At 49.3% G+C, this 70,358-nt stretch overlaps 2 pseudogenes; both read right to left on the minus strand.

Annotated features, from left to right (window-relative positions):
* Positions 1 to 23,623: 23,623 nt before the first annotated feature.
* LOC137233034 (GMP synthase [glutamine-hydrolyzing] pseudogene) lies at positions 23,624 to 24,563 on the minus strand (annotated as a pseudogene).
* Positions 24,564 to 24,838: 275 nt separating this feature from the next.
* Positions 24,839 to 42,207, minus strand: LOC137232902 (GMP synthase [glutamine-hydrolyzing] pseudogene; annotated as a pseudogene).
* Between the last annotated feature and the right edge of the window lie 28,151 nt (positions 42,208 to 70,358).

Raw genomic sequence — 70,358 nt, forward strand, 5'->3', positions numbered from 1 at the left:
GAAGGAGGGGAAGTCGTTGGTGACCTCCTGCACTGGACCTTGTGAGGTGGTCAGTGGCTCCTGCAGGAAACAGAAGGCTTGACTCTTACACCCTCCCCCTGGTGGTTGCAGTGATCTTCAGCCTTGCACAGGCTCCACTGTGACCTGGCCTCTGGGCACGGAGTGCACCCCATGGCTGGAGGGCAGCCCTCAGCCTGGGACATCAGGCAGACAGTTAGAAGAAGACGGGACCCCACTCCCCACCCTTTAGGAGGCGAGAAAGTTTACCTGGAGGTGGCGCCAGTGAGTGGGGAAAACAAACCAGGTCTGTTGTAGAACAGCATGTACCAGCCATGCCCTGGTGCCTGGTGGCCCAGCCACACGACCTTGGGCAGGGCTGGGTGTGGAGGGAGCGTGCGATGGGGCAGTAGAGGCTCCAGGAAGGCGCATCTCAGGCAACTCGGGGAACTTGGAGCTCATTCCTGGAGCTCCCAGAATGCCACTCCCCCGAGGAGTCATAGCATCACAAGATGGGCCTGTACCTAACTCCCGCTGCCCTCAGCCGGCCACGGGACTCTCCCATGCCGCCTTCTTCACCCTGTCCTGCCCTGGCGCCCCATTTAACCATGAGGTAATGCTTTGGAAACTTCTAGTTCTACCAGCTATGGAAGCTGCTCTTTTCAAGGTCACCTTTGTCCTCTATGTGGCTGAATCCCATTGGTTTGTCACCTATCCCCATCTTGCTGGACCATCCTGCATCTTTTGACATATTCTTAAGTGCTCCTAGATCTTTTAAACTCTCTCTTCTCCTGGCTTCGGTGGCCTCACACTCGTGGTTCTCCCTCTGCTTCCTGCTCCTTTGCTCTGTCCCCTGCTGGAGCCTCCATCTCGACGCCCCCCTCAGAGGCTGTGTGCAGTCCTGGGACCCACTGTTCTTTGCCGCCCGTATCTTCCTTGGTCCCAGATGTATATCCCCCACCCTGGCTTCTCCACTGGGCTCTGGACTCCAATACAGAACCACCTATTTGACATCACTGCTTGGATGTCCAATGGCATCTCTAACTTAGCATGTCGCAAAGCAGAAGTCCTGATTTCCCCACCCCAGACCTGTTCCTGTCCTTCCAATCTCTACATGGCAATACCTTCCACCCATCGCTCAAACCCCCAGAGTAGGAGGCAATTCCAGGCTTTTCCCTCTCCTCTCATATCTATGTGAACGGTAAATTCTATTGGTTCCAATACAAAACATAACCCATAATTATCCTTGTACCTATGTCTCCACAGCTCCTGCCTCACCCCAAGCCACTCATTGCTTGTGTGTGTGGCTGCAGTAGCCTCCTAACTAGTTGCCCACCTCTTTTATGCACCCAGGGTTCTCTTTGGTTTTATATGTGAATCGTGTCAATCATTCTTCCGCTAAAATGCCGAAGGACCCATCACATTTACGATAACTGCCTCCTTGTCATAGTTCATGAAACTTGTGGTCACGTCCATCTCTGCTCTCATCCTCTATGCCTTTGTGCCTCTGTGTTTCAGCCACACTGGCCTGTGGTCCTGCTGTCGGGCATAGCATTTGTCCCTTCCACACCTAGGATTCTCTCCTGGCTCATCCTGTGGCTGGATCCTTCCGCTCATCCCTGTCTTGAGTCAAAAGGCATCTTCTCAAAGTCTTCCTTTCATCCAGGTAACCACCCCAACCACACACCCACACCCGGTTGCTACCATGTCACACTTATAGTTTTCCCCAGCAATCATCACTACTTGAAATGACATTGTTCATGAATGTGTCAAGAAGTTAAGCGCCTAGGTTCTGGAGCCCGACTACCTGGGTGCAAATCTCAGCTCTGCCATTTCTATCTGTGTGACCTCAGACAACCCAGATGGTGTCTCTGTGCCTCAGTTTCCACATCTGTGAAATGGGGGTGATCTAATCAGGCCCGTGAGCCAAATCCAATCCACTGCCTGTTTTTGGCTGACCCACAAGTTAAGAAGGCTTTTACATTTTTAAATGGTTGAAAAAAGTCACAAGAAGAATATTTTGTGACTCGTGAAAATTATATGAAATTTCAGTGACCATAAATAAAGTTTTATTGGAACACAGCCACCCCCATACTGCTGCTTCCATATTACGATGGTGGAATGGAGCCATGTGTGACAGACTGCAGGGCCCACAAAGCCTAAAATATTAAAGCCTAAAATATTTACTATCTGGTTCTTTACAGAAAATATTTGCTGACCTTTGAGATAAATACCTACCATCTAGGGTTGATATAAATGAATTATTACATGTAGAGATCTTAGAACAGTGCCTGGTATCTATATAGATATAGATTAGCTATAGATGTTAGATAGATATGTAGATAGGTAGGTAGACAGATAGATAGATGCGTAGATGGATGGACGGAGATGTAGGTGTGTATCAGCAACATGAAAGTATCAGCTATTGTTTGATAGCGGCCTTCCCTGTGCCAGCCTGTGCAATAGAACTTTCTGCCACGGTGGAAACGTTCTGTGTCCACGCTGTGCGATGCGGCAGCCGCCAGTCACGTGTGACGACGGAGCATTTGACATGTGGCTCGTGTGACTAAGGAGCTGAACTTTCAATTATAGTTAATTATAATTAATTTCAATTTTAACTTCAAATGCCACCTGGGGCTAGTGGCTACCAGATTGGACAGCCCGGCTCTAAACCAAAGCCCACGAGAAAATGCAGGCCTGGCATATGGTAAGTACCCCATAAACATCGGCTGTGCTGCTCCCTCCCTCGCGTCTCCCAGACTCTGTTCTCCCACTCCTCTCTCTCCTCTCATGGCCCCGTGCTTCTCCTTCACTCTCTGTCCCACTTCCTCTCCTTGGGGCACGTCCTGTCTCTCCCCACTCTGTCCCCCGTCGCTACCCGGCAGGCCCCTCTGTCGGGGCATGGCCCATCCTCCGCCGACTTAGCTGTGGGTGTAAATCAGCCTGATAATTCGCCATCTGGTCCCGGCCATTAGCAGAGCAGAGGGAGCCAGGCCAGGCGGATCCTGGCTGGAGGCAGGGAGGGAGGGTAACCGGGCCCCTCGGTGCAGCAGCCAGGGACGCGCCATCATTTCCAAGGCTGTCGCTGCTCTCACGGGGCACCTGGCGCCAGGAGTCTGTGCCAGGCTGAGCAGGGCCGCCAATCACAGAGGAGCCAGGGGCCTGGAGTGGGGAGAGTGGCCAGGAGCCTGGCTGCAGGTGCCGCGGGCAGACGGCAGATGGATGGTTTGGGGACAGGGACGATAGGGCCGCCGGGCAGCATCCCCAAAGCATTCTGTTCCCTACTTAAGGGCCTTGTGACCATCACTGCAGCTGTGGGGCCCTTGTCAGCAGCAGGAAAGGGCATCGGGGAAGCCTTGTTCAAGAGTGAGGTTCCCATCCAGCGACAGCCCATGTCAGTCCATCTTGTAGCCACCGGCCCTCCCCTCACACAGAGCCCGTCAGCCACAGGGCACACGGCCCCCTCCAGGGAGGCTGGAATAAGCAGGAGGGGTGTGGGTCCCAGCAGGAGGGTGCCAGGCTAGTGAGGGGACACTGGGCCCAGAGCTCAGAGAGAACATTTCATTACTTTTTGATTAATGCATGAATGAGTGAGTGTGCTGACCCGTCCCAATATTTGGGGGAACAAGCAAGTTAATGACTCAGGAAACCTGCCCTCCAGGTCTGACTCCGCCTCTCAGAACTAGCTGTGTGTCGCTGGGCAAGTCACTTGCCTTCATCTGGAAAACAAAGGGGTGGGACTGGATCCACGGTTCTTAACCATTCTTAACGGTTCTTAACTGAGGGAGAATATTTAGAAATGTGGGGGGGGGCGCCCTTTTTGGTTGTCACAGTGACGAGGAAGTGTGATGGGCCAGGGATGCCAGCATCCTGCAAGGAGCGATTGTTCCACCCGAGAAAAATCGTTCCACCAAAATGCTGGTAGTGCCCGCTGAGACGTGCCCAGCTGGGACAGCCGCCTGTGTGCAGGAGCCACTGTTGGTGCTCCAGCCGCTGGCCCCGGCCTCGACCATTTTAGCCACTCCCAGATTAGCTCCCAGTCGGCACCGCCTGCGTTTCTTCACCAGCGGGCTTTCTCTGGCAGCTCACATTGACAGCCGGAATGCTAGGAGTTAACAGGCCCTGGGAGCAGCCCTCACCAGTAACCGAGGGAGTTGGTGTATACGTACCCCAGCTCCCTATCCCTCGGGTAGGTAACTCTGAGCTCCATTCCACAGGGTCTCCAGAGGACTCTGTTGCCCACAGTGGGACCTAGGATGATATCCTTGTCCATGGGCTCCTTCCATTCCTTGTCTTACTCTCAGCTCCCTTATTTTCACTCGAATTCTTATCTCAGGGTTGGCTTTTTGGGGAGACCAGACAAAGGCTTTCCTGCTAAGCTGTCTAGAGTGGCTGGGACATGAGTGCCCCTGCCCATCAGGAGTTCGGAGGAGCCTGAATAACTGCTCAGGACTTTGAACTTAACCAAAGCCCTCGGGTGGATGGTGCGTGGGTCAGGTGTGCAGACGGCAGGGACCCCACACTGCCCAGCATCCCCGTGTCCCGAGCACACACAGGGACAGCTGCGGGGGCCCAGATCTCATTTCTCCCCTCAGCACCCTCCTCTAGGCTCACCACTGGGTGAAATCACCCACTGGCCAGGAGAGGGGAACAGCCACATCCAAACGCACCCTTCTCATGACGGCCAGTGCTCAGTCCGTGATGGAATCAGATGACGCTCGCTTCGTCTCCCCCAGGGGCTTCTCCTTCTTTCAAAAGGAGATAAAAGTGGAGGAAGACAAAATGGAGCAACTCATGGTTATTTTCCATCTGTTCTCATCTGTCTGGTCTCAGTGAAAAGAATCCAACATATGCCTAAATTGTCCCAAAGACCAGGGCCAGCCATGAGTTAGAAGCCACAAATGAAGTGTGTAGTGGGGACAGGGGAACGGGACAGCAGCTGCACAAAGAAAAGGAAAATGGGGCCATGTCTGGATGGCAGATGGCTGGTTGGCTGCCGCAGCCCTCATTCCAACCCCCTTCCCTTCCACATGAAGGTACTGAGTGACAACCCTACTAGCCAATCAACATGTGCTGAAGGGATCATGGGGACAGCTCTTGCTGACCTAATACAGATACTGCCTCTCTCCCCTCCACCATACTTCCACTTTCTCCTGCTGAAAATGCAAATGTGATTGCTGGAACTTCAGCAACCATCCTGGGCTTAGAACAGAAAGACTAAGAAAATCTCAGGCTTCAGGGCTGACGTCCTTGAACTTGTACTGGTAGCTACCTACCTATTCTTATTATGGGAGAAAAATGAAGTTTTCTCTTTTTTGGACACTGAAGTTGGGTTTTCTGATCATTGCTGCCCAGCACATTCTTGACTGAAGCAGTTGGCCATGCTCTCTTGTCCTTGCACAGCTCCACCATATGTCAGCTCCAACGTGCGCCCAACCTTCAGCCCAACTTTTCATCACGGCCGTTGTTGTGGGAATCAGCTATGCACAGCACCCCTCCCCACACCTTGGCAATAGCTACCTAGAGCCTGCCCAGCACGCAGACATACGAACACCCTTGAAAAGTGCAAGGATGTCGACACCGCCGTGGCATGAGGCTGCCGCTGCCCAGTGCTGGCCCGAAGCTGAAGGATAAATAGTGCCCTCCCGCCCCACCCCACCCCCACCTTGAGGAGACATTTTAGAAGCACTTAGAGGCCCCCAGTGTGATGGTAAAGCACTCAAATTGGCTTATTCTCCTTCCTATTGCATTCTTCCGAGCTCCCTACTTCTGTTTCTTCCCATATCCATAGACCTTGTTTCACGCTTTGGGGGTTAGGGGGACCCGGGCCAAGACATTTTAGATCACTGAGTCAGCTTGGTCTGCTTGCTCACCCTCTCTGGGCCTCAGTCTTCCCCTCTGCACAGTGGGTAGACCTTGGACCACACGTTCTCGGGGGTCCCTCCCTCTGTGCATCCCTGTGCCCCATCCTTGTCCCTCCACATCATCGCGTCAGCCCCAACTAAAGGTTCCCCAGGGGCAGGGCCCACGACTGCCTCAGCCTGTCTTTAGGGGACCCAAGCCAGCATCACACACACAGTGAGTGGAGGAGGGAAGAGAACAGCCAGAAGAAAGTGTTAATTATGAAGTGAAGCAAACCAGAAAGAAAACAGAAAAAATCCTCAGGCTAGAAGCTCAATCATGTGAAGGGGAAGAGACGGGGTGTTGCCAGGCGGGTGCTGAGCCCATTAAGTGGGAATGAGCTGGGGTGGTGTGCGCCAGCCAGGGGCAGGGGCCAAGCACACAGCCAGTGCTAATTAGCTGCAAGTGGCTTTGGTCACAGGTTACCAAGAGCAGAAAACACTCAGTCCTGCCAGGGCATTGCAGAGGCGGGTGGGGGAGAGGGGAGGGGGGAAGAAGATGGCTGAAGGGCTGGCGGGAGGGCTGGCAGCACAGGGCTGGGACTCGTGGCCGGCACTGAGCTGTCCGATCCTCTCCAAGCCACCTGACTTCTAAGCTCTTCTCCTGTGGGAGGCTCAGAGGCAGCGCAAAGAGCCCTCCCTGAGGGCCCACCTGCACCAGGTTCCACAAGAAAGGGGATGCAGTCCCTGACCTCACGGAGGGCACAGTCCAGTACGGAAAGCACTTCTAAGATGGGGTGAGCACAGCCGAGGGAGCGCTCACCGGGGGTGAGGCTTCAAGAAGTTTCCAGGCAGGGGTAGTTTTGTTGAAATCTGGGAGAAGTAATCCAGGCAAGCGAAATGGGGGAGGCTGGGGGAAGGAAAAAGCATGCCCGACAGAGGGACCTGCAGGTGCAAAGTCCACGAGGCAGGAGACAGCGGGGCAGTTTCAAGAGCTACCAGCCCTTCCGGGCACCTCTCCCTCAGCCTGTTGCAGCAGGCTACTGCTCAGCGGGCCATGTGCCCCTGGAGGGGCTCCCCACCTAGGGTCATGGTTTCTGTCTCTTGCCCCTAGGCCTCTTGAATAGTAGAACTGAGTGGTGCGGGGTGTGACCCAAACTGGGTGCTTGGACCCTGGGCCTCCAGCTTAGGATTCCATTCTGCCCTCTCGATATGAGACTAGAGGGAGGCTGTTAGGTCCCCTTTCCAGGAGGCAGGTGGGAGTGAAAGTGTGTCATTCAACAAACACTATGACAGCCTCCATGCTAGGGGCAAGAGCCACAAAAAGAAATAAGTTTTGTCAGGTCGTTGCTTTCCCTGAGTCCCCACTCTAGGGAGATAGAAACATATACAAATAATTACAGAAAACCCCAAACAGTCACTTAAGCAAGACAGACATTCATTTCTGTCTAACATTAATCAATTACAGAAGTAGGTAGCCCAGGGCTGGTACAGCAGCTCTATATGCATCTAAGACCCATCCTCTTGTCCCCTCACCCTCCACACACAGCTTTCATTGTGTGATCCATTATGGCTGCTGGAGCTCCCGCCATCTCAGCCACATTCCAGCCAGCAAAGTAAAGGAAATGAGGAAGAGAAGGGCACTTATCCTTTTAAGAACACTTCCAAAGAGCTGTCTATGCTGATTTAGCTTATGTCCTATTGGCTAGAATTCAGTCAAATGGCCACACCTACTTGCAGGACAGTTGGGAATATAAACTTTATTCCAGGCGTCTATGTGCCCAGCAAAAAATTAGGGATGCTATCACTAAGGAAGATGGAAGAAAGAGAGATTGAGGACATCTAGCAGCCTCCACCACAAATCAGAATCCTTCCTGGCCAAGGATGGCAGAATTCTGAGCTAGGAACTTCTACCACTGCATGTGTTTGGGGCCAAGAGGACTGTGATATATGTCCCCATCACAGAATCTCAGACTGTTGTTAGGGACTAGAAGACTGGGTCCTTGTAGGCTCTAGATCCCAAAGCAGACTCCCCTGTCTAGTCTGCTTTCTCTCCTTTCCTTCTCAAGTGGTACTTCCCAACGAGACTTTTTCTTCCTAAATCCTTCTCAGTCTCTGCTTCCCAGACACTGTCTGTTCGTCACTTTCAGCTGCTTGGCAAGGCCCCTTCTCTGGCCACTGCTCACGGTCTCGGATAGGCTTGGACCAGCTTCTTGCAGGTGCAGCCCTGCAGCCCTCATCTCTGCCGGTGACCTGCATCTCTTGCTTCCTGCCCAGGGCTTCTCTGAGGCCCCAGCATGGCTCTCCCGGTGTTACCGAGTCCAAGTTCATACTGCTTGCTGCACGACAGGCCAATAAATCGAGAGACAAGGTGTTGGGGCAAGGAACAGTGACTTCATTGTTCTAGCAGACCAGGAAGATGGTGGACTAGCGTCCCAAAGAACCATCTTACCCCAGTTAGAATTCAGCCTTCTTTTATACTAAAAGGGGAGGGGGTGTGATTGTTTGCTGCAAACTTCTCGGTGTCAGAATCCTTTGTTCTTGCAGCTGTCCCTGTAGGTCCCCTGGTGATGTTCCTATAAACCTCTAACAAGACAAATGTTATTCTCTGTTCTGCAACTTTTTATCTCTGTATGAATGGGAAAGTGTTATACCCTTAAAAGTCAGAGTCTTGAGAATGAGCTATCCTGTATATTTCAAGCTATAGGCAACATTCTTAACTTGTAGCAAAAGCAATAGAATACAAAGGTGAAAGTAAAAGAAACAGACCCATCATGGGAGTACTTGCTTGGAGTACCTGCTTGGTGCTCAGGTAACTGCAACCAGGAAGCACTGGCCACCCTTGGTCAAGAGGGGGTGGCGGCCACTGAGAATTTTTTTCCTCCCACTCATCTCCTGGTGTACAGCTCTGAGACACGTGCCCCAAGACTCCTGAGATGACCCGTGGGGTCCAGACCCAGTTGCCTACACAGGTGGCCAATCCGACAATACAAACTTGGCTTTGCTTTGACCCTTCTCAGTGCCATCTCCCCTTCTCACTGCATCCCACTTGCAGGGACCACTTGCAGGAAACTGCCCACAGGCCTGTGAGCCTTTGTCTCGGGGCAAGTCAGCCGAGACACGGGATGTGCAGGGAGGCCTTGCCCTCTCTCTGTCCCGCTTTCCTTCACACACCGGGAACTGCCCAAGCGGCACTTGACCTGAATTCAGAGACCAAGTTCAAATCCTGGTTCCGAGCTTTCAGCTGTGAGTCCTTGGGCTTAGCCTCTGTCTCCCATCCTCTTGTCTGTAAGTTGGCGGGAGGCATGCTTCTACCCAGAGACGCCTTCAGGGCACCACCCTCCTTGTGTTCCACACAAGTGATGCCCCTTGGTGTGTGACACGTAGCTCTGCTTACACCACGGGGTAAAGTGAGGCGGGGGGTGCATCTAGCCGTGCACAGTAGGGGCTTAATGGAGTTTACTTCCCTTCCTTCTGCCGTTAGTCTGGGGATCCCCTGAGGTCAAGGGACCTGTCTCCTCCTCAGACTGGGGCTCCTGAGGGCAGGGCCGAGAGCTTCCCTCTCCCTTCCTCTGGCTCCTCGGTATCTGTCCCCACCCTGCCCCCGGCAATGCTCCAGTCCGCTTTCTGCTCCAGAAGATGGCTGTTCTCTCCCAGGCAAGAATGCTGCCTGTGGGTCCACTGCTCATCCCTTCTCTCTCTCTGTCCTCCTCCTGCCTGTGTGTTTGAGGAGGAACAGCTTGCATTATGCTAACCACAAGCTTACCCTTTGGTGATTAAAGGAACATGGTGTTACGAGCAGAGCCATACTAATTACAAAGTGGAAAACACAGCTTTTTACCAAGAGACAAAAGGGGACATTCGGTGCCTTTTCCAAGCATAGCCAGGGATGTGCAAAGCTGCCACAGGTCCTAGGGAGCTGGGAAGTGGGGCTCCCCCGAGAAGCTGCCTGATCCCCCTCTGTTTTGTGCACCCCCCCACCTGGTGGGGGGAAGAGAGTGACCTCTGCAGGGAGGAAATGAAATCCCTCCACGGGCCAGGTTCATTAACAGGCATCATTAACAGGCATTAACAGGCACCGAATCACAACTCTCTTCCCTGGGAAAACACAGAGGCTGCGGAGGGAACAGCATGCCAAGCTGGGGGCTGGAGCAAGGGGGAGCTTCACAGAGTCCAAGCAGGGCAGCCTCATTCCTGAGCACAGGCTCATTCTTGCAGTTCTACCCCCACCCCTGGTCCCAGCCGAGGACCCTGCCTTCCCATCACAAGGGCAGCCAAAGCCTCTGGTGCTCAGCGCCTACAGCTTCCACTTTTCATACTCGTTGTCTCCCTCTCTCCCTCCCTTCCTCCCTTCATCCATCCCTCCCTCTTCCACTCCTCCCTTCCATCCATCATTGAGCACCAGTTTTGGAAGGATGCTCAGCCCTAGGGATACACAGTGAAGAGGAAGACACAACCCCACCCTCATGGACTTTGATTCTAATAGAAGAGCCAGTAAGCAAATGATGATAGAAAATAATCAGTAAATAGGATTGGGATGGGTGTTTGAGAGAAAAGTACAGGGGAATTTACCTAACCTGGGGTTAAAATCTTATACAATAAAGCTCGAGGTTACTGTGTATCAGGAGTTGTCACAGCTCCACTCACTCACTCACTCATTCATTCATTCACTGCTTACCGAAAACCACAGTTTGCCAAGCCCTACGGCCCGGATGGACAGGAAGTCAACAGCTCCTCTCTTCCCTCATGCAGCCCACTTTCCAGGTGGGAGACAGACAATGAGCAGCTCGGTGATGGTTACCGTAACGCCCAGCGCCAGGCATGTGCTGCATTTTAGATACTTCATAGACTCTATTCCTCATAACAATTCCGGGGGTCATTATCATCCCCAACCTACAGGTAAGGAAACTGTTATCTCCATGAGGCCACAGACTTTTGGATTTCAGTGCTTCCCTGGGTGCTCGGAATAAAAAAATACACATGTAAACTCCAGCAGATCAAGAATAACTCTGACCCTTCCCTGGGCAGGGAGTTACTGTGAACATGCTGGCTCCTCGTCCACATCCCAGCACCAAGGTCACCCTGGATGGTGCCTGACAGATCACTGCTGAGCAGATGAGGAAGGACAGTCTGGTCTGCAGGATCGCACAGCCGCCCAAGCCCACGAGCCTTTCCCAGCTCAGCAGAGGCCCACTTCTTTCCTTGGTAGCAACAGTTTCCCAAGGCCTGCAAGGGGAAATCATTTGAAATGCAATGATTTCTTTTTACATATGTCTATTGACTTTTCTCCACATTCCACTGGCATTCTCCAATACTCAGCCAACAGAACAGCCCAGTTACACCAATTCACAGCGGACAAGGGTGTATATATTCATCGCTGCCGCTCTCCTCTCCCAAGCCGGGCTGCTGCTTCCAGTGCATCAGGGCTCACGACGTTGGGGGCAAGTGGCCCTCTGCAGTGGGACATCCAGTTCCTTCCTTCTCCTGCCTACATGCCTTGCCTTGCGGGAGCTCCCCTGCCAGGGTGGGAGAATTAGGGACAGGTACATGACACAGGTGTTGTGCCTCTCAAGGTCAAGGGTGGGGGCAGGAGTAGGACAGGTGAAGCTGTTGGATCAGGTGAGGTCTTTGTCTTATCCTTGAACTTACGTTCCCCGTGTTCAGGCCTGACAGGAAGGTTCTGTGCTAGAACGTGGGGAAGTTCGTGGACTGAGGCCGCAGGGGCTGATCTGTAAGCTGGAACAAGGGGAGGGGGGACGTCACCCAACGCATCAGGTATTGCAGATCTTTAATCGCTCACCCCTCTGGGTCTACCTGCTTCAATATCTGAGCTGGACGCGAGGATCCCCATCCTCTTCTGCCATCTAGAATGTTGGGGTGGCCACACTGAACTGTCAGTGCCCCCGCTCCCATATCCCCTCTGGTACACGACAGCCCACTTCCAGATGCTTTTAAGTTTTTGACTGAGAGCGTCCCTTGGCCTTGGAAGCCTTTTGTGCCCCTTCATGGGGGGCTAGAAGAGCTGGGGAGTAAACAACCAGGGAGTAGCTCAGCCCGTGACTGATGGGAGCAGGTGTATAAATGCCCCAGCTCCCTCCCCTCCATGGGCACGGAAGTCCAAGGTGCAGGTTCTGCACTGGCTTCTAGAGCTCCTAGCAAGATGAAGCAGGATCAGCTGGTGATCTGACCATCAGTGCACACTGGACTGGCTTCCTTCCCTTGCCTGCCCCACTTCCCTTCCCCTCTTCCTGAGTTTTCCAGCACACAAGTCCTTACTCAGGCCTCTGTAGCGGAGCCCAGATGAACAGTGGCATCATTGGTGTGTGGATTCAGATCCTATTTCTATTACTCAGACCTCGGGTCAGAGACTTACGCTCTCTTCGCCTCCATTTCCTCGTGTGTAAAATGGGCATAATGACAGACCCTACCTCCTAGAGTTGTTCTGAAGATTGGATGAGTGATGACATGGAGAGCCTGACCATAGTACCTGGCATGTGGTGAGTGCTCAAATGTTACTAAAGCGTGGGCCCCGCAAGGCCAGGGGCGTTTCCAGCCTCACACACCTTGTGTGTGTTATTAACCATTCCCAGACAGGGCAGAGTGCTTGGCAATATTTACTAAATGAAATTCTTGTCCTAACTCCAACCCCGGTGTTCCTGACTTTGGCTCCCCCTCCACTCCTGACCACATGTTGTGTTGTGAGTCTGGGCTCTGGTTCCCAGCCTGGCCTGCACCTGCACCCATAATGCACTGCTGCCCTTGCTGACGTCAATGGTGTTGCTGGGCAGGGGAGCCTGAGGCCGTTCCCAGGTGACCCTGCGCTCTCAAGGCACACACACAGGCCCGGGAGGTCAGACCTGGGAGTGACGTCTTCGTATTAAATGAGACCTATTCTCTAGCCCCGCTTTCCTTCACCCTGGGCAAGGGCGCCCGCAGGAAGCCCAGGGCAGCCTCTCTGAGGACTGCAATTTCTAATTAGCCTCGGCTCTTTGAAAAGAGTAAAATGCTACACAAATGTGAGCTGTTAATGAAAACAAGTGATCTTGTTGGGGTTGAGCATGTGGCTGGCCAGGCCTCTTGCTTCTCCTTGTTGGAGGCAGCGTAATAGAAAACAGTACTAGAAAGCAGCAGACCAGGAGTTTAGTCCCACCTGTTACTAACTCGCTGGGTAACCTTGGACAAAGTATGTCTTCTATGGGGGCCTCTGTGTCCTCCTGGATAAAATGAGAGTTTTAAAAGTTCCTCCCATCTCTGATTCCATGGCAGACCTCACCAAGGATTGCAGGCAGCAGGGCCAGACATGTAATACCTATTACATGCCTGAGGGTTCTCACCTATGGACTAATTTATCCTGCACGGTGACCCAGATTACCTCTGGGTTTATAGATGAGAACATCAAGGTTGGGAGAAGTTACATAACTCACCTAATGTCACATGTTAACAATGATGAAGCCGGTGTGTGTACATTCATGTGTGTATGTTTGGGCATCTGCACACGCACGAGTGTGTTTGTGTGCACATCGTGTGTGTGCATGTGTGCACATGAACATGTGTTACGTGTGTGCACATGAACATATGTGTTACGCGTGTATCTGTGTACATATCTGTGCCTTTGGTGTGGACGTGTGTGTGTGCGTGCGCATGTGGGTCTGCTTGTGTGTGTTGAGCTGCATGTGTGGGGGGCACACACGTGACATCTGGTCAATAGCCAGTTTTGTCTGCGATGCCCCGGAGGGCAGTCCCCCCAGGTCCCATCCTCTCTCCTTTTCCTTCTTTCCTCCCTCCTTCCTGTGTCTCCAGGCTGAGCCACCTGAACTGGTTTTCTTTAGAAGAGAAAACAAAGCCTGCTCTTTCCCAACTCCAAATTCTTTTACCTGCTGGAAAATCCATAACAATTAACCAGATCTGCTGGAGGGAAAAAAACAACCCGGGACCTGCTGAGATGGCTGTAGGAAAGGCGGTCGTTCTCTTGCGCAGGTTAAAAATTCAGAAGGTGCACTGGCATATGATATGAGGCGCAGTCTTTTACTAAAGAGATTTAATGGCCCACAGTTCAATTTGAACGGAAGATTCCCCCCGATGACTCTTTATAAAGTCTTCCCAAGACCTGAGTCGATATGTGGGGGGCTGGCAAGGAGCAACAATCGATTAGCTGTCTCTGCCAGTGAGCATTACAAACCGAGGAGGGTGGAGGGGCGTTGCCTCATAAAATCGGCCCCGTATCCACTGGCTGCAGGGCCGTCCAGGCCGAGACAAAGGATGGCTAATGCAAGGCCTGAGAGCTAATCAAATTCTCCAGGAACCCACTGGGCTAAAGGAATCCAGAGGCCCCTCTCCTACCAGGGGGCATGCAGCAGGGGCCAGGAGCCAAGTTTCTAATAATTTCAAGCCAAAGGATCCTCAGGTGTGAGGTAAGACCTGATCGTACAAGATTTGAAGTTTCATTGTGTTCTAACCAGTTCAGAGAAGAAAAGAGAGAAGTTACTGTGATACCACGTTTTTCCTTAGGCCACTGACTTGGCAACCTCAGCTGTACAAGAATATAACAAGGATTCCAGAGTAAGAAAAAAATGGCCTCCGGGCACTTACAAAGTCCTCATGATAAAGTCTCTGCATTAAAATACATGCGCTACTCAAGGAAGAGCAATTCAGACCCTCACTCAGAACCTATTAACTCTTGCTTTATACATAATTCTAATGAGCTTTATTTTTCTGGTCTCACGTGACAGTTTAGTACTAGGAAACAGGTAAGATTTAAGTGAATAAGGGATGGCTATGCTAAAGGTAGTGACGTTATTGGCCACAAGAGGTAATAGCTCAGAGATAAGGCAAAGGAACTATAAAACCAGAGTGGGGTGAGCATGCAATTTGGAACCACTTGGGGCAAGGGCAAACTGTCCTATATTCTGAAGTCTCCGTGTTAGTCTGTGATCAGACTGATTTCGGAAGCACACAGCAGCTGGAAGCAGCTGGAAGCAAGATCTTAGTTCCCGGACCGGGAGTCCTAACTGCTAGACCACAGAGGCCAGAGGCTACACCCTAAACCCCCAGTTCTTGCCCACCTTGTCAGGAAAGAATTCAGGAGAGGAGGTAGAAGGCAAATAGAAATGTAAAAAGTTTATTGGAAAAGCAGAGTACATGTGGAGAGACGCATGGGCGAACTCAGAGAGAAAGAGTCGTGCCTTTGGGAAGTTTAAATCCTTTATAGAGGGACAGTGTTCCAGGTCTTTGTCTTCCTTCTGGCCAATCATCTTGTTTTGTCCCCCTGGCTAACTGATCTCAGGACCCTCCCTTTAGATGCACACGCGCCTCTCAGCCGAGGTAGATCTTGACGTGAAGGCATCTGGGAGAAGCAAGACTCACTGTGACCTAGCATTGCCCTCTGACTTTTGACCCCCAAGGAGACTTTCTGCACATGTGTGGTGTCTCCCTTGCCCCAAGGAGGGGGAAGCAGAGATCCCTTGATCCTTTAGTCAAACAAGGTTTTGCCCCTCTTTGTTCTTGCCATGACTGTTATCTTAAGGCATCCACAAGAGACAAAGCCTGGCTATTTACCCTGTCTCTGTAGTTTCTTCCATTTTGGAGAGTAAACAGGAGGCTGATTTTATTTTATTTTATTTTATTTTTATTTATTTATTTTTGGCTGAGTTCGGTGTTCGTTGCTGTGCGCGAGCTTTCTCTAGTTGCAGCGAGCGGGGTCTACTCTTCGTTGCAGTGCACGGGCTTCTTGTTGCAGTGCGCGGGCTTCTCATTGCGGTGGCTTCTCTTGTTGCGGAGCACAGGCTCCAGGTGCGCGGGCTTCAGTAGTTGTGGCGTGTGGGCTCAGTAGTTGTGGCTCTTGGGCTCTAGAGTGCAGACTCAGTAGTTTTGGCAAATGGCCTTAGTGGCTCTGTGGCATGTGGGATCTTTCCGGATCAGGGCTCGAGCCCGTGTCTCCTGCATTGGCAGGCGGATTCTTAACCACTGCACCACCAGGGAAGTCCCAGGAGGCTGATTTTAAATGTCTAACCTGAAGCCCATCTATCTCCTGTCTCAGGAAATGCAAGCAGGAGGCTAGTGCCCAGCCCAAAGCCCACTTTTTTCCTACCCCATGAAATGTAAATGGGAGGCCAGTTGTAAATGTCTAACCTGGGGCCCATCTATCTCCTGCCTCAAGACTGCCAAAACAAAATACCATAGACTGCGTGGCTTAAGCAGACATTTATTTTCTCATAATTTTGGAAGCTAGAAGTCCAAGATCAGGGAGCCAGCATGGTTGGCTTCCGGTGAGGATTCTCTTCTTGGCTTGCGGACTGCTGTCTCCACACTGTGTCTTCACATGGCCTTTTCTCTGTGGGCACAGGAGGAGAGAGAAAGCTCTGGTGTCTTTTCGTATGCTTTTAAGAAAACCAGTCCCCACTCTTATGACATCATTAATCTTAATTACCCCCTTAAAGGTTCTATATCCAAATACAGTCATATTAGGGGGTTAGGGCTTCAACATATGAATCTGGGGGGCCACTATTCAGACCATAACAGTCACCAAAGTCTGCAGTGCCCACCGTGGGACAACAGTTGATGTTCATAAGGAACTAGCAAGGGTAGCTTTTCAATCACGTGTAGTTACTTCTCTTTCAGACGGCAGGGAAATAACGGATGCATTTTATAAAGACTGCCGAAGAATACTGGCCAAAACACTGGTTTCTAAGGGAAAGAGCTCCATTTAAAAAGAAGGTCACTCTTGTGAACTAGTTCTTTTTCAGGGTCTTGACACAGCTGTTAAGAAATGTCACCCTCAAATTAAGGATCATTTGAGGAGAATTTATTAAAGGGGTGTTTACCAAGGTGCAGGTAGAGCGGGAAGCACAAGGGACAGCACTTGTAGACCAGGCTGGGAAGGGTGGGGATGTGATGCCCCAGGCCCTGAAGCCCAGGTCAGCGAGACCCTGGGACAACGAGAAGGCTGTGAGTAGAAGGCTGATCTACAACAAGTGGAATCTCAGCTCTAGGGGCCAGGCAGATCCCAGCAAGGAGGAGGCAGGAGATGGGAAGTAAGTCACCTGAGCTCTCTATCTCTTCCCTCCTTCCCTCCAATCTCTAATAGGGGCTCCCATGTGCTAAATCTGACCAGAAGTCAGACATCAGGCAGGGCTGAGTGCGTGGTTTCAGCCTCCTGGGGTGGAGCGTGGACACGAAAGAGTAAACCAAAGATGCCCTGGTGCCTTACCTTTTCCGAGGTGCACCTGGCCCTGCAACAGGTCATCTCCCCTATCCCACTGGGTGTTGGGTAGGTGCAGGGGCTGGGGGAGTTACTTCCTCTCCTCACTTCCCTCCTTCCAACTCTGACCCTGTTTCATTCTCTTGTCTTCCCCAAAGATAAGAGAGGGAAAGAACTAACCTCAAATGTCTCTCCAGCTCCAACTTGCCGTGTCCCACCATCAAACACCACGTACCACATACACGTCCCCCTCCTCAACAAGAAGAGAAACTCATTTCACAGCATTAGACGTTTCAAAACGGAGCTCCATCATTTACTCAAGCCCCGCCCCACCTGAGGATCCAGTGTCACAGCTGCCACCAGTGCTGAAAAGAACAGAGGCAGCTTTTCCACACCTGCAATGACTGATTTGCACCAAACTGCTCTAATTAGCACATTCCACGCTATGATTAGGCTTCCAGGGGAAACATGCCAAATGCCATTAATTATGGATGTGATCTTAAATTATTCACTTGGAATGTTTTTTCTTCCTTGATGTGCCCCTTTCATCTCCCACTAACTTTTTGTCACATCCAAGAATAGATCCAATTAAGCCTCCAAAGGCGGGAGTTTGTTATGTTAAAGAAAATGTAAACTGAAAATGAATCACTTCTTTTTTCTCCCCAGTTGTGGCGTTGGTGGTGATCAGGAAGCAACCAAAGGAGGAAAAGAGACGTGGTTTTCTTCCCTCCCTTTCCTTTCTGCAGATCTCGGCCCACATGGCTCATCAGTGCCACCTTGCTCATTCTTACGGGAGCCTGGATGGGGATCTCTTAGGCAGGTTCCTTAGAAGTAAATCCGGAGCTGAGGATTCGTGCGCAAAGGATGTTTTTAGGAAGCTGGAAAGGAGTCGGGGAGGCAGGACGAGGAAGGCGAGGCAAGGTGCAACTTCAGGCCACATCCCAGCGGGAGCTCTGGAGCATAAATTATACCTCTGCATTTCTAAGGCAAGGCAGCTGGGCTTTCAGACTTCTTCTGCACAGGTCAGTCATTGACTAAGGACTGCCGGGAGCCAGAGAGGGTGTAAACTCCCAGGCATTTGGTCCACTGCAAGTGTGGACCAAGCAGTTCCCAAAGGCAGTTCTTTGATGAGAATAACAAGTGTGGGCCATTAGAAACTAAATGGAAGCTGGAGACCGGCTGCACAGAATCTCCACCAAACGGGGATCAAGAGGATGACAGACAGCAGAACAGAAAACGGAGCCCCCCAGACCAGCATGCCCCTGTGTGGTCTGTGGGCGCGGATGCTCCAGGCACCCATGTGGACCCAGCACTGCGCTGTGTGCTGTGGTAGAGACACAGGCAAGTCCTGCTGGACTCAACACTCCATGTCAGAAACTGGCCTAACACAAATGAAAAGAAAAATTTGAGGGTGTCAGATCAAATGCATGTCTGTGTGGTTGAAACGTGATTGCTAGAAAGATTCATAAATGTGACGAGGTTCTCCTGGGAGAGTTAGGACTGAGCTGGGTTCAAGAGGATGAAAAGGAAAAATAAAGATTCCTTACCTATAGTGCTTTATGCTGTTTTCTCTTCCTTCTGTTTTCTCGTTTAAGCCTAGAAACGACTTATTATACCCTAAGGTGGTATAATGGCCCCATTTTACAAACGGGAAAAATCGAGGCTCAGAAAGGCGATGGGCTGACTTGTCCAAGGTGCTCAAGTACTGTATGGTGAAGCAGAGCCTTGGGTTCCTTCCTGCCTTTAGATTCTAAGGCCTGTGTTCTCTCCACTGTGCCACACTGCCTCCCAGGGAGCAGGATCTAGCAGGGCAGAGAGGACAAGGAAGGGCATTCTCGGTGGGGGAACTGCACAAGCAAAGTCTTAGAGACTGAAATGTACATATAAAGGCTATGAGGAAAGGAGCTGGTCTGATTAATATCCATACTGTAGTAGCCTTGGAGGAAGGTCGTTCCCACCCCCTTGATCCGTCCCTACCATGTCACAGTGGAATAACAGTCTCCCTCTAGAAGGAATCCAGGCCTGGAAGCAAACCCCATGTGGAAGTGGCTGCCTGTCTAGGCCTTTTAGAGTCAACAGGAGTCATGTGAGAGGCACACACAGGAGACTGGGAGCCAGAGGGTTGCACAGGGCAGGAAGGACACTGCTGGTCAGAGACCCAGGCCACGAAAGGCTGCTCTGTTATGTCCCAGATAGGCCGGCAGCCAAGAGAGCATCGGACAGCTAGAGATGCCCACAGACAGTGCTGCCCCAGGCCAGCCACCGCTGCCTCCTGTTCCATCTCCGCTTCAGAGTGGCATTAGGGAAAGATGGGCTGTCTGTCCAGTTCATCAGACATTTAGTAAGCAGCTCCTATGTACCAGAAGTAGGTACCCAGTCTCCCATACATGACAACTGGGGTATTTTTAAATCTGCCCACGGAATCTTCGGTACTCCTCCCTTCAAAAGAAGGAGCCTCATTCCGTTGAATGTGGGATGTCCTTAGTGATGTTTTTCCTAGTCAATAGAATGTAGCGGAAGTGACAATGTGTGACTCCCAAAGCTAGGTCGTAAAAGACATTGTTCTGTCTGCCTCTCTTTCTCTTGAATTGCTCACTCTGGGGAAAGGTGGCCAGCTTCAAGGCACTCGTGCAACCAGGGAGAGGCCACCCTGAGGCACACAGCCCCTCCTGCCAAGCCAGCATCAGCTCTGCAGCCGGGTGAGGGATCCGTGGGAAGCCACTGCTCCTCCTCCCGGGCTCCGCCAGCCCCAGCCAGACCTTCAGATGAAAGTATCCCTGACCAACATCTGAACTACAACCTGATGAGAAATCTCGAGCCAGCACCACCCAGCTAAGCTGCGTCCAAATTTCTGACCCAGAAACCATAGATATTTATCGCTGTTTTAAACCACTAAGTCTTAACGTAACTTGTCAAGCAGCAATAACTAACACAGGACAGTACAGAGTGTCAGGACCCATTGAAAATGGGCCTTTTTGCCTCCATCTAAGGAACGTATCAGCACAGCATCACAGTGATGATACAGAAAAACCCACATCCGAAAGGTGTTGCAAATCATGAGCAGTTTTGCTGCAGATTCTCTGGAAGGTGAAGGAGTGAGGTGGGAATTACATCTCACAGCAGAGACCCAAACTCCTTAAAAATCGTCTTTAACCCCCACTTCCCTCTAGAAAATGCTCTCTAGGTGGGTCTGCTTTGTCCAGAGCTCCAGCCCACCTGTGTCACGCTTCCACAATGCTTCCATCGAACTAGGTTTGTTTTGCCCAATGCACAGGAAGCCAAAACATTGAGACACGGAGGGTTTGCAGCAAAGAGAGGGTTTATTTGCGAGGCAGCCAATCAAGGAGACAGGAGGAGAAATCTCAAATGTGCCCACCTGAAGGCAAGGGCCTCGCCGGTATTTATGGGATAAAGAATAAAGAAGCAGGGCGGTCTCAGGCGTGGGGAGCGTGGGGGAAAGGTGATTGGAAAAAGGTGCGATGATCTTTGTTCCGTGCAGGCGTAACTAAACTCTATGCCTCCACACGTGCGAAAGTTCATCAAGGACGCTCGCGCATGCCCAGTTGAAGGGTCGGGGATCCCTTCCGGTCTTAACCTGCTCAGCTTGAACTAGGCAACTGACCCCGAGTTCCTGGGAAACGATTGGGGCAAACGTCTTACCCTTTAGGCTACATGCCGCTTGGAGGACAGGCGAGTCTTAAAACGACTTGGATTAGTGAAGGCAAGTGAAGTGGATTGAACCACGGTTTCAGTAGCACCGTCCCAATGTTCCTCCCTGCCTGTTACCCGCGGCCAGTACGACAGAGGCATCACCAAGCAGGACCAACACCCAGGAAGGTGGGGACGGCTGTGATCCTTCAATACGTTGGCCCGGTCACTGCAGCAAGAGCAGTAGCAGACAATCGTGCAAGGTCAGTGCAAATCCGGGGAAAGCGTGCCTGCGGGCTGGAGGTCACTGAGCTTCACGGAGGGATGAGTGAGGGCTGAGATGTGAAAGACGCCAGGAGGCAGAGAGGGCATCCTGGTTGAGACCTTAGGTTGTGCAATGCCACAGAGGCACGGCAACGCGAGGGAGGGCGGCGTGCTTGGGGAATTGTGCCTCGCGGCTCTTGCGCCTAAAGAGGGAGAGAGCTCCAGGGTCCAGAGGACTCTGGCCAAACTCCTCCGGGGTTGGAGGGTGGGGGGTGGAGGTTGAGACTCCCGGGGCAACTCGAGCTTGCCCGAACCTCGGACTGTTCTTGTATTGGAAAACAGCCTGGTTTGGCGTTCACTTGGATAACTAAGTGATTACTCCTCTGTATATAGGGTCAGGACTCTTAAACTGTAATGGTTAAATTCTGATTCCTGGGCCCCACCGCCCAGAGGTTCTGAGTCCCCAGAGCTGAGGCAGAGCCTGGGAATCTGCCTCATAACAAGGGTCCCAGGGGCTTCGGCCGCAGGTGGCCATCACATTTTAGCAGCTTCCTGAACTGTCTTGGTGCTGAGAATCGCCTGGGAAGTTGTGAAAAACACCGATCCCTCCCCTGGAGATTGTGGGCCAGCAAGCTGCGAGCTGGCCTAGGGCAGTGATTCTCAAAGTGTGGTCCCAGGAGCACAGGCACCCGGCACACCCGGGGGTTTGTTACACTTGCGCAGTCAGGTCCCACACTAGGGCTGCTGAATCGGAATCTCGAGGGCCGGGGCCCAGGCCCCCCATTTGGTTGAACAAGCTCTCCAGGTGAGTCTCATGTCTGCTAATGTGACAGCGATCGCCTAGAATTTGAATTGCTTAACGATTACAGCAGGTGATTGGTAGCACTGGACAAGGTTGGGAAGCCTTGCATCACTGAGGACACAACCAGCTCCTGTTACCCAAGGTTCCCCGAAGGCCTGGATTCTCCCCAGCTTGCCTCTGGTCCTCTCCAGAAAAAAAGGTGTCCAGGAAACCGTCAGTATTTCCCCTTTACAAGCAGGTAATTTTCAGAAGAGCTGGGGAGCAGATAATTAAAACCCCCACCTCAACCTGCACACTCATCCACTCCTCCACACCCGGCCTCCGTGGCTCCCCTGGGAAGAAGTGGAGGCCATGGAGAAACTTCCAGAATCCAAAATTTACCAAGAATGAGTCTGGGTCAGCAGGGGTCACTTCCTTTTATTAATTCATTCCTGCCAGCTGACATCTCATTTTCTGGAAGCCAACCTGCGGAGCCCAGCTCCCCCGCCCCTCCTTCCTCCCTGCTGGGGAAGAGCATCCCTGCTAAGAATAACAAGGAGAACTGAGCAGGCGCTGGGCTCACCAGTCATCAGAAAAAGGAGCCGCCCCCTTTGCTCCCCTTTCAACACATTTTTAAATTCTGGGGCAGACTCATTGTCTCAGGACTGACAGGGAAGGGAGGTTCGTGGCCTCTCGGCCTTGTGCTCCCACAACTGTGGTTCCAGAGGACCCTCTCTCCTTTCCCTGCCTCATAGGGTACCTGAAACCCCACCGTCAGTGTAGCAGTCTTTTCATCCTCTCACCTACACACACACACACACACACACACACGCTTTATTCAATCAAATTTATTTATTGAGCATGTTCTTGTGCCAGGTAGCGTGCTAGGAGATGAGGACGCTTGCAATTACATCTGACCTGAAAAAATGGCTGAAACCTTAGCAGACAAAGCTTCACCCTAGAGCTTCATTGGAGCTTCCCAACGGCGGAGGAGATCTTGTAGGTGGAGGGATGGGACTTTGGGAACGTGCAGGGCGAGGGTGAGGGAGGGCATTGGGAAAAGAACTTGTCTGACTTCAACTTAGAAACCTGTTTATTGAGCAGTTAATGTGTCCCAGGAACTTCACTGGGGCCTCAAGAGAGGTAATACCTAGTGTGCCTGCGAATCCTGGGTCTTCAGGGGTGCATTACCCAGGGGAGATCCCCTGCTCTTCTGAGAGGCATTGCAGTATTGAGGGCAGAACCCGGGTGTGTGGTCACAAGATTGGAATACTGGTCTGGCAGGTTGTCTGGTTAGCTGTGATCTTGGGGAAGTCAATTTATCCCCAAACCTCATACCTTCTGTGGTAGGGGAAGGAGTTCTCTGTAAAATGGGAGTTGTCATAACTACCTGCTGCTAAGAGCTGATGAGATAATTGTGGCTGCACCTTGGAGACTCTGGACAGCTGTAGATACTTATTCTGTGGATCTATATTTAGTACCTGCTATCAGACATAATTTAACTGGGGGTCAGTTAACACAATGGACAGAAATCCCTGTCCTTGTGGGGATTTCGGTGGGGGAGGATGGATGATGAATGAACAAATAGAGTGTCCATGGTGTCAAGGGCTCTGGAGGAAAATACATCAGAGCTGGGGGTTAGGAAGGACTGAGGGAAAGGGTGCTGCTATTATATAGAATGGCCAGAGAAGGTCTTTTAATAAGTGACAAAGTGCTGCTGGAGCTAGAGCTAAAGGAAGTGGGGAAGGAATCACAGGGTTATCTGGGGAAAAGCATACCATGTAGGGGAGACTGTAGGTGCAAAGGTCCTGAGGTAGGTATGTGCTACAAAGAGTATCAGGGTTACTAATGAGGGGAGAACCAATTGCTGAAGTTTCAGGCTTTTTTTTTTTTTTTTTTTTTTTGGAGCAGAACAAGAAGTTTATTACTCTCACTCAGTAGTTGCTGGGAGCTTTGATGTTAAGTCATACATAATTTGAGAAATACCAGGAATCTTCTTAATCTCAGTGACCGTCTTTAACACCACCTCTACAGGGATCTCATTGCCAAGGGTTGCAGGTACACCAGTCATGAAATCACTAGTAATAAAGGTTCCAGTAACCATGGCTCTCTGGCATGAAGGATGCTTCTGAAGTGGGTCCCGATCAAAACGTAAAGGTGTCAGAATCACCGGCATCTGGCTGATTTTCCCAGCACACCCAGACTCCCTGAGAACGTTATGGGCCTCAAAATCAGCTTGGCGTAAAGTACTGAGCACCCCTGTTGTCAAGAAAGTGGGGGTAACATCTGTAGGAGGTTCTTTAACTGGTGGGCCAAATATATAGACAACTCTGTTAATGTTGTGACACAGGCGAGGTATAAGTCTAGCCAGGAAAATTGGAGATTCCCAGTCAGGCTCATCCTTACTGGAGATTCCACACCCATAACTGGAAGAACGACAGTCACCCTGCACACCCACAGTTTTAACTGGTAGCGGGAAGGCATTCGGTGAATGCAGACTTGTAATTTGCACCAGCTTCTCCTGAGCGTCTTCAGTTGCACAGGCTTTGACTCTCTGTAATAGTGTATGTGGCTTTATAACGCTTGCCGAAAAATCAGCTACTATTTTCTAAATACTGTTGGTTTCAGGAAAATCCTTACAAATATAAGGTTCCTCAGCACATATTACTCGGATTGCCAGGCTCGGACCTGGGAATGGATGCCTGGAAACGAACTCTTCCGGAAGTCCAGATTCTCTGCCTAAGATCCTTACTTCGTCTTGATGAAAATCTTTCAGAGGTTCTATGACTTTTCCCTCCTCTCTCAACTTTCTGATAAGCTCTGTGTCGTTATAATGTTTTTTTTATTTTTATTTTATTTTTTTTTGTGACTTAAAACATTTTATTTTATTTATTTATTTTTTAAACATCTTTATTGGGGTATAATTGCTTTACAATGGTGTGTTAGTTTCTGTTTTATAACAAAGTGAATCAGTTATACATATGTTCCCATATCTCTTCCCTCTTGCGTCTCCCTCCTTCCCACCCTTCCGTATCCCACCCCTCCAGGCGATCACAAAGCACAGAGCTGATCTCCCTGTGCTATGCGGCTGCTTCCCACTAGCTATCTACCTTACGTTTGGTAGTGGATATAATGGGTTTTGATGAGTTCAGCTTTGCCACTTGCAACAAGGGATGCACTTTCAATTAGATCAGGCCATAAAGTACCTTGGGCAAGGAAAACCTCCTCTGGTTTCAGGTTCATTTCTCCAATTACTTCATTGGCAATCTTGACAAAAGTATCCCCAATGATTTTTCCTTTCTCCTCAGGACTTGTAGTCATTTTAAGGTTTTGCTAATTCTCTTTCGTGGAGATCTGTCTTCATCTGATATTGGTAGAGCTGTTTGTTCCATTGTAGAAAGAATGAGCGCCATTTATCACTTTGACTTGAATTTCAAGTTTTTTGAGGGCCTCTTCAACAGACCGACATTCTCGTTTTCTCATAAAGCCATTATCAATGTGCACAGCAATGACTTGACCTTGGTTTAAAGCACGATTCAACAAAGCTGTGCAAACTGTTGAGTCCACTCCACCACTGAGCAAAACCAAAACTTTTGATGTGCCGACTCTCTCTTTGATCTCTTGAGCGCACTCAAGTTCTCTGTTCTGCACAGTGAAGGTCCCACTGCACCCAGCTATGTCAAAGAGGAAATTCTTCAGTATTACTTTCGTATTTTCTGTCAGGCCAACTTCAGGGTGGAACTGGACTCCATATAATTTTCTAGATTCATTTGCTCTACCTGTTAGTGTTGGAGGGTCTCCTGCAGAGGCGGGGGGTGGCTGTGGCTCACCGTGGGGACAAGGACACTGGCAGCAGAAGTTGTGGGAAGTACTTCTTGGCTTGAGTCTGCCATTAGCCCCACCAAAGAGCTGGGTAGGCTCCAGTGCTGGGTCACCTCAGGCCAAACAACCAACCGTTTTAGGCATCCTGACAGCTACTTTTTCGACACAACCGTGATTTAAAATTATATTAAATTATTATATCAAAAAGAAATACATGTTTGCAACCTATTCCTTTGTAATTATTTAGCTACATTCTAATTCTGTGTATTTTACTGTGATCCACGTGCTTCAGGTAATTTACATCTATTGTAGGCATATAGTGATATTGCCGTGTAATAGAGGGAACTGCCCATCCATTCTCAACTCCGTATTCAGTGACGTCGTGTCAGGAGCTTGAAGCCCGCCATGCTGGGAGTATTTACACCTTGGCAGTTGGCAGACACTGTGAATCACAGTTGCGCCTCTCCTCCTCCCAAGCGCGGATTGTGACCATTTTCCAACCTACCAAGGCTGCAGCTCCCTGCAGGGCAGATCTGAGGCAGGAGCTCCCTTTCCAGTCTGCTCTCAGATGGTCCCCGAGCCTGGAGGAGGAGATGGGGGTGGTGCTGAGGAAAATCTCAGGGTGTGGTAGAGGCAGTCAGGGTGAGCTGGGCAGGACCTCCAGCCCCACCCCGTCCCTGGGCCCCCATATTACTCCTGGAGCTGCCCCGACTGCATTATTGTCTCTCAATCACCACTTCCCTAGCGGACTGCAGCCAATTCCTGATTCGCACACTGCAGTTCAGGAGGCATTCCAAGCTCCTTTGAGTGCCCAGCCTTGAGCACGCAGTCCCTAGGGATAATGATAATGACAGCAATTTACAGTCATTGCTTTTAAAATTCTCTCAACAACCCTAATCAGGTAGACATGGTTATCATCCTCATCTCATGGAAGGGGCATCTGAAGCACGGAGAGATTCAGTAACTTGTGCAAAGTTGCACAGCTGTTACCAAGTCCAAACTTGTACTGCTCGCCGCATGACAGGGCAATCAACTGAGAAACGAGTTGTTGGGACAAGGAATAGTGATTTTATTCAGAAAGCCAGCAAATGGAGAAGATGGTGGCCTAGCTTCGCAGAGAACCATCTTACCCTCGTTAGAATTCAGGCTTCTCTTATAGTAAAAGAGGAGGGGGTGTTATTGATCGTTGCCGCCCTCTTGGTGTCAGAATCCTTTGTCCTTGCAGCTGTCCCTGTAGGTCCAGTCACGATGTTCCTATAAACCTCGAACAAAACAAATGTTATTGTCTGTTCCGCAACTTTGTATCTCTGTATGAATGGAACAGTGTTTTATACCTTTAAAGGTCAGAGCCTTGAGAATGGGCTATCCTGTATATTTCAAGCTACAGGCAACATTCTTACCTTGTAGCAAAAGCAATGGAATGCAAAGGTGAAAGTAAAAGAAACAGATCCAATATGGAGTCAGATTTGTTCTTCCCTATTACACAGCTAGTAAGTAGCAGTCTTAAGTCGAGCCCAGGCCACTGGCTCCAGAGTCTACACTGTTTGCCATGAAGCAACTCTATGACATGAGTGGTAAGGGCCCTAAGCTCGGGGAGCTTATGCTGGGGTGGGGAGATCAGGAATATCTGGGCCTCGAGAGAGACAGATGGCATTTTGCCAGGAAAAGATGGCGATCAGAAGAGGGCATCCCAGGTGGAGGCAACAGACAGTGCAAAGGTCCAGAGTGTGGGGGAGAAAGGGCTGTTCAGGGAAGAGGGAACGGCCCCAGCTGCCTGTCACTTCCACGGCCTCACCCACCCTGGAGAAGCCTGCCTTTGGGGCTTCAAAATGACAACCTTCCAAAAATAACTTATCTTCAGCTTTCTCTCTGTCTTTGCTCAGTGATTCACATGTTCCTCAAGGTGGTAGTAAAGTAGATTAGTTCCATAACACAGAGACTGGGGAAACTGTGTGTGCGTGTGCATGCTGGGGTGGGAGGTGGCAGGGAGGAGACCTGGTAGAGTGAATGTGGCATCTGGCTTGGGATTAAGCATTTTCCTCAAGTCTGTTCATTACCTGCCTTGAGCAAAGCCAAGTGGTAGAGGCTGGTGAGGGCAGGGCAGGAGGGGCGACTGCTGTGCCTGGTTGTTCTCGACGCTCTCTCTGAGTAGCTCAGAGTTTGCTGTCCTGGTCACTCTCAGGAGGTTAATGAGACAATGAACATCTCTGGGTCAACTGTTATGTTATCCAGCATCCTTTGTAAGAGCCATCTATGCAAAGCCATCTATGTAACAGCCATCTATGTCCTGGAAGGACAGACTTCTCTTTCTGAACTCTGAGCAGAGACCACCCTCTTTGCAGGGGAAATTTCATCTCTCCAGATGAGTCTGTTGGCCTCTTTTTATCTGCTCCGGTGAACTATATAACCTAAGCATCCACATCTAAGGGATTGCATCCTGTAAATTTAACGCTGCTCTGTGTAATGAGTTCCAGAAAACAGAGAAGCCCCAGTGGAAATTTCCATTGAGGTTCAGCATAACCATTCTTCCCGGAAAAATACTCTTGGACAAGGTAATAGAAATCTTTGTTTGCCTGGAATCTTAAAGAGAAGAGTGCTGGTGGGAGGAGCCCAGGGACTCTTGTTTCTCCAGAAGTTTCCAGAGGTTTGGAAGACCTTGCGGTCACTGACTGTTCTGGCAATAAGCACGGCATCTGCAGAACTGAGGATTCATGGTTGAGAGATGCATGAACTCAAGCCCGCGCCCTTTTGAGCACAGCAGAGGAGGAGTTAGGAATAAGCACCACTGCGTCCAGGGTGGACTGGTGGTGAACACATGGGGTGCATGTGTCCAGAGGCTGAGTGTGGAGGGACTCCCTGCCTGCGGGTCAGAGGTGAGCCTTCTGCAAGGTTATTGGTTCTGGATCTAAGAGGTCAGCAAATCTCCCCCAAATGAGAGCTCTTAACTACAATGTATTTTCCCTTTTGCCTGGGCTACCAGGACATTCACAGGGAAAATTAGTGTTCGGCTGGTGACTAGACATTTCAGGTACGTGACATATCTATTAGTGGAAGCTTTGGGTCCTTGTTAAAATTGTGCTGGGGGAGAAAAAAGAATGGAGGCAACATATAACACTAAAATAGAAGTGTTTTTTTAGAATTAATCTTTAGCCTCAAAGAGTGACTCTTCGTGAGGCCCTGGAGAGGAGAGGGTGGGGAACCACACAGTCAGTCAAGGGAGTCTTTGCACCCCTCTGCCTGGTGTGTGGTGTTCCTCTGCTTCCCTCATGCTAATCCTCGCACGGCACCTCTAATAAGCCCGTACCCCAAACAGTTCTAGCCCCTCCACGTTCTCCAGGCTGTCTCCTATCCAAGCCCATTCATTTGTTCATCCATCAGTCCATCGATCTATCCACCCCCCACCCCCCTCCACTCTCAGCAAACACTGAGCACTCTTCCTCTGTCCCAGGACAGGGCTATGCATTGACTAAGAATTGGGATCTGCCTTTCAGTAGCCTTTGCATCCAGTAAGGGAGAAGATTTACCAATGGGTAAGTTCAAGAGATGTTAGGACAGTGGAACAATAGTCAATTTAGGGTTCAGAGAAGAGGGAGCATGGACTTTGGGACCAGGCTGTCTGGGTTTGGAATCCTGGCTTCATCACTTATTAGCTGTGTGACCATGGGCAAATTACTTGACGTCTCTGTGTCTCAGTTTTCTCAGCTGTCAAACGGTATTCCATTGGACCTGCCTCAGAAGGTTGTCCTGGTTATCTACCGCTGCCTAACAAAGTACTCGTGCCATTTTATTATACCTCATGATTTTGTGGTCAGTTACTCAGGCAGCTGGCTGCTTGGTGCTTTTGCCCCACGTGGCATCAGCTGAGGTCACTCAATGGTACTTCAGCTGGAAAGTCCCAGATGGCTTCACTCACGTGTCTGGCACCTCGGCCAGGATGGCTGAAAGGCTGGGTCCAGCTGGGACTGTCCACTAAAGCACGTGAATGTGGTCCCTCCAGCATGGCAGTCTTGGACTAGTCAGACTCTTTCCGTGGAGGCCCAGGGCTGCCAAAGAGAGTACACCAAGAGATGGAGGTGGAACTGCTAGTGTCTTCAGGTCTGCTCTAGAAACTGGCACGGTATCGCTTCCACCACATTGTACTCATCAAGTGGACCCCGGGCCTGCCCAGGTTCAAAGTGAGAAGACTGAGACTCAAACTCTCCAGTGGGAAGAGCGGAAAGGATTTGTGGCCATTCTTAAAGCATCACAGTTACCCGAAGATGAAATGAGTTAATATGCGGAAGCAGCTAGAGCCGTGACTGACAGCGAAAGGGACATACAAGTGTTTGTCGTTGTTGCTTTAATTACCGCCCTTGCGCTGAGTCTTAATAGATGAGTCTGTGCTCTCTTGACAGACAGCCATGGGGAGCTGGGGAACGGTGGGTTTCAGATGGATGGTGTTATTAGCACGTAGTCGTGTTTCGTGGGCAATCTTGTGAGAGTCCTGGTCTTTGCTAATTCGAAGTAGATGATCAGACCTACTGATGTATGCAAAACATGTAAGTGACTGCTAACTAACAGGTCTCACATCCCTCCCAGGGACAACCAGGGACCCAGCCTGGTGGGAGACCCAGAGGGCAGGATGGCTTGGAGGCCAGCCCCCTCACCCAGGACACGTGGGCTCAGCTCCGAGGTGCTCACAGACCCAGAAACACACAGATGAGCAGACACGGCTGTGGGCCGCCTGCCTGGGCTCCCCCTCCCAGAGCCCACCGCTTAATTGGAAAGGGCCATTTCAACATCTTAGCAGAAAATGGAGTTTTTCTTTCCTTGATGTCGTGATTTGACTGGGGGTTAGCAAAGCATCAGTGAATCCTAAATGTCTATTTTAAAAAATCAAGCCTTCATTTCAGCTTGGCACAGGGCTCTGCTCTCCCTTTGTGGGAGGAAGATAAAACGCTTCCATGCACGTCCTTCTGCCTTGAATGCGGGCTGGTTAAACATCTCTGGTAATGGCTGGGCTGTGCCAAAGATTTTTTCTCTTCCCAGTAGCAGTTCCTGCCTTTAAACGGCTTCCACGGGGAAGAGCCATAACACACATGCAGAACAGAGGCTGAGAAAGGCTTCCAGGAGGAGGGCTTGTTTCCGAGGGGCAGGTGCAGCCGTGGCTTGAGCCAAGCTCGGTCCCTCGCATCAATTACCTTATGTAATCCTTACTAGGCTGGGGTGAGGGGTGGGGGGAGAAATGAGGGTTATTTTTACCTCCCTTTATAGTTGAGACATCTGGAGCCCAGAAGGGCTGAGTGGACCGGACCATCCAAGGTCACACCCCTGGCGGAGTAGAGTGAGGGGCAGAGCAACTCCTACCCAAGTGTGTCTGACTCTGTGTTTTTACTCTGCCAGGAAACATGGGGGTCCTCCCCACCTCCTCGTCATTCCCTTCCCCCATTACTAGCCCTTGTACAGATGCGGACCCACTCTGGCAGGGGCCCCCCACTCTGAGCGGACCAGTGGTGGGTGCCACAGCTTGGTGATGTGATTTACCTAGGAAGACCCCAAAGCATGGCATGTACTGACTCTGAATGAGAGCACAGAACCAAGGTGGGCGCACAGGGTGTGCTGAAGGGGAGGGAAGGGGGCGTTTTGAGAGCCCTAGAGGAGGGGAGGGAGGACGGCAGAGGACACCTCATGGTGCCATTCTGAGAGCCAAGAGCTGTGGGTCCACAGCCCAGCCATTTCACTGAGGCATCACTGCATGGCCTTGGAAAAGCCTTGTCTCCACCAGCAGCCTCAGGCTCTTCATTTTAAGGTTGAGTGACTGTGCTTTAGGCTTTCTGATGTCCCTTTCAGTCCTGAGACTCTGGGAGTTTACCAGTGCTGCTAAGCACAGCTGTAGAGGTTGTGCACTGCACAACTCCAGGTAGGTGCCACTGGCAGACTGCAATGTGAGTCCGCGTCCCATTCCACGGTCCTGGAGTCTATAAATGGGGATATGGATAGGACATGAGATCAGAGAAGAGGGGAGAAGTTCCAAGCAGAGGGTGGCGTGTGACCACATTTTCTCCAATCAAGAGCCAGACAAGTATTTATACTGCAAAAAGGAGTGGTCACATAGGTGTGTCTGGACCTGTGGTGACAGATCTCTGGGGTTTGTCACTAATCACACTCAGCAGCCACATATGAGCATGACCACTTTGATTGGCTCTGATTTAAAAGCACAGTGTTGGTCCACTAGGGAGAGACCCCTTTGACGGGTCTAAGATGCGGGGCCTCCAGTTGTCAGAGGCAGCTTCCTACGGGAAGTCTTCCGACAGTCTTGTAAGCCTGAGGTTCCTCAGCCGCACTGCCTGCAAGGATTATGTATTTGGTTAGTACTTGCTGATGACTATTGCCGCAAGGAAAACAACTGCGTCTCCCCTCAGGCCGGGGCTCCCCGAGGGCGGGGCCGCGTCTCCCCTCAGACCGAAGTTTCCCTGCCATCGCAAAGTGTGTCTCCGTCCTTCATTCATTCATTTGATATTGACCGAGGACCTATTTAGTGCCAGACACTGTTCTAGGCTCTCAGAACATTATACTGATAAACAGCAAACGATTCTTGCCATTGCTAAGCGCTAAGAAGCAGGGTTGTGTGACTGGTTCACCCGGGGTGTTTTGGGAAGGCCTTTCTGAGCTGTGAGATCCAGCAATAAGGAGGAGACAGGTGTGGGAAAATGTGGGTGAAAAAGCATTCCAGGCAGAACCAACCACAGGGCAAAGGCCCTGAGGTGGGAGGAAAGGAAAGGCCAGGGTGTCTGGGCATAGCGAGGGCCTGACTGCCATCCCGTGGGGTCTCCCGGAGCTTTCTGTGGCTTCTCCGTGGTATGGGCTCTGGGCTCTGTCCCCTGCCCACCTTCCTCTGCTGCCCCAGGATATCACGGAGGAAGTGTCCTGCCAGCGCGATGCCCTTCCTGCAGCCGCCCCCGGCCGCCGCCTCTCCAGCCACACTCTGTACTCCCTGCCCCCAGCCTCCTTGCTATTGCAGACCTGGTCCCCTGAGCTCAGCCCCTCATGTCCTGTTCCTTAGAGCCATCTTAAGCAAGCAAGGAGAAAACCTCCTTGACCTGAATTTTGGATTTACAGACAGGGTACCAGAGAAACATGTAGCTGGGCAGATTCAGGAAGGCCTCCACCTCCAGTCCGTCTTCTGGAACTGACGGTAATCAGCCCCAGGTCCTGTCCCGACTTTCTCCAGCCCCCCAGTACAGACATCCTATAACAGAAGCCAGTAAGTGCCTGGCCTTGTCATGTCCCCTGCAAATGGGCCGTTAAGAGGCCAGGCTGGGAAGTCACACTGAGCCATTGTTGAAATCTGTCGAGTTATTTCACCTCTCAGGTCCTCCGTTTCCCCAGATATAAAATGGGAATAATGGCATGTACTAGGTAGGATTGAAATTGGATAACAGATACTTGGGAGGGTAATGCTTGATTAATTATTGATTACTGTGGGTAATGCTTATCGTTCGTGTGCCAGGCACCATTCTTCATTTTTATAAGCAGTATCTCATTTAAGCTTCATAGCCCAATGAGGCAGGCACGTTATCATCCCCATTTCTGAAATGCAGACACTGAGGTACAGGGAGGCCACCCAGCTGTTCAGGAAAGCTACCGGAGAGTGGTCCACAGCCAGGGCTGGCACTGTCTCCCTAGGAGATGTGTTGAGATATGAGTGTGTGGTTTTGGGTTGTCACAGTGGCTGGGGCCATCTTGCGGGGTTGGGGGACAGTGGGGATTCCTAGTGAATGTGCCCCCTGGGGCAATGTGTGGACTAGTCCTACACAGGAAGAACTGGCCACCCCAAGTGCCAACAGACCCCTGTTTTGAGAAACACTGATTCCGGAACTACCCCTCATTATCAGAAGAAGGATTGAGTCCCAGGTAAGGTGACTAGTCCAGGCTCACCTGATGCATCAGGGCAGAGCTCGGACCACAGCCACATCCTCACCTCGACCATCACTTCACGGCGCAGAGCCCACGCCAGAATTTGAACCACGTTCAGGGTCAGGCCAGCTGGCAGCACTGGACTGGTGTGTCCCTCAAAAGCCACCGGGTGTGGCCTGTGATCCCCTTTCCCAGCCTGAGGAAGGACCCCCTCACCCAGCCCTGGCTTGAAAGGTGGTTTTTTTTTTTTTTTTTTTTGCCGTACGCAGGTCTCTCACTGCTGTGGCCTCTCCCGTTGCGGACGCGCAGGCTCAGCGGCCATGGCTCACGGGCCCAGCCGCTCCGCAGCATGTGGGATCTTCCCAGACCGGGGCACGAACCTGTGTCCCCTGCATCGGCAGGCGGACTCTCAACCACTGCGCCACCAGGGAAGCCCGCTCCTCTCATTTTGGGTGTGTTTGTGTGGGCAGATGGACTGGCTCTCCTCTCTTCTTGCCCCAGGGAGTTGGTCTGTTTCCCACTTGGTGTGAATACCACCACTGTAACCCTGGCCTCTGTCTATCCAGCTCTCAGGCCACAGGTGGATCCTGGAGCATCCACTGCCTATGAAATCTGGGTTGGGGAACATCTGCTGAATCCTCTGTCCCCAAACCTCTTCCTGAGATTTCCTTGCCATTCATGTGCTTGAAATTTTACCATCAGAGATTCATTTCTTTGTGACCTGGCCTGGGGTGGTGGGTGGGTGATCCCTCTTTTCTTTTCTTGTTCCCTAATTGAATCAGGATTATTTTCATTGTAAATGATAGTTAGAACACTTAGCTTGGTCTCAGGTGATATAACTGAATGAATTATTGAAAAGTTCAGATTATTGAAAAGTCTCTGGCTTCAGGCATGGTTTGATCCAGGGGTTCTCCTTGTTAGCAGGACTCTGGCCCCATTTTGTTGTGATTCCCTGGGCTCCACTCTACTCCTGGGTCAGTTTTCTCTTCTGACCACCCTCCCCCCAATCCCACCACATTGGTGTCTACAGAACCATCTGGAGATAAACAGCTTCTCTCTGAGAGGTTCTGATAAAAGAAGAAGGAGCTTTGGAGAAGCCCCCCCCCATGCATCTCATAACTCACTGGCCCAAACTGGGTTATGTATTCCCTCTACTTCCCTCCCCCAGCAATCACTGTGGTCCAGGTGATGGAATCAGTTATCCCTGGGCAGTGTCATCATATTTATTACATAGCAAACTATGGTCCTTGGGCAGAGAGAGCCTTCAGACCATAATGCAGACCTGCAAGCTGGGGGAGGGAAAGGGGCAGGAACGCCTCAGACCACCATTCACCAGGTCACGCACAACGGCAGCATCTCAGGCCGCCCAATGGGGAGCTCCCCAGCAGACTGCCCATTAGACGAGTCCGGCTCCGGGCAGAAATGGCCAAGCCCCAGCACCTGCCATGCTGGGTCACTGGCTGGCCCCGACTGGGAGGAACTGGCCTGAGCTCCAGAAGTGAGGTGGCCCCTGAAGGTGCTATAACCGGAGGCTCTCAGCTAACTGCCCTCCTATCACTGAACAGGAAATTCCTCCTTGAAGAGGGATCTGAGAGGCATGCCTCCACAGCCACCTCGCAGCTAGGAAATAAACCAGGACTCAGACTCCAGGGGTCTGGGGCCAGACGCCTGTGTACTTAACCCCTTGGTAGACAGTGGCGGGGGGGGGTATAAGGAGCACAGCGTTAGTCTTGGGTATCCTGGCTGTGCCACCACCAGCTATGTGTCCCTGGGCAAGTCGCTACATTCATTCATTCATTTATTCCAGCACTTAGCATTTGCTGAGTGTCAAGCCATGTGCTAAACCCCAGGAATTAATGCGAGGAATCACAGGTTCTGCTCCAGCAGATCACTGGGCCGGGAATAGGGTGTTGGACCTGTGCAAGCTGGGACACAGGCACTGTTGTCCATCCCACTTCATGCAGAGGTGGCCTGTTCTCTCTCCAAGCTACCTCTCTGCCATGAGGCTCAGTGGCTTATTGACCTTGGGGCAGGGTTTATGCCTGGGGGTCTGGATACAAGGGCTTTGGCACTCCAGACCCCAGGGCAAGTCCTCCATCTTTGCCTTTATCCAGACACAGCATGTCCAGGCAGAGAGCCAGGCCAGCTGGGCAGGAACCATCAGTTAAACAATAGACATTCATCAGCTGATGGATGAGTCTGAGAGAAATCAACAAACTCATTTAAAAAACCAAGCACCCAGAATTTCCCAAGTCCTTTTCCTTACCCAGCCAGCCAAGATGCATGACCTTGAAGAGGTCCCTTATCTTGCTGCAAATTATTGCCAGGAAAATCTATGGCCAATTAAACAAGCAAATGTTCCCCTTGCACCTTTTACTTTCTCTTAAATAAGCTCTGGCCTGACCTATGGGAGAAGATGCTGGACTCACCTGTTCCTTCATCAGACTAAACATTTCCCTGATGGCACAGACACCAGGGCTTGGTTATTAAATCAGCAAAACCCAAATGCTCCCAAGATAAACTCCTGATGATGTGATAATAGCAGTCACCCTGTAGAATCCCACCTGTGCATATCAGCAGTGGAAATGTCATCATCAGCAGGCATCCTGGTTAAAACAGCCCAACAGGTCATTTGCTGATTTACGGCTCAGATGCTAAAACACGAATGTAAACAGGCTCCAGTGGCCAATGGAAAAACACTGACAGTGCAAAATGCTTTTCCTCACCTTCACCAGGGAAAGTCCCAGAAACTCTGAGCATCCCTGGTCTTCCTCTCCTACTCCAGCCACTTTGGGCCAGTGTGAAGGAATATACAGACTGGAGGGTTGCGGTGATCTCGGAGAGGCAGCAGTGAGTGGTGGTGTGAAGCGAGATCTTAATTCCCTGCCCAGGATTGAGCCTATGTAACCTGGATGAAAACCGGAAATCCTAGCCACCACACCCCCTGGCTCTTGCCCCCAGTAAAAAATGCACTTCTCATGGAGGCAAAACTATAAAAACAGGTACAAAGTTTATTTTTAGAGAGGTAGCACAACAACACGTGGGAGAGCACACAGAGAAACCGTTTAGTTAAGATAGAAGCGAGGCAGAGATGCCCACGGGAGAGAAAGGGTGTGGGCTTTCTCCCTAAGGAGGAGGAATGCAGTAAAAAGGCGATTAAATCATTTATGCAGGTTGGTTCTTCCTGGTCTTTGTGTACCTTTGGCCAATTATCTGGTTTCTTTTTCCACACCTGACCTGCCTTAGGAGCCTCCCCCACATATGTGTGCAACTTTTTTCCAAAATGGATTTCAGCCCAGAGGCCTATGGGATGGCCTTAGCATCACATTATTATGGGGTGGTTCCACCTCCTTTTTGACCCCCAAGGAGCCTTTCTGCGCATGTGCAATACTTCCCTTGCCCTAAGGTTGGGAAATGTATGACCTCTTGATCTTTTAACAGGGTTTAGTCCTACTCCGTCCCTGCCATAAAAATGTCCAACGTCTTGTTATTTACCTTATTTCTGTTGCTAGGTTTTATATCGAGGTGCAGATCTCGAGATATAGACAGGAGTCAGGTCATAACTATGTAGTTCTGGAGCCCGGTTGTCTCTTGTTTCAGAAATGTAAACGGGGCTGGTAATGAATGTCTGGCCTGAAGCCCAACTTCTTCTCACCCCAGGAAGTGTGAACAGGAAGCCAGTTGTAAATATCTAGCCTGGAGCCCGTCTGTCTCCTGCCTTAGCAGGGGGCATAATTTTTTTCCTAAAATGAGCCATAACCCACCACCTACCCTCTCCCCAGCTCTGCCTGTTGGGCAGATGTGCTACGGTGACTACTGCCCACTCCTCACTGTGCCCACCCCTCAAGGGTAATTGTTTATTCTCCTCTTTCAGTCTCTGCCTTATTCTCTCTCATCTGCCTTTTCTCCATCCCATCTTTTTCTCTCTCCTCCTTTTCCTGAGGTGGGTCTTCCGTGACTTTCCATTTTAACACGCTCACATCAGGAAGTTCTTTCTAAACCCTGGGCCAGACTCGGGGGTGTTTGCCTAACCCTAGGCCGGTCTTGGCGTGTCTGAGTCACATTTCCCCTCTTGCCCTCACAGGGACTGTCCTTGCTGTGGTGATCCCAGTCTGGTCCTAGTGAAAGGTCAGGCTCCCCCAGCAGGCAGATGGAGAGCAGCCCAGAGCCACCGCCAGCCCTCAGGGCAGCTCTGGGTAAACTAGAAAAGAGGTGCCCCTTCTTCGAGGTAGAGGTAGCTCCCGTGTCAGGGTGCACATCCCAAGGGCTTCAGCCCCGTGCTACCCCTTGGCCAAGCACCCTGTATGCAGCACATGGAAGACAGGGCTGCCAGGACCTATTTCTCTGTGAGACGCAGCTCTGGGGATGGGGACAGAGGGATGGCTGTGGACTAAGTGGGTTCTTCCCAACTGCTACAGAGGCAAAGTCCAGAGTGACCACCTGCAAAGGCTAGTGGCCATGGATTTCCCTGGGGAGCTTGCTTAACATGCAGATTGCTGGCCCTGCAGGGAACCTGCTGCAGCGGGTTTGGCGTGGGCCCTGAACCGAGCTCCCCGGGTGATTCTGATGCAGCCCACACTCTGAGAGTCCCCGGTTCCCCAGAGCAGAGCCTTTGCAGATTTGTATCCCAAGAATGAACACACTTTACCTATCACCCCCAAAATAAGGGTATTAATTTGTCAGTTTTATACATGTGATACTGAAAGCTACGACATTAAGTAATAGAAGGAAAACATTTTTTAGAGGTAAAAATAAATACAAATAGGAATTGTAATATTTCCTCCCTACCCCCCTCAATTCTGCTTTCTAACCCTCTGTGTGCCCCACTATGGAGGCCATGGCCACAGGGACTGGGAGAGGAGATTTAACCACTGAGAATGATGCCCGAAACTCAGCCTCTGTGCACAAGTGCCGAATTGAACCTCAGAGACGGAGTTCTGGGTGAAGTAGCAAAGAATAGCTTTATTGCTTTGCCAGGCAAAGGGGGACACAGCGGACTCGTGCCCTGAAAAACTGTGCATCCCAACCTGGGGGAATTTGGTGAGGAGTTTTATAGCAAGGGTTCAAGGGCGGAGTTGCTGGTAAGGGTCAGAGTGGGAGGGGGGTTGCTGCAGTCCTTTAATGTGGTCTGAGGTGGTCTCCTGATGAGCTTTGCAAGGTTACCAAACTGTGATCTTCTCTGGAATGAATGCTGACGTCTTCCATTTGTTGGGGGTTTTAGATCTGTAAAGAGCTCAAGATATTTTTATGTGTATCAGCTTGAGGCGGCACTAGGACCCTGCTTCAAGGCTGCCCTGTTGTTTCTTGCCTGCTCCTCCCTTGTCTCTGCATCCTCTCCCTTCCCTGATTAGCAACCGTTTGAAAGGTTTCCAGGCCCAGGAGCCCCACAGGGTCATGCTCAGTTTCAAGATCATGAGTCATCTCCCCCTTATGGGAGGAAAACCAGGAGATTTTCTCAGGAGGAAACCCAGACGCTTATGATCAGGGTGAAACCTCAGGCTCCCCTTCCCTCCACTGTGAATTCCTCGTGATTCTGCTGCCTTTGGAGGGTGTGGGGAGCTGTGGCGAGCCATGGCGGGGCACCCCCTGACTCCCGAGGTGCTCCCTGACTGCCCGTGCTGCAGGCCACGCTCCTTTCTCTCTCTAACGTTGGATCCCGGCCACTGTGCTGTGAATCAGGCCTGTGCTGATTTAGTGGCGGGTCCTGTTTCGGGTGACACGCTTCCTCACCTGTGAGGTGAGAGGGGTGGACTGAGTGACTGCTTGGTCTCCTTCCAGCCCCGACGAGCGAGGCTCCCATCAACCGTGGTGACGCCATTCGTGAGTGGGAGAGTAAGTGGCGGCCTTGGAAAAGACTAGAAACGAGAAGCGAAAGCTGGTTAGTAAGGAGATAACCATACTCCAGCCGGTTCTTTGGGAGAGAAAGGCATGGGAGGGTCAAGGGTCCCCACAGCAAAGGCAGCAGGACTTGGTCTAGGTGCTGCAAGCAGGATCGGCGGTCACTTCATCCGAATTCTAGTCCGGACTCTGCCTGGAGCAAGTTTCCTTGATCAATTATTTTTTTTTTTTTTGAAGTATAGTTGCTGTACAATATTATATGTTACAGGTGTACAATATAGCGATTTACAATTTTTAAAGGTTATACTCCATTTATAGTTATTATAAAATATTGGCTCTATTCCCCGTGTTGTACAATACATCCTTGTAAACAAGGTACTTCTTTTTCCTAACCTCAGTTTTCAAAAAAGCAGGATTGGGCTAGATGATCACTGTGGATGCTACCGTGGGTGTAGTCTAACATGGACTTTTCCAAAATGCGGGCCATGAAAAAATTTTAGTTATTTGGTGAGGCAGGGTAGGGCATGGCAGAATAGGAAGTTTCCTTGAAACTTTTGTTTCGGGGTGTGTGTGTGTGTGTGTGTGTGTGTGTGTGTGTGTGTGTGTGTGTGTGTGTGTGTGTGTGTGTGTGTGTGTGTGTGTGTGTGTGTGTGTGTGTGTGTGTGTGTGTGTGTGTACGCATGCGTACTGGGTCGCTGTGCCAGTCCATGTCCCAAGAGGAAACAGAAGACACACTTCAATGACAATAATTGGCACCGGGCTTCACGGACTGTTTACAAAGGTGGAGAATAGGGAAAGCATGGATGCAGGACCAGGGGCTGGCAGCAGTAGGGCTGCTACCACCCCTGAGGCAGGAGGAACGTAGGGAGGGAGTGCTTTCCAGAACCCAATGGGGAGTCCTATAGAAAAGGCCACCTTGAGAGGAGCCACAGCCTTTTGTGGAGGGACAGCCAGGCTGCTGCAACCCAGCAGGAAGGAAGCCAGGAGGGAAAATACCCCTAGCTTCACTCTCCATCCTTCCATGTCCTGCTGGAGCTACCCACTCGCAGAGCCTCCCAGAGGCCAGAGGGCAAGAAAGCCACGGGCGCAGTGCCCTACAGCTCCTGGGGCAGAGGGATCCCAAGGGGCGAAGGGACAATTTCCAGCCCAGGGAGACGTCCCATCTATATCTTCCCATGGATTGCAGTCAAGTGCTCTTAAAAACCATCGTCCGTTGGAGACCAAGGTGGCCTTGGGAGCCTGCATGGGTTTGAAGGCAGCCAGAATTAGGCTTGGATCCTGGCTCTGCCACCTGCAGGCTGCCTGACCTTGGACAGACTACTCACCCAAGGTGAGCCTTAGCCACCATACGTGTGAGAGCTGGGACCATGATGCTGGCTGTGCAGGTTGGCCACATGGGTTAGAAATAATAACTGAGAAATGCCAGGCACCTGGGACGTTCAGCATCACTCCTTTGCTCTGAGCGTGACAACAGGAATTAGTCACAGTCCTTTCTAAGCACCCGGGTGCCTGTCTCCGTTTCTTTAAGCAGCACCCTTGTACCGGATGGTCCTTCTTTCATCTCCATCCTCGCCGCCCAGCCTTTGGTTGCTTCATTTCTTCTGCAGACAATTATTGATGAAATGATTTATAAATTACAAGGTGTTTACTGCTCTTGGAGAAAGCATAGACCACTTATCAACAAAATTTACTGAGACATTAAGTGGTAAGAAGGACTAAAGCCCAAGGAAGGACCCAGAACGGGAGTAGCTTTCCTGGGGAGCCTGAGGTCAACGCGTATTTTCACCGTTATTCCCACTTGCAGTGGCAGCTCCTGGAGGCGAGGAGCCTGCTCTGCTCAGAGGAAAGACAGCCAGGGAGCTTCCTTTGCACCTGCACTGTGACTTGGGTTGAACCTAAGGCCTCCCTTGCTCCTGCTCTGGGGGCCCAGTCCCTTTGATTTTGTTGGGGGAAAAAAACCCCAAAATCAGTGTGTTTCTCTCCTTAACAAACACCGGGATTTCTTTTTCAGGGCAAATCAAACCAGACTGCTCAGGCTTCCATTAATTGACTGCATCTTATCGGAGCCTCAGTTTCCTCAACTGGAGAGTGGAAGTGGTAACTCCTGCTTTATGGGATGGCTGTGAAGTGTAGAAATAAGTGTCTAAAGAGCCTGGATCGAGTCAGTGAATGGAGATTCTGGTGGGGCCTCTGGGTAGATTCTCCCAAGGATAACAGCTCGGATCAGCCTCCCCAGGCAGCCGTGGCTCTTCCTCTGTAAGCAGGGCAGCTTGATTTGCAGAGATTCTCCCTTTGTTGATGCCACTGAAGGCTGCCTATGGCTCTGCTGAAAGGCAGTGATAATTACACCTGGTGTGGGACGGGGGGAAGTGTGGCGGGAGACTGCTCTGCTGTGTGGTGTGTGCTCATTTGCATTAAGCTCAGAAGCATCGTGTGCCTGCGTGTGTGTGGGCGTGTGTGTGTGTGCGTGCACACACGCACACACACATATACTTGTGCAAGACTGCAACTGAGGCTTGTCATTGGTGCTTTGGTAACAGAGAGGATCAGGGGAGCAAACCAGGAGCACTGACTCTAAAGGGATGACACTACAAATGGCTCAGAGGACATCCTTGTCCTTCGATGACCGTCCTGGGTGCTGGCTGAGGGCAGGGTTCCAAAACTAGACCGCTCAGGCTGGGCTCTAATCCAAGCTTTACCACCTTCCAGCTGGATGGCCTTGGGCAAGATACTTTAGCCTTTCTGTGCCTTGGTTTCTTTCATTGAAAATGGGGATAGAAGTGTGTTGTGATGAAGATTTCATGAGTCAGTACAGGTCAGGAGGCTACAATAAGGCCGGGCACATACTACGCAACATAAAATGCGTTACCTCTCATCACCGGCGTCAGCTTCTTCCGCATCATCTTCCCCTCTGCCTCTTCCATCATCACTGTCATCAACATCATCATTATTATCCTCCTAAAACAGTTGTATAGTGAGAGGAAGCTTGGACTAGGGAAGGAAGAAGAACTAAGATTCATTCAATTATTATTATTATTTTTCCAAATATGTTATTCCAAATGGGATGTGAGACAAGTCATAAACATTCTTACACTTCACCAAAAGAGACAGAATAAAGTTCATGGGGAAATGTGGGGAAGCGAGGGCAAGATGAGTGTACAGAATGACTCTGGGGGGATCCTGTAGAGTTTCTGGAAGTGGGCCGTTATTGTGGCTTTCAGCTCCATAAAAATATGATCAGCTGCAAAATTCACTGACAAAGGGAAGTCAGTCGCAGAATGGATGACCCCCGTCCCGCACAAACAGAAGGTTTAATAAAAGAATTCAGATGACAAAGAGTACATGCTATGAAATTCCATTTATATAATAAGTACAAAAACAGGCAAAACTAATCCATGCAGTTCCAAGTCAAGGTAATTGTTACCTTTGGGAGTGGGGCAATGAATAGGAAGATAGTAGGGGGAGGGTCCTGGGGATCCTGGTAATGTCCTATTTCTCGATTTGGGTGTGGAATTGTGAGAACTCATCAAGCTGTGCATTTATGATGTGTGTGTGTTTGTACGTATGTTTCATTGACAATTTCGAATAAAAGCGGTTGCTTGGTGGAAGCATAGCTTTTCAGTACACTGCATCTATAAGTAACACTTTATTGTTTTTGTTTTTTGTCTTTTTTTTAGTTTTATTGAAGTATAGTTGATTTACAATGTTGTGTTAATTTCTGCTGTACAGCAAAGTGACTCAGTTATACATATATATACTTTTTCATATTCTTTTCCATTATGGTTTATCACAGGATATTAAATATATTTTCCTGTGCTATACAATGGGACATTGTCGTTTATCCCATAATAGTTTGCATCTGCTAATTCCAAACTCCCAATCCTTCTCTCCCCCACCCACTCCCCCTTGGCAACCAAAAGTCTGTTCTCTACGTCTGTAAGTCTGTTTCTGTTTTGTAGATAAGTTCATTTGTGTCGTATTTTAGATTCCACATAAAAGTGATATTATCTGGTGTTTGTCTTTCTCTGTCTGACTTATTTAGTATGATAATCTCTAGGTCCATCCATGTTGCTCCGAATGGCACTATTTCATTCTTTTTTATGGCTGAGTAGTATTCCATTACACACACACACACACACACACACACACACACACACATATGTATATATAATCACATCTTCTTTATCCATTCACCTGTCGATGGACATTTAGGTGGCTTCCATATCCTGGCTATTGTAGATAGTGCTGCTATGAACATAGGGGTGCATGCGTCTTTTCAAATTATAGTTTTGTCTGGATATATGCCCAGGAGTGGTATTGCTGGATCACATGGTATCTCTGTTTTTAATTTTTTGAGGACCCTCCATACTGTTTTCCATAGTGGCTGCACCAGTTTACATTCCCACCAACAGAGTAACACTTACTGGTAATGATAGAAATAGAGAGCTAATCGTCGCTGACCGTGTGCTCTGTCCACTACACGTTTCCCTCACAGCTGTCCTGTGAGGTGGGGTGGCCCTCCACTTTTACAGACGGGGCAGCTAAGGCTTAGTGAGGTTAAGTAACTTCCCTGCACCCCCAGAGCTCTTCCTGGCAGAACACACTGATTTGTGTGTCCTTCCCCCGCCTCCACCCCACAACTAATAGCGAATGCCTCTTAGATACAGCACAGAATCTGGCACACAACTGAAGCTCGAGAAATGAGGGAAGGAGGGAGGGAGCAAGGCTTGTCATTGCATTGTCACCAGTCACCCAGTCTTGGCATTCTGAAATCATTTTTGTCTCCCCTCTAATTCCAATTGTACTTAAAGGCCGCGCCAAACAGCACGTAATTGCTTTCTGTTGCTAGGTCTAAAACGTTCTGTCACTCGGGCCTGCGCTTCCAAGCTGCACAATTGTTTGAAGTGATTGAGGAGCGACGAGAGCTACTTCTGCTCCCCACGGGAGAACCTGGGTGGGAGAGGGAGGAGGGGCAGATGTGAACTAGGGTGGGGGAGGGGTGGGGGATGATGCCTGCACCTAGCTGCTTTCCACCTGCCCAACCGCTTAGCTTCTTAACCCAGCACCAGGAGGTAAAAGTGAGTGAATGGCCCCCAAGTGGGAACATCTCCTGCCTCACCCCACCCCAGGGTCTCGCTTCTGTCCCAGTCCTGTGCAGTGGCCCTTTCCCATCCTATTGGACTCTTTGTCTGAATTAAGGTCAACAATTAGCCCAACTGGTGGCCGATTCCTCACAAAGCCCGCCTGTGCACTCTCCCTGCCGGAAGCCTATTTCTCCTGGGGAGACTTTAGTGGACAGCAAAAAGCTTCAGGTGGCGTCCCAGTCCTGGGGAGGAGGAACCCTCCTCTGATCCCAGAAGCTCTTTACATGTCCCTCTGGAATTGTTGGGGACATGGCTTTCCTGCCCTTTGGGAGGATCCTGTCTTTCTGCCACTGCTTATGTTACACTGAGTCAACATTCAATGAATAATAAATTATAATAACAATAACTTGAGGAAATTTATGCCCTAGCTTCCACGGGGTCCAAAACATAAAGGGAAAACTCACTGTAAATCATACCCTGGGACTAGCAAGTGAATAATGCAGGCGGCTTTCCCCAGAGACCTCCAAATCAACTCATTTAAATTAATAAATCTCACTCTCCTCTGTGCCTGAATAACAGGCTTATTTATGCGTCTTGAAATTGCCCAAAATATCCGAGTGAGGGAACAGAGCAATTAGAGTTCCTTCTTTGAGATGCTGTCTGACTTGCTGACTCTTATTCTGGCTGAACGTAGGGAAAGGGGAAAAGAAAAAACCCACAATAGCATTGAATTCAATCCGACCAGCGGATCGCTTCTAAATGTACAAGCTTCCAAGTAACCAAACGGACTGAATTTTTCACTTTCCAGTCACTGCTTTTGTCTTTTCTGGCCTAAAAACCCTGATACAGACCAGTCTTTCTCGAAAAAGTCCTTGCAGAGCTTAAGGCCAGAAAATACGGTTTGTTCTGACAGGTCCCCTACTGAGGCCCCTGGAATGTGGGACTGAAATTGAAACTATTTAAGGCAGTGGCGGGCTCTGGCACTGACCAGTCAGAGGGGGCGTGGCCTGCGCCCCGCCTCCTCCCTCCTCCCCCTCCCCCTCCCCAGCAATGTTAACTCTTTAGTTTCTGGATCTTAGGGTAGTCGGTGTCGGGGGTATCCTGGAAGAGAGGCAGGGCGGGGTGCTGGAGGGCTCAAGGCAGCGGTGGGGATGAAAGCATTTTAATATCTCAACAGTGCAGAGGACTGACCGTCAGGTCTGCTTCTACATGCTCTGAACAGCTGGGGAGAGAGTGGGTTTTAATCTGCCTTTTCTGGGTCATTCATTTCTGTTCTTTCCCTCTCACCTAATTCTTCTTGGACTGTCCATAACCTGTTGTTTTTGTTTTTGTTTTTTTTTTTTTTTTTGCGGTACGCGGTACTGCTGTGGCCTCTCCCGTTGTGGAGCACAGGCTCCGGACGCGCAGGCTCAGCGGCCATGACTCACGGGCCCAGCCGCTCCGCGGCATGTGGGATCCTCCCGGACCGGGGCATGAACCCGTGTCCCCTGCATCGGCAGGCGGACTCCCAACCACTGCGCCACCAGGGAAGCCCCATAACCTGTTTTTCATCTCCACCCCAGTTCACCCAGCTTTGGTCCAATGCAGTTTTGATGTTAACCATTCAGAGTTAGGTCAAACTCTATAAGTCAAGGGCAGAGTCGCCCAACAAGGCTGCCCTCACGTCAGACACTAGCCCCAGTTTTGAAGGGTCCTCAGAGCCACTGATACTTCCGACCAACTGGCTACAAACTCAGGGGTACCACTACCTCCTCAAGTTTGATAGTTCACTGGAATGACTCAGAACTAAGAAAAGCGCTCTACTTATAACTACAGTTTTATTACAAAGGATACAAATCAGGACCAGCCGAAAAAAGAGACGCAGGAAGTCTGGGAGGGTCCCAAATGTGAAGCTTCTGTGTCCTCAAGATGCGACACTCTTGCAGCCCACGTTGAGTATTACCAACCCGAGAAGACCACCTGAACCATAGTGTCGAGGATTTTATTGGGATTTCATTACCTGGGCACGATGAAAACAGTGGCCATGTGATGGAACTCAATCTCTAGTACTCCGCCCCTTCTAGGAGGTTGGGCTGAAATGTGGCTCAAAGCCCCACCCATCTAATTACATATTTCATCTTTCTGGAGTGACCAGCCCCCATCGTGACTCATCTTGTGAGCATAAACTCAGGTGTGTCTAAGGACCCACTATGAATAGCATGGGAAATTCCAAGGACCCAGGAACGGAGACCTGCCAAATGCTTTATTATATAACATATGGTTTAAATGGACATGCTTTATCTGAGGCCTAGCGTCTGTGTCCATTAGGTATGTCCTAGAAGGCTATCGTATCTTTGTGTGTGTGTGAGTGTGCACGTGGAGGTGTCTGAGAAAATACAAGGAGTAAGGACTGGCCGATGAAGCAGGGAGAGCCTTGGGCTGGAAGATGAATCCTAGTCTTGGGTTGGGTGGGACGTTATCCTCAGGGAGGGGCAAGGGCAGTAGTAGTTGTGCCACCAATACCAGCTGTGTGCTCTTAGGAGTTTGCCCACAGGCTGGAGGAGAGTAGCCCTGAGAGAGGACCAGAGGATGGAAAGAACTGGGGGGTAAGTGGAGACACGGAAATGGAATGGAATGGAATGTCAGGGTTGGGAAAGGCCTCTGTCTGTGGTCTTATGTGCGTCTGTGTGTGTGCATGTGAACATGTATTTGGGCCTGTGTACACACGCATGAGCATGTGTGAAGGTAAACGGGAAAGAAAAGCTAAGTTGACATAGCCTCCTGATCTGGGCTGCCATCCACTGGGATACAAACTGAACCAGTGGCTGATAAATGGCGCTCCTCTCACCACCACTCTTAACGAACCACTTAGGGAACTTTTGCTCCCTGTTCTCATAACCTTGAGCTCTGTCAGATTCCCAGGGAGGGAACACGCTTCCACCAGGGAATGCTGCACTTAAACTATGACCACAGCATGGTCACTCTGGGCTCCTCCTGCCAGTGGACCAGCAAGCAGAGAAAGGAGTGACTCTGTACGTGGAAGTAATCGGCCCTGACCCCCACGAGGAGCTAGGGTTGCTGTTACCCACTGAGGGCAGGGAAGAGCTTGTCTAGAGCTCAAGAATTCACTGAGCTGTCTCTTGGGCTTCTGTGCCTGGTCATGGTAAAGAACACTGCAGCAATCGCAGCCTGACAAGGGCAAAGCAACTGAGAGCTCAGACCCCTTGAGATGAGGCGCAGCAGTATCTCACAGGCAAGCAGCCCAGACCAGCTGGCCAAGGGAGAGGGAAGCTGAGGATGTGTGTTGGAGGAGGGAGGTGATGAGTACCAGTTTTGGTCTCAGGACCAGCTGCAACCACAGGGACTGTCGCGAATTCCACTTACCTTCCTGGGTTGAGTTTTGGCAGAGATTGTAGGCAGCCACCACCATGAAGGAAACCCTATGACGGGTCGGACATAGCAGAAGGCCCAAGAAGGCCTGAGTGGTTCGAGGGCTGGATTGTACCAGACACTTCACACCCTCTCATCCCCACTTCTCACTCCAGCCACTGCTGTGGCAGTCGGTCCTGTGCAGGCTACAGCCAGCCTCATGCAGGTTGCGATTTAACGGCCCTTACATAATGTACATCGTGCTCTCTACCTCTTGCTTCCTGTGCTGGGACTTCTCGGGCCCTGAGGCACACGGATGCTGGCAGAAGCCCACTCGGCGGCACACGCGGGCAACCCAGCAGTGTGTGGTAGTTAGGGCTGCGAGGCCACACTTGACCAACAGAGCAAGGAAGGCAGTGGGGTGGTGCTGGCCCCTGGCATTGTCCGAGAGGAGAGCCCTGAGACGTCTCTCTCCCAGGACCCTGCCAAAACCAAACCCCGCTGGCCCCGGGCTGGTGGCCAACTCACTGATGCATCCTCCTTCCTGCTTCTCCTTTCCCGTTCCCACTCTTCTGTCCTTCACTCTTCTCCACGGAATCACAGGTCAAATAAACCTCCTGCCGGCAAGCTTCTGTCTTAGATGCTTTTCTCCCCTGACAAGGCAGAATCTAAGACACTCCCTCCACACGCTGTCCTCCGTACAGAAGCCAGAGCCATTGATCCTTGCATGAGTTAGATCACACGTCTTCTGCCCCAAGCCCGGAGCTCTAGCCGTGCTCCTCCCCGCACGCTTGCGGTAGTCAGGGCCAGGTACCCACACTGGGAAAGCTGCTCTTCTCCTAGGAGGCCTTGCATGATCTGACCCCCATTACTCTCTGACCTCATGCCCGACCACTTTCCCTCTTATCTACCCCCTTCCAGCCACTCCAGCCTCTCTGCTGATCCAGGAACACACAGGCAAGTCTCGCTGCAGGGTTTGTGTGGGCTCATCCTCCACATCTCTGCACAGACAACTGCTTTACTCTTTCCCTTCCTTCCTCCAGTATCATCTCAAGGTAGGGTGACCAGCTGTCCTGGGTTGCCTGGGACTCAGAGGCTCCCCAGAATGTGGGACTTCCCATTTTAAAACCAGGACAGACCCAGGCAGATTGGCATGTCTGGTCACCCTCTTTCAATGAGACCTGACTCTTCCATTTAAAATTTCAACCCCTCCCCTTCCTTCCCCCACATCCCTGATTCCCACTCATTCTGCTCTTATATTTCTTTTCTTTCAGAGCATTTATCACCTCTAACGTACCACATCGTTTACTTGTGTATTGGGCTTATTGCGTAGAGTATTCCCTGCTCTAACCCTAGTTTCTGGAACAGCTGAGCACCGGGGTTCTCCAAGTGTGGTCTCAGCAGCAACATCACCATCACCTGGGAGCTTGTTAGAAATGCAGACTCTTGGGCTCCACCCTGATCCACTGAGTGCAACACTGGCAGGGGAGGGGGGCGAGCCCGGGAATCTGTGTGTGACCCAGCGCTCCAGAGGATTCTAAGGTGCATCAGGGTTAAGTGTCACTGCCTGGGCGCACAGGAAGTGCTCACAGAGGGAAGGAATGACTTCTGCAGACAGATGCTCTTCATCCAATCTGTAGACACAGGTTCTCCCTGGGTTCCTTCTCAAATCGCATCTGTGCATTGAGGATTTGTCACTTTGAGCCAAAGAGGGATTTCTCTTCAAGCTGCTTGAGAGCCCAGGGGTCGTCATAATTAACCCCGTAGAGGCTGCCTAGGTGACGTGAAAGGTGCCTTGGTACCTGCTTATCTCGGTATGTAGAAGATGTTAAGGAAACAGCTGCCGTTTTCTCATGATCCCTGAGCTGTTTTTCCCTTCTTTGGGGAACCTCAATCAGCAATATTATGGTAGGTTATTTCAAACGATCAAAAGGGGTTGGAGCAGGAGACATCTGAGCTTTACCCTTACTGAGAAATCAAACATTCTTGAACGGCAGCAGGAGAGATTAAGGCTAGACCTCAAGAAGGACTTTCTGAAAGCCAAGGAAAGCTATAAGGACCTAAGGAAATTATGAAATCCTCTCTCATAAATGCCTGAGTTGGGGTTGGTCTTATGTGTGGGCAGAGGAACTGACTGCAAAGCTTTCAGGACTCGGGGGGACAGATTGAGAGGTGGCTGCCTTTCAGTGAGGAGTCCGAGAAGCGGGGATTGTCCCTCACGCACCCGCCATGTGGTTTTGAACCCATTTTTCCTAGTTTCTCTACCTCAGGGTTTCTAGCCTCGGCACCGTTCACATTTGGGACTGAAGAATTCCTTGTTTGAGGGGCTGTCTCATGGGATGTTTAGCAGCGTCCCTGGCCTCTATCTTCTAGATGATAACAGCGTCCTCTTCCCCAATTGTGACAATGAAAATTATCTCCAGACATTGCCAAATGCCCCTGGGGGTGGGAGGCAGGGGCTGTACACGTACTGCGAGGCTCGGAAGATCTCTAAGGGCCTACTCAGCACCCGTATCCGTCAAATGGAGCAAACAGCACCCCACGGCCTTGAGGGCAGCAGAATTATGGCAGGGCCTGGCTCCAAGCGAGGGAGTGGTACATGGCTACCTCCTCACATGCACTGTGGGTCACTGCAAGGCCAGCCTGGCCCTGATTGGCTTTCTTTAAAACACTTGTCTTCCGGACTAGCTGGCAGGGGCTTCAGTGGCCGTCTAGTCTGGGGAGTTCAAATTCTAACTGGGCTGGTGGGGGAGGGGACACTAATGTCACACACTGGAATCCCGCCCCCCCACCATTTGAAAACCGGTACCCGGGGCCACACTTTCTCAGGAAACCAAGAGACCAATGTCATAGCCAATAGATGGAAATGTTACGGCCAGATTCCCAGTCTGAGCTATTTTTGAGGTATTATCTCCTGAAAGACTCTTTCAGGGGGAGGTGAATGAGGCAGGGTCTTGCAAGTGTAGGACTGGATCCTGTCTTTCTTTAAAATGTTGATGTTTTGTTCATCGTGGATAGTTTTTGCATTCATTTTGATTTTTTAGAAATAGTGTGTTAAAATCCTTGGTTACTAGGTCTTTTTTTGGCGTCCCTCTGAAATTTCACACCCTAGCAAGTGTCTCACTTACCTCACTGTAATCCTGGCCCTAATCACCAACGTTTTATGATGCGGAACAGCAGGCCTAGGCGTGAGGAGCATGGCAAAGGGAGCAACCAAGGCTTAACCTGAAGGCCCAGGACCCCAGGTGTTGCAGAAGCCCCTGGGGGACAGCCCAGCCAGAACACACTGAAGATAAACTGGACAGAGCCTCCCAGCCCTAATCCTCAGTGAATTCATGGTTCTAGGATACTACACATCATTCACTTCTTTATTCGCAATCATTCTCAGAGGGCCTGCTCTGGGGCAGACATTGGAGGGACCAGTAGGATGCCGCTCCCTCCCCCCCCCACCCCAGGAGACAGGCTGGTAAACAAAGAAGGCTGATGCTGGTGACAAGGGCTGTACAAAGCACCTCGGGGGCTGAGCCAGCAGTGATTCATGGGATCTGATGTGTGGGGACCGAACCCAAATGTAAGATTCATTCTCAACCCAAGAGAGACCTTGTCAACCACAGGTCATTTTCCAAGTTCACTAACAAGCCTGCCAGAGCCACAGTGGTGAGATATGAGCTGGGGATTTACCTGGCTTCATTTCCTTGAGTTACTTAGGGAGCCATCAAGGGACTCTCTACCCCCCTTCACACAGCTGAGGCTGGGTTGGGTGGAAACGATTAATGAAATGATTCTCGAATGGTTAGAGGGCTTAACTGATGAAAAACCAGAGTATGTTGTTTTTATTGCCCACTCTCTTTTTTGTTTTGAGATTCAGGGGATGATGGAGTTGATGGGGGCGGGGGAATGATGCACAGACAAGAAACAGAAAATAATATGCTTGCGAGTGATGTTCTAACTCCCCATTGTACAGATGAACAAACTGAGGCCCGGAGAGGACAATTGACTTGTTCATGGTGCAGCCTTAAAAGAGAACTTATAATAATAGTGCCGGCCCGCGGGAGTGGGCGGGGGGTGGGGGCGGAGGGCAGTGTCTGCTCCGTGTGTCTGGCTGTGCAGGAACGCGCACCGTTTTCTTCGTTAAGGAATTAATTAAGCAGCAGCTAATCCCTACAGCAGCGATAAACAGAGCTAACATCCAAGCATTTGGTTTGACAGGAGATGGGGTCCCTTGTGGCTGGTGCCAGGTGTCCCACTCTCTGGAGAGGAGGGGCTGGGTAGCTTAAAAGAGGTTGCACACGGTGTGGATGGGACTCCAGTCTCCCGCAGAGCAGCCCTGCCATCCCTCTAAGTTCCCTGCAGTGGAGGCAATTGCTCTCCCGCATCTTACTCTCTGCTCCTGGAAAGAGGGAGGGCCAGAAGCACCAGCAGTTCCATTTATGGTTGAGGAAGTTGGCATTCAGAGCGGTTGGGCAGTTTGCCCCAGGGCAATCTTCTAAGTAAATTGCTGGCAGAGCCGGCCCTGGAGCCCAGACCACTGTGATTTCTGCCCACCCTGGGGGCTCTCTCCCCAGCCCTGCAGAGGTTCTGCTCCTAGAATACCTGGGTCAGGGCACCATCTGTCCCCAGCGGGCTGTGTCTGGTCCTCTCTGCCGTATGAACTACTGTCTCTAGGGAGCTCCACCAGGGCAGGGAATCCCAGCTCAGTCTTTCTCAGAACCCCTGTCAGAAAGTTCTTTCTTGGTTTGTTTTCTTTATACAGACACAGCCCATCTCCCCTCCAAGACTCCCCACACTAAGGACCATGTCTCATCTCTTGTTAACCTGGCCAGCACCTGGCCAAGTATGTGTTCTAGAAACATCCGTTCCCTGCCCCTGCCTTTATATGGTTGACCCTTACAATACCTGGATGAAGGTGAGTCTGGGATTCTGATTATCCGCATTGCAACTGATGCATTTCCTGAGAGCTGCAAGGCAAGGGCCTTTATCCCCTGAAACGCGGGATTGCGAACACAGACGTATGTGTGGGGCGGGGTTGAGGCGCGGAACAAAGGAACGAAGCCCGCCTGGTGGTTCTCCAGGGACCCCAAGCTCCACTTAAGTTAGTGGGCAACTTGACCAGCTCCCGTCCACACTGGTTTCAAGAAACTGGACCCAGCTTTGCATTGTCAAGGGAAGCAGAAAACTGAATTTCTGTGGGAAATTTCCTGATATGACAGTGTTGGCGTTAAACTCATCTTTTACAAAAGACACTCCGATCAGATCAAACAAAACACAAGTCCGAGCGGCCCCTTTGCAGACTCTCACTTTAGCACTTTCTTAGGTATAAGGCTGGAAAGAGCACAGAAGGAGCAGGGTGGGTAAGGGTCTGCAGGAGGGGGGCTCACAGCGTCCTCCCTCTTCCCTTTTCCTGGAACCTTGTAGGGGGAGCAGAGACTCCCCTGCACTGTACTGGAAACTAAGTCACTGACCCCGTTGGCATTGGGCCCTATGCCCTCAAACTCCATCTTTCTTCCCCGGTGTTCTTGGGGTCTCTCCCCACCTCACCCCACCATGCTCTTTCCTTCCCTGTGGGTAAATGAGAGGGAAAAACCATGAAGTCCCATGAGTTCTACGGCTTGGCATGGTTCATCTCAAATGCCTTCTCAGCGAATCTCCGTGTTTTCAATTACCTCCTGAGCCCAGCCAAGCGGGAGGATTAGTAAATTAATGAGTTTAAATTATTTAGTTTTCTTCCCCCCCCGTCTTTATTCTGTGGCAATATTAAATCGAATCCAGGTCCAGATGCATTGGATGGTACATGACAGGTTATGGCTAATAACTGATCTCATTTTCAAATTAATATGCAAATTCACCCTCAGAGCTGAGGAACGAAAGAGGCTAGTTGGAAACAGCAGGGAAGAGAGGATGTGAGTGGGGGAAGGAACAATAAGGGAGGAGGAGGTCCCCCTGGAGTCTAATCAGAATCTTCATAGAGAGACAGGGAAGAGGAAATGTGACAACATGGAAAATCTTTGTCAAACAGAGTCCCCAAGCATACGCATGTCTCCCTCTGCAGGGAAGCTGTGGGATCTTTGAGCTGCAGAGCTGGAGGGGAATCCACCGCCATCTTACAGAGGGAGGAACTGAGGCCCGAAGTTACCAAGCGTGCTGGGAGCAAAACTGTGCCTATAAATCAGAATATTTGAGGGCCCCTGTGCCAGCAGGAAGGCGAGAGAGATCAGTCTTCCCTGCAGTGGGTAGCCGGAAAAATGAGATTCCTTCTACTCCTAAATGAAAATTCATCCCTTTCAGTTCCTGAAACAGGTCCTCTATGGCATGGGACTCTATAGGGCCATATACAGTGTCTGGTGGGAGTGCTGACCATTTCTGATAGTTACTAGTTGCACAGCTGAATTAATCAATGAGGCCGTGAGTATGGGGCACGCGTTGGGTGCCTACTACGTGTCCGTCATTGTGTGGAGCGCTAGGGATAGACTTTTGTCCTGTGTTAGTTTAATCATCATTTCCACATAACAAATGGGAAAGCTAGATCCTAGTGAGTGACCTACCTGGGGGAGAGATTTCACAGCAGAGGTGGGTCTGGCTTCCAGGGCCCCTTGGTTTGTCCTGGGCTCCCGCTGTCTCCCAGGCCGGCACTTTGCTTTCGGGCTGGGTGCCCCTGACGGTGGTTGTACGCAGCCTGGATTCCCTCTGTTGATTTTGAAAAGGCTCATGGAAAAATGAGTTGGCACCTTCCCAGCTCACCTTGGAAGATGGATTATTGGGAGGGAAGGGGTCCCTGGCTGCAGGTGGCCCGTAGCTAGTGAAGAAGTGGCAGCTCTTTGGCTGGGAGGGGACGGGGCCCTGGCATAGAGTGTCGTGGTCCAAAGATGGACGTCTGTGATGCTCCGTTAGGCAGGATTGTCTCAGCAGGAGCCCTGTTCCCTCAATCACTTGATCTTCACGTTGGTTTCCTTAATGTGTATTTACCCTCCTGTCTTTCCCCTTCTCTGGGCTGCTGTCTTTGCTGTCATTATAGCTGCATCTTGGATTCGGAGGCTGTTGAATGCTGGAGGAGGGGAGGTCGTGGGGATGGAGGGCTGCAGGAGGCTGGGCCCAGGGGATCAAGGAGACCTTCCTGTTCACCTTTCTTAGACTCAGTGTCCTGCGTGGAAGGCAGTGACTCGGGCCAGATTCCCAGGGGGAAGCCAAGGAGGAGGAACTAGAAGGAGATCGTCAGGCTATGCTGCCCAATATGATAGCCACTAGCCACCCATGACTACCTACACTTACATGGAAATTAATTAAAATATAACAAAATTAAAAATTCAGTTCCTTGGTCATACTAGCACTCATGTTTGTGTTCAGTGGCCACGCATGACTAGTGGCTATTATATCAGCATGAATAGAGCATGCCCATCATCACAGGAAGTTCTGTTGGACAGTGCCATTCTAAGGTGTTTCCTGTGTCTTAAGCATCTGATTCCTGGTCTGATTCCCAGGAGATTCCCTGGTCCTTCAGGCCCAACATTCATCTGCAACACCTAGCTCGGAGCCTTGCCTGTGGTGAGGCTTAGTATGTGGCACCCCATTGTCCAAAACCAGATGGGGGGGAGCGATGATCCTGTTTATCCATCCGGGAGTCAAACCATATATATTCCAATATGCGTACCATTACATTTTTAAAGGACTTCCATTTGTCTTACAATCAACCAAGTATAAGCGGGAATGGAGGGTCCCTTTGACTCAGGGGGATTCAAAGTAAGGAAAACAGACAGCATGAAAAATGAGGCGGTGTTGGGCGTCCAGGGGTCGAGGGTTGTCCCTTGCTGGTCCTTTCCTTCTAAGACAAAAGTTTCCTAAATGCAGGACCACGGCACATAGGAATCAACAGTTTTTAGATGGACTGCTCTAAGCAGCACCAAGGAAGAGGGGGGAGGGGGGCAAAGAGGAGTCAGAAAGACAGGGAGGTTCGTGACGAGCACAAAACACCTTAAACCTGCACAGCTCCTGGGAAGGATCTCACTGGTTTGAGAGTCACTTTATTGTCTTGGGTGGTGCTTGCATCGTGTTGATGAGCAGCCTGGGCACGTGTGACTATCGTGCCCATTGTGCAGATGGGGAAACAGAGGCTCAGAGAGGTCAAGGTCCGAGTGGCAGGCCTCCCTGGTGCCGCCCATGTCCCATCATCGGGGCCAGGAGAGAGCCCGAGAGCCTGAGATGGCCCAGCCCGGTATCGGCAGTGGTGGCTGTATGCAGACTGTGGAGTGAGGGGAGTTGTCTGCTGGCTGAGAGCAGAAAGCCGTTTAGCAGTGGAAGCAGCAGGTGAGACAGCAGGAGTGGAGCTGCAGAAGGAAGCAGCCGGGGAGGAGAGCAGGATACAGAACACCTGGGACAGGAGGACAGCAAGGGAGGGGGCGGCACAGGGGGCGGGTACGCGGCCACTGTGGCGGCTCTGAACGAGACACATCCGCAACCTGACACTGGGTCACCTGCGGCCACCGGACAGTGACCACAGGAGCTGGGAGGTGAGCAGTGCGGCTGTTGAGAGACTTCTAGGTATACGCTTATCTCCCGGGCGATGAAGTTATTTTCAATCAAATCCCTTTTCGTGACAAGTTGTATAGCAGGTTGGTTATCAATGTTGTCCCCACTCCAAAGTAAGGGGCTGGCTCCCTTGACTACTATTTCACAACCTTGTTAGCCATGCTTCAGATCCAAATAATGTATATTTCACATTGTGACCTGGTGGTCGAGTGCACGCGCACACACACGCACACACTCATCTATGAACTGAACAGTTTCTCCAAACAGTGCTCTTATTACGATTCACATCCACATTCTCTTTTCTTATCTCCTCTTTTCTCTCTCTCTTTTTTTTTTTTTGTGGTACGTGGGCCTCTCACTGTCGTGGCCTCTCCCGTTGCGGAGCACAGGCTCCGGACACGCAGGCTCAGCGGCCATGGCTCACGGGCCCAGCCGTTCCGCGGCATGTGGGATCTTCCCGGACCGGGGCACGAACCTGTGTCCCCTGCATCGGCAGGCAGACTCTCAACCACCGCGCCACCAGGGAAGCCCTCCTCTTTTCTCTTTTTATTTTCCTTCCATCCTCCTCCATTTGGAAAAATACTGGTCACAACCCACTGAACTGGTTTTGCTTCTCACTAATGAGAGGTGAGAATTCTACCACTGAACCACCAATGCTCCTCACTAACGGGTCTTGACCTGCCTCCTCACTGTGCTGCACATGTGACCCCTTCTGTTTGGAAGAGGTGATCTCTGGAAAGGTGTGCCACCTAGAACACCAGGTGATGAGGGTCTATGGAGGGCTCCCTGAAGCACGAGGGAAGAAATCTCATCACGTCTCCTTCTCAAACACCATGAGACAATTGATATTTATCAGACGGACAGTCAATTTCCTGGCATAGGCATTGGCAATTCCTGCCAAATGTATTAACTGGGGCAGCAGGATAGTCATTAGAGCCCCTGTGTACGTGTGCCGGGCACTGTACCAGGAACTTGCCAGGGTTTATCTCTTTGTTCCTCGCTATAACCCTGTGAGGGCAATATCACTAGTCCCGCTTTACAGATGAAAAAACTGAGCTCAGAAAAGACAAGCGACTAGTCACATAGTGGCAGAGCTGGGATTTAAACCCAGGTCTGTGTGTATCCAAAACCTCTGTTATCTTCGGGACATGAAATTATTCGAACAGTTGAATATCAACATTACTCCAGAGAACAAAAATGCCAGTGTCTGTGTCTCTTCTCTCTCCTTCTCTCTCTTTCACACACACACACACACCCCCCATAAAATTACTAAATCAAATCTGTATACAATTTATTGTCCAGTGGGTTTTGATATGACATGAGGCATACTGGATCCAGCCATATTGGGTCTCCATGAGGCCTTCTGAGAGGAGAATGGAGAAGGTGTGAAAGAGTGGGCAGCCCCTGAGGGGGCTTTACACATGCCCACAGGCTCCTCCTAATGTAGGAGGCCTCCTGTCGGGGGGCGCTGTGGAGCAGCTGGTCCACCCTCCATTCGGCCCTACTCTTAGGGTGTCTCCCTGCACTGCAAAGGCTGGAAAGCTAAAAATTACATTCCTTAGGTTTCTCTGTAGCTATTATTCTGCATGGGAATTAAGTTCTCTAATTCCTTGTTCTTGCCCAAGACCTGGGAGGCAAAGGTGATGTGGAGGCTGTCTTGCCGCTGCTTTTAGCTGTTTCCCTGCTGGAAAAGGAGGCTGTGGAGATGTGACTTTTCCCCCTACAGCAGCACTCAAATGCCCATTCTTCATGTTCTTGGGTGTTGAGAAGCAGCTGTGGTGGACACAGTGGCTGAAAAAGCACATTGCAGACCTGATTACCAGCATCGACAGTGGTTCATGACACGGGCACAGCTGCAGGGCTGGCTTCCCTAATCTGGATTCCTGGACCCTGCATCACAGCTGTGGGTGTGATCTTGAACTCAGCCGGGACCAACAGTGGTGGCCTCGGGACAGTTCCACTGGTAGGTCAGCTCCAGGGTCCTGCACCCAGGCTGAAGCCCGTATGGTTCCAGCCCTTCCTGAGATGTTTAGGCACCTAATCCCACGTGTTCGATCCCTTTCCATCTCTTGCACAGAACCTGGCTGATACACGTTCCTTTGCCAACCTCTGCCCCTGAGCCACCAACCCCCTTCTACACATGTCCAGTGAGGACTCTCCCTTTCAAACAAGGATGCTCACTCCACCAACAGGGCTGAGTCTTGGAGACTCACCTGCTCAATTTATCACTTTGGCTCAGTGATTTCTATGAAGTTATCTGCACCTGTTCACAAATAAAAATGTTCTGTCTCGTGGACATATTGGATGGTTTTGTCAGTCTTGAGAAAGCCTCAGATGCTTAATCAGGTAACCCTTTTCCTTCTGGGTATATTGAGATCCAGAAGGCTTTCTGAGGAGGCAGGAAGTTCCCAGGGGAAGTCCCACGTCCTGCTTTCTAACCCTGGAAAACGGCAGGGTGTCAGCTCTCCCATCTGAGCCCTCAGAAGCCAAGCCCTCCCTGCCTGGTTAGGAGCCCAATTCCCCTGTGGAGACATCTTTCCAAAGGATGCTCAGGCTAGCCTGACCCTCAGAAGTTGAAAGGAATGGCTTCAAGGGCACCTAAAAAGCCTTCCACCGACTTTGTGTTTCTTGGAGATCTAAAAAATACTTTTCCATGGAGGGTGATCTCCCGCCAACCTAAAGAAAGAGGCACAGAGAGACAGGGCTCATCTAAAATGCTTCAGGGGAGAGGTGGGAAGAAGTCTGAGATGTTCCGGAAGCATCCCTGAGGCAGATGGGTGGGGTTTGGAGGTGTCCCTTAGGCCGGGGGCCTGGCATTTCTGCGCTTTGTAAATGCCTGTGGCCACCACCTGAAAAGGAAAGATGGACAGGAGTGTTGTCAGTCGCTGGAGTATACACAGCTATTTTTAATACAGTGTGGGTGACCTCAGGGCACCAACCATGCAAAACAGAGATAAGGAGTATGAAACACCTCACCCAAGTGACTTAGCACCAGTTCATGCATTCAGTGGGCTTGTCTCAGCTGTGCTGTTTCCAGAGTCCTCCCAGTCACTGGCTCTTTCTGTCTCTCTGTCCTTGGGACTGTCCTCCCACTGCCCTCTCTTTCTGGATCACCCCTCTCTTGTCCCAGGCCAGCAGAGTCTCCTTGCTCCCCATGATGTCTAATGAACCAAGGCCTCTTTCTGCCTAGACACCAGGTCCACCTCCTTAACTTTGGGTCAAAATGGACATGTCTCAGACAATGTCTAGTTCAGGTCCTTCAAAAAGCAGATGCTAGGATAGAATTAAATGTGCAAGGGTTTTAGTATAGGGGGGACACCTACTAAAGGAGAAGATGAGGAGGGAAGCTAGGAGAGGCCAGAAGAGCTATCAGACTGCAAAGTAAGACTGGCGCTGAATGAAGGAGAGAGAGAAGGAAGGTTAGCTGGAAACACCCTAGGCCTCCACGCACTCTAAAGGGGTTTGGCAAGGCTGTTGTTCTCAAGCCAAAGTCCCCTGTCAGAGGAGTCTGCGTCTCTCGGGACTTGCTTAGTATCCCTGCTGCGCTCAGTCATAGTTTGGGAGCAGCCTGTTGAAACATGCAGCATTGCCCTGGTGCAAACATGATATTGGATTTCAGAGCACAGCGGTGGGGGCCCTTGGACAACTAAGTTCCCTGCAGTTGGAGGTCTGCAGGGCATATTCTCAGGGCTGCCACGGCTCCCCACCATATCTACCAGCTCACCCTGTTCTCTTCCCATAGAAATTCCTCCACTAGCCTTTACCCTTTGCCTAGTTCAGTGGCTGGAGACTAAGTCTTCCATCTTGACCAGTGTGTCCTTCATTTCCCCGAAATTTCTTCCTCTTGTGTGGTCTACTTTTTTTCTTTTTAATGGGCTCTGACCCCTTCTCCAGCTCTTCCACTCTTAAGTAGCACATCCAGCTATTTCTCATCTTGTTGCATCCAGTTTTCCTGGAAGTCTCAGCATTCTCTCTTGAATCTCCAATCTCCAGCCCATCATAATGATACCTAGTTCACCAGTGTTGGGTAGAAAAGCCCTCTCCCCTTCTCTCCATCTCCCTGGATTGTCCAATGAGTTATGTTCTTTCACACAACATTTACCTTTTCATATATTGATAAAATCTCTCATTTACATTATATATTTTTTTAGTTTGGATTCCCCTGAAAGCAGAGGCTGAAGCAAGATTTGGGTGCAGTGAGTTTGTTTGGAAGGTGATCCCTGGTTGAAGAAGTGAGGGAACAGGGAGAGAAAAACTGGAATAAGGGAAAAGTAATAAAGAATATACTATTAGTCTAGGACCTGATGGCTACAGTGGTGCATTCTACCAAACATTTAGAGAAGAATTAACACCAATCCTTCTCAAAATCTCCCAAAATGTACAAAAAGAGGGAACACTTCCTAATTCATTTTTGAGGCTAGCATTCATGATAACAGAGCCACATAAAGATTCATCACACACAGAATATTATAGATCATTATCTTCTATGCCTATAGGTGCAGGAATCCTCAACAAAATGTTAGCAATCCAAATCCAACAGCGTATTAAAAAGATGATACACTATGAGCAAGTGTGATTTATTCCGGGAATGCAAGGGTAGTTTAACATAAGATAATCAATGTAATAAGCCACGTTAATAGAATGAAGGGGAAGAAACCCCAAATCACCTGAATTGATGCAGAAAATACATTTAACAAAATCCAATATCCTTTCATGATAAAAACTCAGAAAACTAGAAATGAAAAGGAGCTTCCTCAACACGATAAACAGCATTTATGAAAAACCCACAGCTAACAGCATACTCAATGGTAAAAGGACTGAAAGTTTTCTAAGATCAGGAAGAAGAAAAGAATGCCTGCTTTCACCACTGCTATTTAACATTGTACTGGAAATTCTAGCCAGAGTAATTAGACAAGAAAAAGAAATATAAAGCATCAAAACTGGTAAGGAAGAAGTAAAATTATCCCTATTCACAGATGACATATCTTATATATAGAAAACCCCAAAGAAACAATAAGAAAGCTATTAGAAGCAATAAACAAATTCAGTAATTTTATAGGAAATAAAATCAACACACCACAATCAGTTGTGTTTCTATATTCCAGCAATGAACAATCTGAAAAGAAAGCGATTTCATTTACAATAGTATCTAAAAGAATAAAATACCAAGGAATAATTTAACCAAGGAGATGAAAGTCTTGTACACTGAAAACTATAAAAAGTTGCTGAAAAAACTTAAGACCTAAATGAATGGAATGACATCCCTTGTTCAGGGCTTGGAAGATTTAGTATTGTTAAGATGGCAGTGTAAAGATTCAACACAATCACTATCAGAATTCCAAGTCTTTTTCGGCAGAAATAGAAAAGCTAATCCTCAAATTTATATAGAATTGCAAGGGACCCTGAGTAGCCAAAACAATCTTAAAAGAAGAACAAAGTTGGAAGACACACTTCCCAATTTCAAAATTTACTACAAAGCTACAGTAATTAAAACAGTGGTATTGGTGTAAGAAAGACATAGAGACCAATGAAATAGAGAGTCAGTCCAGAAATAAACCCATAAATCTATAGTCAGTTGATTTTCAACAAGGGTACTAAGTCCATTCAAGGGGAAAGAATAGTCAATTCAACAAATGGTGCTGGGAAAACTGGATTTCCAAATGCCGAAGAGTGAAGTTTGACTCGTACCTCACACTATATAAAAATTAACTCAAAATGGATCAGTAACCTAAATATAAGAGTTAAAACCATAAAACTCTTAGAGAAAGGGGTGAATCTTCATGACCTTGGATTTCATAATTGATTCTCAGATATGATACCAAAAGCATGAGCAACAAAGGAAAAAAGTATGTAAATTGGACTTCATCAAAACTAAAAACTTTTGTGCAAAGGACATTATCAAAGTGAAAACACAGCTTACAGAATGAGAAAAAAATATTTGCAAACCATATATTGGATAAGTGTTTAATATCCAAAATATATAAATAACTCCTAAACACAACAAAAAAAGACAACCCAATTAAAAATGAGCAAAAGACTCAGACATTTTTCTAAAGATGATATACAAATGGCCAATAAGCAAACGAGAAGATGCTCAACATCATTAGTTATTAGGGAAATACAAATAAAAACCGCAATGATATACCACTTCTCACCTACTAGGATGACAGTAATAACAATAATAATACAAAAATGTGGAAAATTGGAACTCATACATTGTTGGTGGAAATACAAAATGGTTCAGCTGCTATGGAAAATAGTTTGGCAGTTCCTCAGAAAGTTAAATACAGAGTTACTGTATGACCCAGGAATTTCACTCCTGGATATATACCTAAAAGAGTTAAGAAGAGAGACTCAAGCAGCATTATTCACTATAGCCAAAAGGTGGAAACAACCGTGTCTATCAACAGATGCTAAACAAAATGTGGTCTGCACATACAAATGGAAAATTATTCAGCTATAAAAAAGAGTGAAGTTCTGATCCATGCTACAACATCGATGAATCTTGAAAACCTTATGCTAAGTGAAATAAGCCAGACACAAAAGGACAAATATTATGTGAATCCACTTATATGAAATCTCTTAAAAAGGCAAAGTCATAGTGACAGAAAGTAGACGAGAGGTTACCAGGGGCTGGGGGTAGAAGGGGACGAGGGATATCTTGCTTAAGGTGTACAGGGTTATTATGGAAACGGTTTGGAAATCAGTGGTGGTGATGGTGACACAACGTTGTGAATGAAATTAATACCACTGAATTGTACACTTAAAACGGCATACTTTATCATATTGAAATATATAATAAACAATATAAAATATTAAAATATATAATATAAATGTAAATGTATAAACAGAGTATGCCATTTTAACCCTTTTTAAGTATATATACATATATATGTGTGTATATATAATTTGCTGTAATTTTTTTTAAAGTGCATTATTGAGTGAGCTGGGGACCACAGTGGGAAACTGGGGTTCAATCCTGCAAGGACCACCCTAGGGAAGCATATAGAATATACCTCAGAATTGTCCCTTTGAAGGATGGAAGCCTGGGATATTTGTCCACTGGCTTCTGTCCCCCAGTAGTTGGGAGTTGCCCTTTCGGTTATTAACTCCTCAGCATTTCCTGGCTGCGCCTAGGTGTGGACTAAGTCCTGCAGCCCTGGAGAAAGCCCGGAGGCAGAAAAGCAGAGGCTTCCTCTGTACCCTGAGGCAGGACTCTGTCTGCCACAGACATGCTGAAATCAGTGATGTGAGGCACGGTGAGCGGGCGTGTGTCACATCTTCCCAAGTCTGGGACCCCCTTCGATCTGCAGTGACCCTTTGAAGGAAGCAGTGGGTGGTTTCACCAGTGAGAAGTTTGTACATTCTCAGGTCTCAGGAAGCTTCCACGTCTGCCAACATCTGAGGCAGAGAGACTGATGGGCTGGGTTCCCCGAGCAGCGTTGCCAGCATGTAGTCATCAGGGGAACATCACCTGTGACACTGAGGGTGTCCATCTGAAATCCAAATCCTTCTGGGATTCTTGTCTCTCAGATGCCACTACATCAGTTTTCTCTCACTTTTGAACACCTGCATTTCAGAAGTCTAATAAGAAAATAAGGATCCCCAGAGAGAAAGAGATGATTACAGGATCTCTATGTGGAAAGATGAGGACTTCCTTCTCAGAGCCAGGGTGCCTTGAGGACAAAACCTGGTAGAAATGTACACAGTCAGGTCATGGGGGATAAAGATAGGCCAATTTCTAAATCTGACTCCCTTTCAAAAGCAGCACTGCCATCAGAAATAGGGATATTAAGGTGACAGACGATGGGGGATAAGCCAGTGGGAAAAATCCATAGATGTAGAGGTCTGGCTGCTTTAGCCACAACGTTGAGGACAACCTGGCTACCCTTTCCTTCTCAGTCCTCCTCTTCCTGGGCCTCAGTTCTCCCAACTGGGAAAAAAAAAAAAAAAGCAGGAGTTAAAAGGAAACAACTCCTGTGGTCCTTTCCAGCAATATTCTTCATCAATCACAGCATCCTCATCTACATCTATTCTGGGATGTCCATGCAAGTTGCAAGTTTCCTGATGCTGAATCTTCATTTGCTGAAGTTTGGGACATGAATTTTGTTCCTATCATCTCCATTAATTAGTATTGGCTAAGCATCCACAAGCCCTCAGTGCTGAGAGCCTGGCTCTCACCCCAGCAAGCTCCTGTCGTCAGGAGAAAGGACAGGTGCATGTGGGGCACAGATTAATCTCCCACGCCCTTCCCCATCCTCTCTGTGAGGTTTACTCAGAGACTAGTATGAGTGAGTTTGGATATGGGTAGAAGTTGGTAGTAGAAAGACTAGTCATTAGATAATAAAAATTTTTTTTAGCATGGAATAGCGGGAAAAAATAGCATTTTCAGTTAGAAGTAAATTCAAATCCTGGCTCTGCTGCTTACTAGCTTTATGTTTTTGAGCAAATTACTCAAAACTCAATTTTCTTATTTGGGCAACCCTGGGACATATGGTTGTTTTTAGAATTAGCAATAATATATTTAATTACCTGGTGAATACCAGGTATTCAATAAGTGGAAGTTAGTATTATTTGAGGATGGGACCTGTAATAGTTAAGATTCTTTGGGTTGCAAGCCATAGAAACTAAGTTAAATGAAAAAGGAACTTTGTCTGAAGGATACTGGGATGGCTCACAAAAATCAAAGGAATAGCCAAACAACCTGGGTGCAAGATGGGCATATAACAGAACCGCTTCAAGGATCTCAGAAACAGGAGGAGTGGACTTTCTCCCAAGAAACCACTTTTGCAAAAAAGATTCCTGGAGGGCAAAATCACAGAGTTCAGACATGGCCCCTAGAGGCCTGCCCCCTCTTGGGTGTCAGAGCCAGACATTGGGGAGCACTCGGAAGCCACCTCAATTAGTGTTGACTACAAGGATGATGTCTTTAATGATGTCCAAGTCTGGGTGCAACCTTTGCTTCAGAAGGGACCCTGGACCCTGGAGATGTGGTCACCGTGCCTTTCAGCTGCTTAGACTGAGGTTCTGACAAGCTGGAGCTACCCCTTCTCCCAACACGTAGAGCCTCAGTAAGCTAGAGGGTGATTCATGGATATTGCCCACCATGTTTATCACACGCAACTACAGTCACCAGTTACAGGCATGGTTGAGAAAAGATTACAGTCTGTGCTTTGTGTTCATTGATTTCTACAAGCTTCCATTATGCATACTGCTCATCAATATGTGTCAGATAGACAAACTGCATCATAGATGTTCTTGTGTTGTGCCTTTTACATGCTTCTTATTCTCTTAGAAACCCAACAAACAGAGTCCTACCAACATAATTTCTGACCTATTCAGTTATGTATCACAATACTTCCTGGAATTCCAAGTCTAAGCCCTGAATGGTCCCTCAGAAGTCATCTGGTCGAAGCTCTCAACCCTGGATGTACATTAGAATCATGTGGGAGATTTAAATACTGAAGCCCAGGCCTCCCCCTCAGAGATTTGATTTAATTGGTTAGGGTATGGCTCAGGAGTCAGTATTTTAAAATAGTTGCCAGATGATTCTCATGGGCAGCCAAGGTGGAGAGCTATTGATTTGGTTCAAGCTTTATTTCACGGGAAAACGGAAGCACAGTTAGGAACATGAGGACATGTGCTTAAGGTCACCTCACTGATTATTTGCTGAACTGGGACTTGAACCCAAGTGTCCCGATTACCCATTCAGCGCTCTTTCTCTTTGGATAACTGATTGCTCTTGTCCCATGAAGAGGTGGAGGTCTTCCAGAAGGCGTTATTAGATTTGGCATGGTGCTGGAGGGGAGTTGTAAGCTGAGGAGAACCAAGACTGGGGCAAGCAATCCAGAGACTCTGGAGGAGTAGAACCACAAACGGGACCTGAAATGTCCAACATAAGTTGTAAACAGTAACACGTCCACACCCATGTCAGTTTCTGATGCGAGAGTGATCTGAAGTGTGAGTGAGCACTTGGTCATTGTTTTTCAAACCCATAGTTATGTAAAAGAAAAAGGCTGCCACTTAACATTTGAGACAGAAAGCTAAGGCCAAGAGACTCCACCCAGCTCAACTTCTGGGAGTCTTCATATAACAGACGCTGTGTTAGTTTTTCCTTACACAGCTAGGTTGGCACCAGATACTCAGTTTAGGGGTACACACGTAGGTGGTAAACAGTTTTAAAAAAAGATTAAAACAAAAAGTAATAGTGACATATGGGGGTGAGCGAATATATGATTAGGGAGTTATACACAGGGGTTTGCTTCATTATTAGCTTAAGTAATGAAAAGACATGCTAGTTACGAGCAATGTCACCAAAAAGCAAAGCAGACGGCAGTATTTATGTAAAGTTTTGGCGTCAGGGATAATGTGTGGATTCTCATGGTTTTAGAGGTAGGGTTAGGCTATGTTAGCCTTGGAAGTGTGCTTACCAAGGCAACACTTCACTAGAGTAAGTTGGCTACTGATTGACTAACCTTCAGTGGCTATCACGGGTTGGTTGGTTTTTAGAGGTGTGCTCAATGAAGTAAGTTATCATTGATATAAGACTGAGGCCGTTTGTCACTGATTAATCAAACAGATTTAAACTGGTTTTATAAAGTCAGCCTTTTTCTAGGTATGTAGAAGCTTCATTTTTATTCTCAGTTGATGGTTCAAAATTATCAGGTAAAGGATTTGTGTTTCCAGATTGGAAAAAAAGAAAAAAAAGAACGAGATGCCTAGCATAATAGTTCAAAATAGACTCAGGGTGAACTATATCATTGTGAAGTTTCAGAACACTAGGGACAAAGAGAAGATTCCAAGAGCTTCCAAAGAAAACGCAAATCACTTATAAAGTTTCAGGAATCACAGTGGCTTTTGACTTCTCCACAGCAGCTGGCAAGTAAAAGGCAGTGAAGCAGGGTCTTAAAGATGCTGAAGGGAAATTATCTTCAATGTGGAATTTTATACCCAGCCAAACTATCACCCAAGAGTAAGGGCAGAATAAGATATTTTCAAATATTCAGAGTATCAAAACATGTACTTCCCTTGCACCCTTTCTCAACAATGTGCTTTGGGGTGTGCTTCACTAAAGATGAGAGAATAGATCCAGAAAGAGGAAGATATGAAATACAAGAGGGGTCCCATCACAGAGGCAAATATAATAGATGAAGGTCCTGTGATGACAGCTGCACGACAGACATAGAGAGCATTTGTTCCAGATACGTGTGACTCATGATATGTTGAAGACTTATGCATAAGGATCCCAGCTGCCTACCTTATTTTTTTTAATCTACAGATGAGATTTTTCCGGCAAGTTTGGCCCAGCTTCTCCTCTGCTCTAGGCTTGTGTTAACTGTGTGCCCAGTTAACTGCTCCCAGACTCTGACGGAAAGACTCAGTTCAGCTTGGTTTCCCTTGGGAGCTTTCCTCTAACAGGAGCCACATTGCCCTGTCCTTATATAGCTAGGTTTGTGCCTGACACTAGTTTAGGGATAGATGCATGAGTGGTGAAAAGTAAAAACAAAGAATGATTAAAACAAAACAGTATAATGGTTACCTCTGTGGGTGAGGGATTATGCAATTGGGGAGTAACTCACAGGGGCTTCTAAGGTATTGGCATTTCTTTTTTTTTTTTCATATAAATTTATTTATTTATCTTTGGCTGCGTTGAGTCTTCCTTGCTGCACACGGGCTTTCTCTAGTTGCGGTGAGCGGGGGCTACTCTTCATTGCGGTGCGCGGGCTTCTCATTGCAGTGGCTTCTCTTTGTTTCGGTGCACGGGCTCTAGGCAAGTGGGCTTCAGTAGTTGTGGCTCTTGGTCTCTAGAGCACAGGCTCAGTAGTTGTGGTGCACGGGCTTAGTTGCTCCGCGGCATGTGGGATCTTCCCAGACCAGGGCTCGAACCCATGTCCCCTTCATTAGCAGGCAGATTCTTACGCACTGTGCCACCGGGGAAGTCCCCATTTCTTAACATTAAATAACCTCATAATGATTCTTTAAACTGTAACTGTGGTTTTTTTAACTATACTCTTTAGACATTTTATTTTGTTATTGAAGTATAGTTGGTTTATAGTATTATAGTAACTAAGTTTTTATACTCTTTTGTATGAAGATCCATTTCACAATTTAAAAAATCTATCACTTGGTATAAATAAAGCAGCAGTCATGCTTCCTAAGCTTCTTTCTGAAGTTGCATTATTTTCAACACTAAAAAAAGCTCAATGAAAACTCCAAAAGGTTAAGATGAACAGCTCACTGTTCTCTTCCTGCTGTAGCAGAGGAGATTTTTTTAGAAAATAAATAAGCTAATGTTTGCTGTTTTGAAACCTAGACAAAATGGAACGCTTTTTAATTTTGTTGATTACCTTTTATATTTATAAACTGCTAAACATTCACACACACACACTTTTTCTCTCCCTCTCTCTCTCCATCCCTCCCTCCCTCCCTCTCCAGTAACCGTTATGTTGGATGAGGGGGCTGAATCTCTTAACCTTCCTCACAAAATTACACCTGGAAACTCCCTTTTGGTAGCCAACACCAAACGGGAACATGAAGAGGAGGAGAAGGGTATCTTTAGTCTTAAGAGTGTGTTTGTCTGAGAGGGTAAGAGAATGTGCCCCATATGAGCAGTGGCCTTTGACAGTGACCTCACCCAGCAGTGGGACTCTGGTCAAAGGACGTCTGGTGCTCACCAATCAGATTGGCTGCTCCTCTACATGGGGGCGGGGACTAAACAGGATGAAGGGAAGAAAGGCCAACTGTAGTCATTCCAACATTCAGTCATCTTGGAGAATAAAGTGAGAGTCCCCTTTATGGAAACGAGGAGGAAGAATACGCCCCCTGTCCTGTCCACAGAGAAAAATATGCTAGATGTTACAGGGAGGGACTCTTACCAGTCAGGATTCAACCAAAGGAGCAGATCCACCTACACTGACCTTCAGAGAGGAAGCAGGACTATTTGCCTTGCAAACCTGAGTCAGTTTCTCTCGCAGCCAACTCTAGCCTGAAACCACACATGCCAGGAAATGCACTTCCAGCACAGCTAAGTTAACACAGGACAACGCCACCACAGTCCACACCATAAGGACTTGACAGTCAGTACGCATCTCTCTCTCTCTCTCTCTCTCTCTCTGTCTCTCTGTCTCTCTGTCTCTCTGTCTCTCTCTTTCAATCATAAACACATCAACACATTTTATTTATAATGTCTAACAGTTGACAAAGTGTTTTTCTGTATGTGATCACATTTGATCCCAATATACTATGACTAATAAAAATAAGATACCAGGGCTTCCCTGGTGGTGCAGTGGTTGAGAGTCCGCCTGCCGATGCAGGGGACATGGGTTCGTGCCCCGGTCCGGGAGGATCCCACATGCCGCAGAGTGGCTAGGCCCGTGAGCCATGGCCGCTGAGCCTGCGCGTCCGGAGCCTGGGCTCTGCAACGGGAGAGGCCACAACAGTGAAGAAGCCCGCGTACCGCAAAAAAAAAACAAAAACAAAACAAACAAACAAAAATACATACAAAATATATTCATATCAAAGTAAGGAAAAATATTCATAACTCCTTGCATCTTCTTTTCTGAATCTGGTTATGTGCTTATAGCTGGTATTTGTAACTTACCTTCTTCCATGATTCATTTTACATTCCCTGCCCCTTAGTAAGTGCCTCAAATGGTCATGGTTCTTTGCCTGGTGAGGTGACTCCAAACTTTAGATTCTGGATCATTGGGTTGCTGTCTTTTTCCATCTAATCACAGGACGTGGGAGTATATTATGAGGCAGCCCAGGGGATTGCCTGCATTCCCTGAGCTCCTCCTTACCCACCTTGTGTAGCACCCGATTTCCCCTTGTAAGTCAGGAGTCATCACCCCAGCTAACCCTGCTTCTCTGTCTGTTGAGTCACTGGCATGAAGAGCCCAGAGTGGCCAGGTGGCCGCCCCAACTTCCAGTTTAATGGAACCATAGTTGTGTCCCTGGCATAAGCATTTTCCTCTTGGCAACAGAGCTCAAAGTGATGGGGATGAGAAAGCAGACATTTCACTAGTGACTCACCGGGGGTAACAGTGAAAGAAGCCACTCTCATCTCTGCTGCTGGATTCCTGTCCCCATAAATCGTGCTATAGGTAAAATATATCAGTTAGTGA

The sequence above is a fragment of the Pseudorca crassidens genome, chromosome 10, assembly GCF_039906515.1.
Source record: "Pseudorca crassidens isolate mPseCra1 chromosome 10, mPseCra1.hap1, whole genome shotgun sequence".
NCBI lineage: Eukaryota > Metazoa > Chordata > Mammalia > Artiodactyla > Delphinidae > Pseudorca > Pseudorca crassidens.